The sequence below is a fragment of the Balaenoptera acutorostrata genome, chromosome 6 (genome assembly GCF_949987535.1).
Source record: "Balaenoptera acutorostrata chromosome 6, mBalAcu1.1, whole genome shotgun sequence".
In the NCBI taxonomy this organism is placed as follows: domain Eukaryota; kingdom Metazoa; phylum Chordata; class Mammalia; order Artiodactyla; family Balaenopteridae; genus Balaenoptera; species Balaenoptera acutorostrata.
In genome coordinates, this window is record NC_080069.1 from 35,331,300 (window position 1) to 35,403,388 (window position 72,089).

At 36.6% G+C, this 72,089-nt stretch overlaps 1 protein-coding gene across 10 annotated transcripts; it reads left to right on the forward strand.

Moving 5' to 3' along the window:
* The first annotated feature begins 16,899 nt into the window (after window positions 1-16,899).
* ZNF658 (zinc finger protein 658) lies at window positions 16,900-34,925 on the forward strand. 10 transcript variants are annotated; one of them, XM_057549396.1, is made up of 6 exons: window positions 16,914-17,010; window positions 18,502-18,723; window positions 19,293-19,351; window positions 24,585-24,711; window positions 24,955-25,065; window positions 31,682-34,925. In XM_057549396.1, the coding sequence occupies exons 3-6, from the start codon at window positions 19,337-19,339 to the stop codon at window positions 34,018-34,020; spliced, it is 2,592 nt and encodes an 863-aa protein (XP_057405379.1). In that variant the 5' UTR covers window positions 16,914-17,010; window positions 18,502-18,723; window positions 19,293-19,336; the 3' UTR covers window positions 34,021-34,925. The 10 variants fall into 10 exon arrangements, with proteins under 10 accessions (XP_057405382.1, XP_057405379.1, XP_007177073.2 ...); XM_007177011.2 differs by having other exon boundaries at window positions 24,970-25,065; XM_057549400.1 differs by lacking the exon at window positions 18,502-18,723 and adding an exon at window positions 23,994-24,053.
* The last annotated feature ends 37,164 nt before the right edge of the window (window positions 34,926-72,089 follow it).

A 72,089-nucleotide genomic window follows, 5' to 3' on the forward strand; every position in this document is an offset into this window, starting at 1 on the left:
ATAGTGTGGTTCTGTCATAAAGTCAGACAAATAGACCAATGGAATGGAATGGATATCCCAGAAATAAACCCTTGCACACATGGTCAAATATTTTTGACAAGGAAGCCAAGGGCATTTAATGGGGCAAGAACAGTCTTTTCAACGGATGGTGTTGTGAAAACTGGATATTCACATACAAAAATAAAAGTGAAATTGGTCCCTTATCTTATATACAAACATTAACTCAAAATGAATCAGAGACTTAAATTTAAGCTCAAAAGCTATACAACTCTTAGAACAAAACAGGGGGAAATCTTCATGACATTGGCATTGGCAATGATTTTTGAATATGATACCAAATGCACAGGCAGCAAAAGAAAAAATAGATAATTGGAATTCATAAAAATCAAAAAATTTTGTACATAAAGCATTATCAACAGTAAAAAGGCAACCCATGGAATCGGAGAATATATTTGCAAATCATGTCTTTAATAATGGATTGATAGCCAGACATATAAGGAATTCTCAAAACCCATTAACAGAAAACAATCTGATTCAAAATGGGCAAAAGACTTGAATAGCCGTTTCTCCAATGATGATATACAAATGGTCAATAAGCAAGTGAAAAGATTTTCCATATCATTAGTCTTAAGGAATACAAATTAAAACCGAGATAACACTTCATACTCATTAGTATGGTAATTATTCAAAAACAAAACAAAACCAAAAAAAAAACACTGGAAAATAACAAGTGTTGATGAGGATGTGGAGAAATTGGAATGTTTGTACATTGCTGCAAAGGTGTAGCTACTGTAGGAAAAAATATAGTCGGTCCTCAAAAAATTAAACAGCATTACCACATGATCCAGAAATTCCACTTCTGGGCATATACCTAAAAGAACTGAAAGCAAGAACTCGAATATTTATATACTCATGTTCACAGCAGCATTATTCACAACAGCCAAAATGTGGAAGCAAACCAAGTCAAGTGTCCATTAACTGATAAATGGCTAAACAAAATATGATATACACATACAATGGAGTATATTCAGAATGAAATTCCGATACCTGCTACCACATGGATGAATCTTAAAGACACTATGCTAGGTAAAATAACCAATCATAAAAGGACAAATATTGTATGATTTCACTTATACAAGGTACCTAGAGTCATCAAATTCATAGAATAAAAAGTAGAATGGTGATGTCCTGGGCCTGGGTTGCTCTTCTCCACCTGAAGCTCTATACTCATTAAATAATAACTCCCCATTTTTTCACTCACCTTCCATGGAAGCCACAGTCACTTGACCGAAAGCAAGAGAGCAACATCTAAATGCAGAGGCACATGGCCAGATCTGGGGCTCCCCACCTGGTTTCTGCTTCTAAGGACAAGTTCTGGGGACTGGAGGTAAGTGGGGAGAGCCCAGAGAACCAGGTATGATCTGATGGGCTTGTAGTCCTTGGCCTTTTCCAGTCCCACTTTTCTCCTTCACCCTCTATAGTCCCATTCTCACCAATTTCCCTCTACCCACACTGATTCCTCCAACACACACGCATGCACGTACACACGCATATAAACACCCTCCTCTTCCCCACTTTCCCAGTGGGATCTCAGGGCTCTGGGCAGTTGCAGGAGGGGTTGGAGGTAGAGGGAGTCTAGAGGTCTCTCATTTTTCCCCCCACAGTTCCCTTCCATGATAGTGGGGTTTTAAAAGAAGCCTCACTTAGAGGGGGAGGCAGAGAAAGGGATGTGTTGGGAGGGGGGAAATGCATGAAGAGCTCTGGGATAAGGGCAGGGAGTAGACTCTCCTCCTTTCGCCCATGTCAGGCAATTTAGAGAAAGTGCCAAACAACTAAGGGATGCACCTTTTCAGGTCTCTGCCTGACAAACCCCTTCACATGCCCCAGTTATCCTGGAGATCTGATCCCTGCAGGATTTTTTTCCTACGTCCTCCTGGGTTGGTTGGAAGACAGGGTGTAGGGTACATATCTCTTCCATTATATAAATGCTAAATAACTCAGAATGATTCTCCAAAGAGCTAAGGCCAACTTATATCCCACCAGACTTCTAAATAGCCCCCTTTCTGGTGGTACACAATAGGATTTTGGTATTCTTTCTCACTAGTTCTTGCTCTTGCTCTCCAGTTCTTTGATTATCCTTGTCTTGGTCTAGTTAAACTGGGAGAAATGAACATTTTCATATATTGAACTTTTTAAAAAATAAGAAATAGTGACTTTATAAAGGAAAGAAGTGCACATTGCTTTGCATTCTTTATTACTGAAATTTGCTTAACAATCTAGCTGAGACAAAAGAGGAAGTAGTTCAATAGTCTGACTTGTTCTCTCTGAGCAAATCAAAGGAAAATTATTAAAGGCCTCAAGTGTCTAAGCTTGACGTTTATATTTTCTATAACTGTAACAAAATCTCCCATATAGGGCTCTTGCTTTTCCTGCTTGGGGGCTTACTCCTCCATTCTTCACATGGTTTTCTTCTTCACATGGTTTCCTCCATGTCATCCTTCAAATCTCAGTTTAAGTGCCACCTCTTCAGAGAAACCTTCTCCGACTACCTTGAGAATTCCTGTCCTTGCCTTCTGCTCCCAACATAGTCCTTATCTCCACCTCTAGACTCTAAGCTCCAGGAAGGCAAGCTATGTCCTGTTTATCACCAGGAATCAACTTTTTAGTAGTATCTGGCAGATGTAGATAGTTTTTCTTTACTGAGGAAATATTCGTAAATACACATCATCAGTGAAACAGATACAAGATCCCTGTCCTCAGGAAGCTGACTTTCTGTTGCAATAGACACACTTAGGAAACTTTATGGAGTGAAAGAACTAAGGGAAAAAGAAAGATAAGAGTAACTGAGGAGTGTAATGCTACTATGAACGCTCGCCAACTCAATTAGCTTTACTTCTATGAAAATATATTTCCTGAAATAACTAGAAGCCTGGAGGTAAGTCACTCAGGATTTGGTCATTCAATGAACTAATGACAACAAGACTCTTATATCTACTCATCATGTTGGCTTAACCTTTGAGCTCTTCTTATGGTTATAAGAGACTACACTACAGTCTATAATAATGACTAAAGGGAGCAAAGGACAGTTTATTTCTTTTGAGTATTTTTCTGTAATAAAGAGTCTGACACCATTTTTTAATGTTTGCTGACAGCTTTTAAGCTTCACCTCTCCCTCTACCCTTTGTGCCCACATCTAGGTAAGCTGATAAGAAAGCCTGAGTGATCCTCCTTTTGGTACTGGCAGCAAAATGTCCCCTACTGAGGCTTGGAAACTTTCACCCCAACCCACTCTCTAACCGCCAATAATAACCCAGGCTGGTCTCCTTTCCTTGCTCTCTCAAGCCATTTTAGATCTTGAGAGGCCTGTTCTTTTCTCCCCAAGGACCTCAATTATGTAAGTAATAAAACTTTTCATACAATCTTGGTGAGTCTGTGGCATCATTGATCTTTACATCCAAATCAGTATTTGGATGGGGGACCATCTGTCTCTGCAGACCATACCACTGTCTGTGAGGAAAAGATTTCTGAGAACTCTCTAGAGCCTGTTGCTCATAGTTGATTGCTCGAATCAAGTCACATTTTTACATGTAAGCAAATATTTGTTAAGGGAAAGGAGGTCAACATGATTGGCTTTAGACCAATGACTATTAAAGCCTTAGGCCAGGTCTTGATCCCCAAACCTTGTGCAAAATGAAGCAATAGCTTCCTCCAGTGGAACAGTCATTCCCAGATAGTTCCAGGTTCAAAATTAGATTTGCCCCTTTGGATTGAGTAAGCTGTGAGCATTCTTGGACAATTAAGGCAGAAGGAGATTGCTTTGGGAAGAGATATCCTGGGCTCTTTTTTCTCAGATAATTGTAGCTTAAGTGATGGAGAATAAATATGCTGCTATTCATTCCCAAGCTGTGGAATGGTCACATGGGTCTATTGAGAAATATTTATGTATATAGATACAAATGTGTGGTGTTAATAAAACAAAAACTTAACTTTTGACAGATGGCTTTATGATTATTTTATCAATCTGTCTAAAAGTCCTTCACACTGTATACAGGCATTGAAACACATGTTTGACTCTAAATTCAGGGTTTATTTCCAAATCTTACCTAGACAAGGAAGGCATCTAACTCAGATAGTTCTAGTGGCAGAATTCCCCATCTTATAAAGAGCTATCAGATTTCTAGAAAAATATCCATAAGTGAGAGACCAAGATTAACGAATGTACTAAGAAAATATGAATGTATATGTTGTATTTATGTATTTATAAATGTATAGGGAAGGCATAATGTTAAGTCTGTACTTGAACAAAACAACTATTTGGGATGCACAGAAACAATAACATCACAATTTTAAAATGGGAAAAAAAGAAAAGATAACATTTCCCCGTGGTCATATAATTTTAATCAGAAACTATACAATTCAAATGCACAAGGACTTGCAAAAAAATTCAGATCTAAAAATACTATGAATAAGTAAATAACTGCCCAGTTTTACCTCCTGAATAGGAGGTCCTAGTCTATGAAAACAGGGACAACTAGTAACCCACCCCAGAACAAAAAGAAATAATATTTGAGGTAGATAACTAATCATCCACCATTGACTAGGCAAGTACAAGTTTTAGAATTCAACTTAATTCACTAAAGTTTTAAAAGTATGTATTTTAACTTAAAATTTCAATAAAAGTTGAAATAAGTAAATAACAATTTCAATAAAAGTTATCTAATATACACTAAAGTAGAAATATCTGTATTTATGAGTCAGGAATTTTTCATTGACTTTCCTTTACATTTAACATATATATTGATGATATAAATTGTGACACAGTGTGGATTCAGATCTTTGGGGGGGGTGTATGTGTGTGTGTGTGTGTGTATGTCCAAAAATCGTTAAAATAAACGTGTAAATGAAAAGGTATGAAAAAGGAGTCCAACTGCAAGTTGATCCTATAGAAAGAATATACAAAATGTGATTCTGAGACAAGTTGGGGCCAATTCTTGGCACTTTACTCTGTTGCAGTTACCTTTTTTAAAACTTTTAAAAATTTATTTAAAGGAGAACTAGTAGACAATCATTCTGCTTCAATTCACATTTTAGCTTATGTTTGAAAACAATTTTTGCCATTTTGCTGCAAGAGTATTTTTCTATTTGCTAGTTCTAGGGTATCGTTCCAATTCTAAAGCACTAACATTAGCATAAAACAATGACAAAATATTCAATCATTTTTTTTCCCTCCTGAAAACTGCTATGCTATCTACACTGAAAATAGAACATCCAACCAGGCTTTTTCTGTAAAAAGGATAAAAACACATCACAAGGGATCATAACGTACACATCCTAAAGCACACAACCTACCTGAGGTAACTATTAGTGTACATATTTAAAATAATTTGCCTTATTAAAATTTCCATGGTCAGAGAATGTGTTTCAGACAAACCATTATTTTCTTCTTGCATTTCACTATTTTACAAATTATGCCAAAAAAATTGTTAATATCACAAATGCCTATTTTCAAAAGCCAACTTCTCAGCATTTTTATTGATCACATTTGGAAAGCCTTATGCTACTATTTAAAAGTCATCATAAGCTAATTCATTTGGTCAAATAATTCTACATCATTAGTTTGAAATAACAATTAAATGGCTACAGCATCAAGAGATTGAATTTTAATTGTAAACTACAGAAATGACAAAGCACTTCATACTACTTTTTAAAAAATACTGAAAACTAACAAAAGAGATCCTGAGAATTACATCAGCACCCCAAGGTAAGCATAGAGCATCATGTATGGAGTTTGACTAAATTTCAAAAGATCTGTTCATACAGCTTAAAAACAATGCAATTCAAAATACAATAAACAAAAATAAACTTCTGGTTTCCATCTGATATGTAAAAAGCCTGAAAGTCATCACTCCCATCTTCACAACAAGAATAAAGCTGAACAAACTGAAACCCAACAACTCTTCTTAGATTCACCAGAAAATTGAGATCATAAGACAAACTATTGTCCTGGAAACTGAAGAAACAGGCAGTTATAGAAAATTATAGCTTATCAAGAGCAGAAGACCACAGCTGAAGTTGGTATATTTAAACTGTAATTGATGAATTGCTGGAGGCTCAATGTGAACTAGATTTAGAGTTTAAAACTCTGAAGGACCCTAGTGTTAGGGAGGCTCCCAAACTTTCCATAGTTTCTCTTGAAAGAACCCTACCAATTTCTCACTATGAAGATCAGAGAAAGATTCTCTAATGTTTCCCACAGAGAGAGAGGAAAAGTAACCATTTTTTGAAATATGTCTCTTCTCCTTAAACAAGACCTGCCCTCAAAGGAAACTATTTACCAGAGTCTAACCTAATGGGGTTTCACCAAAGCCTAACGAACCTGGGGAAGGGAAACACCCAACTCCAATCCTCTTTAGACTTCAACAAAGAGGAAGGGAAATACATAACTCAGGCTCGCTAAGAGTCTGAGACCTAATCATAACTATAGAAGGCTTGCCCTCCTCCCACCATCATATCAATAGGGTTCCTGCACAACAGCAGGAGATTATAGATCATATGCCCACAAATTTGATAACCTAGATGAAATGGACCAATTTCTTAAAAGACACAATCTACCAAAATACACACAAAGAGAAATATATAATTTGAATAGCTCTGTATCTATTAAAGAAATTGAATCAATAAATAATAACCTTTCTAAAAAATGCTCCAGGCCCAGATGGTTTTACTGGTAAATTTTACCAAACATTTACATGAAATGATACCAATTCTCTACAATCTTTTCCATAAAATAGCAGAAGACACAACTCCTAACTCATTCTATGAGGCCAGCATTACCCTAATACTAAAACCAGTCAAAGACATTAGAAGACAGGAAAAGTGCAGGATACAGGAGTATAGATGCATAACCCCTCAACAATTTATTAGCAAATTGAATTACATAAGCAATTATGTACCATAATCAAGAGGTATTTATCCGAGGTGTGCAAGGCTGCCTCAACATTGAAAATCAATTAAAGTAATCAATGATATCAACAGGCTAAAGAAGAAAAGCATATGATCATATCAATACATAAAATACACTTGCATAAAATACACCTGACAAAATCCAACACTCATTCATAATAAAAACTCGAAGGAAATGAGTTATGGAGAGGACTTATTCAACTTGATAAAGAACATCTACAGAAAACTGACAGCTAACATCATACTTCATGTTGAGAAAATAAATGAGCTCCCCCAAGATAGAAAAAAGGGGAAAATGTCCTCTGTCATCACTCCTATTCAACATGATACTGGAAGTCCTAACTAATGCAGCAGCAGAAGAAAATGAAATAAAAGACATAGAGACTGGGAAAAAAGAAACAAACTACTTTTGTTCAGATATGACATTACTGTCTATGTCAAACAATTGAGCAAAAAATGTCCTGAACTAAAAAGTGATTGCAGCAAGGGTGCAGGATTTAAGGTTATTTTAGAAAAGTCAATTGTCTTCCTATAAACCAGCAATAAGTAACTGGAATTTGTAATAAAAAACACAATACCGTTTGCATTCACCAAAACAATAAAATATTTAAGCATAAATCTAACAAAACATGTACAAGTTCTATATAAAGAAAACTACAAAAATCAGATAAAATAAGATTAAGAACTAAATAAATGGAGAGATGTTCCATGTTAATGGATAGTAAGTTTCTTTCTTCAGAAAAGCCATTCCTTCATTGTCTGTTAATCTTGTTTACAATAATCTAGACAGAAATTTTCTCAAAATGATGATGACTGCCAGATAATCTCTAGGCTTAGAAGGAAACGGAACACTGTCTAGGAAGGTAGCAAAAAATTCACTTTGGTCTTTCACCATTCCTTCAAATGGCCAGTCCTTATGCCAGTTTTTACCTTGTTCATTTTATTTTTTAACATCTTTATTGGAGTATAATTGCTTTACAATGGTGTGTCAGTTTCTGCTGTAAAAAAAAAAGTGAATCAGCTATATGTATACATATATCCCATCCCTCTTGCATCTCCCTCCCACTCTTCCTATCCCTCCACTATAAGTGGTCACAAAGCACCGAGTTGATTTCCCTGTGCGACACAGCTGCTTCCCACTAGCTATCTATTTTACATTTGGTAGTGTATATATGTAATTGCTACTCTCTCATTTCGTCCCAGCTTACCCTTCCCCCTCCCCTTGTCCTCAAGTCCATTCTCTATGTCTGCATCTTTATTTCTGTCCTGTCCCTAGCGTTGTCAGAACCTTCTTTTTTTTTTTTAGATTCCATATATATGTGTTAGCATACAGTATTGTTTTTCTCTTTCTGACTTACTTCACTCAGTATGACAATCTCTAAGTCTATCCACCTAACTAGAAATAAGTCAGTTTTGTTTCTTTTTATGGCTGAGTAGTATTCCATTGCATATATGTGCCACATCTTCTTTCTCCATTCATCTGTCGATGGACACTTAGGTCGCTTCCATGTTCTGGCTATTGTAAATAGTGCTGCAATGAACATTGGGGTACATGACTCTTTTTGAATTATGGTTTTCTAAGGGTATATGCCTAGTAGTGGGATTGCTGGGTTGTATGGTAGTTATATTTTTAGTTTTTTAAGGAACCTCCATACTGTTCTCCATAGTGACTGTATCAATTTACATTCCCACCAACCGTGCAAGAGGGTTCCCTTTTCTCCATACCCTCTCCAGCATTTATTGTTTGTAGATTTTTTGATGATGGCCATTCTGACTGGTGTGAGGTGATACCTCATTGTAGTTTTGATTTGCATTTCTCTGATGATTAGTGATGTTGAGCATCCTTTCATGTGTTTGTTCGTAATCTGTATATCTTCTTTGGAGAAATGTCTGTTTAGGGCTTCTGCCCATTTTTGGATTTGCTTGTTTTTTTGATATTGAGCTGCATGAGCAGCTTGTATATTTTGGAGATTAATCCTTTATCAGTTCCTTCACTTGCAAATATTTTCTCCCATTCTGAAGGTTGTCTCTTCGTCTTGTTTATGGTTTCCTTTGCTGTGCAAAAGTTTTTAAGTTTCATTAGGTCCCATTTGTTTGTTTTTGTTTTTATTTCCATTTCTCTAGGAGGCGGGTCAAAAAGGATCTTTCTGTGATTGATGTCAGAGTGTTCGGCCTATGATTTCTTCTAAGAGTTTTATAGTGTCTGGTGTTACATTTAGGTCTTTAATCCATTTAGAGTTTATTTTTGTGTATGGTGTTAGGGAGTGTTCTAATTTCATTCTTTTACATGTAGCTGTCCAGTTTTCCCAGCACCACTTATTGAAGAGGCTGTCTTTTCTCCATTGTATATTCTTGCCTCCTTTACCAAAAATAAGGTGACCATATGTGCGTGGGTTTATCTCTGGGCTTTCAATCCTGTTCCATTGATCTATATTTCTGCTTTTGTTCCAGTACCATACTGTCTTGATTACTGTAGCTTTGTAGTAGAGCCTGAAGTCAGGGAGCCTGATTCTTTCAGCTCCATTTTTCTTTCTCAAGATTGCTCTGGCTATTTGGGGTCTTTTGTGTATCCATACAAAATTGTGAAATTTTTTGTTCTAGTTCTGTGAAAAATGCCATTGGTAGTTTGAAAAGGATTGCATTGAATCTGTAAATTGCTTTGGGTAGTATAGTCATTTTCACTGTGCTGATTCTTCCAATCCAAGGACATGGTATATCTCTCCCTCTGTTGGTATCATCTTTAATTTCTTTCATCAGTATATTATAGTTTTCTGCATACAGGTCTTTTGTCTCCTTAGGTAGGTTTATTCCTAGGTATTTTATTCTTTTTGTTGCAATGGTAAATGCGAGTGTTTCCTTTATTTCACTCTCAGATTTTCCATCGTCAGTGTATAAGAATGCAAGAGATTTCTGTGCATTAATTTTGTATCCTGCTACTTTACCAAATTCATTGATTAGCTCTGGTAGTTTTCTGGTAGCATCTTTAGGACTCTCTATGTACAGTAGTATGATGTCATCTGCAAACAGTGACAGTGTTACATCTTCTTTTCCGATTTGGATTCCTTTTATTTCTTTTTCCTCTCTGATTGTTGTGGCTAAAAACTTCCAAAACTATATTGAATAACAGTGGTGAGAGAGGGCAACCTTGTCTTGTTCCTGATCTTAGAGGAAATGCTTTCAGTTTTTCACCATTGAGAATGATGTTAGCTGTGGGTTTGTCATATATGGCCTTTATTATGTTGAAGTAGGTTCCCTCTATGACTGCTTTCTGGAGAGTTTTTATCATGAATCAGTGTTGAATTCTGTCGAAAGCTTTTTCTTCATCTGTTGAGATTACCATATGGTTTTTATCCTTCAGTTTATTGATATGGTGTATCACATTGATTGATTCACGTATATGGAAGAATCCTTCCATTCCTGGGATAAACCCCACTTGATCATGGTGTATGATCCTTTTAATGTGCTGTTGGATTCTGTTTGCTAGTATTTTGTTGAGGATTTTTGCATCTATGTTCATCAGTGATATTGGCCTGTAGTTCTCTTTTTTTGTGACATGTTTGTCTGGTGTTGGTTTCAGGGTGATGGTGGCCTCGTAGAATGAGTTTGGGAGTGTTCCTCCCTCTACTATATTTTGGAAGCGTTTGAGAAGGATAGGTGTTAGCTCTACTCTAAATGTTTGATAGAATTTGCCTGAGAAGCCATGTGGTCCTGGGCTTTTGTTTGTTTGAAGATTTTTAATCACAGTCTCAATTTCAGTGCTTGTGATTGGTCTGTTTACATTTTCTATTTCTTCCTGGTTCTGTCTCAGAAGGTTTTGTTTTTCAAAGAATTTGTCCATTTCTTCCAGGTTGTCCATTTTATTGGTATATAGTTACCTGTAGTAATCTCTCATGATCCTTTGTACTTCTGCAGTGTCAGTTGTTACTTCTCCTTTTTCATTTCTAATTCTGTTGATTTGAGTCTTCTCCCTTTTTTTCTTGATGAGTCTGGCTAATGGTTTATTAATTTTGTTTATCTTCTCAAAGAACCAGCTTGTAGTTTTATTGATCTTTGCTATTGTTTCCTTCATGTCTTTTTCATTTATTTCTGATCTGATCTTTATGATTTTTTTCCTTCTGCTACCTTTGGGGATTTTAGTTCTTCTTTCTCTAATTGCTTTAGGTGTAAGGTTAGGTTGTTTATTTGAGATGTTTCTTGTTTCTTGAGGTAGGATTGTATTGCTATAAACTTTCCTCTTAGAACTGCTTTTGCTGCATTCCATAGGTTTTGGATCATTGTGTTTTCATTGTCATTTGTTTCTAGGTATATTTTGATTTCCTCTTAGATTTCTTCAGTGATCTCTTGGTTATTTAGTAGTGTATTGTTTAGTCTCCATGTGTTTGTATTTTTTACAGTTTTTTTCCCATAATTGATATCTAGTCTCATAGATTTGTGGTCAGAAAAGATAGTTGATACGATTTCCATTTCCTTAAATTTGCCAAGGCTTGATTTGTGGCCCAGGATATGATCTATCTGGGAGAAAGTTCCATGAGCACTTGAGCAGAAAGTGTATTCTGTTGTTTTTGGATGGAATGTCCTATATATATCAATTAAGTCCATCTTGTTTAATGTGTCATTTAAAGCTTGTGTTTCCTTATCTATTTTCATTTTGGATGATCTGTCCATTGGTGAAAGTGGGGTGTTAAAGTCCGCTACTATGATTGTGTTACTGTCGATTTCCCCTTTTATGGCTGTTAGCATTTGCCTTATGTATTAAGCTGCTCTTATATTGGGTGCATAAATATTTACAGTTGTTGTATCTTCTTCTTGGATAGATCCCTTGATCATTATGTATTGTCCTTCTTTGTCTCTTGTAATAATCTTTATTTTACAGTCTATTTTGTTTGATATGAGAATTGCTACTCCAGCTTTCTTTTGATTTCCATTTGCATGGAATATCTTTTTCCATCCCCTCTGTTTCAGTCTGTATGTGTCCATAGGTCTGAAGTGGGTCTCTTGTAGACAGCATATATACAGGTGTTGCTTTTGTATCCTTTCAGTTAGCCTGTGTCTTTTGGTTGGAGCACTTAATCCTTTTACATTTAAGGTAATTATTAATATGTATGTTCCTATTACCATTTTCTTAATTGTTTTGGGTTTGTTTTCGCAGGTCATTTCCTTCTCTTGTGTTTCCTGCCTAGAGAAGTTCCTGTAGCATTTGTTGTAAAGCTGGTTCAGTGGTGCTGATTTCTCTTAACTTTTGCTTGTCTGTAAAGGTTTTAATTTCTCCATCGAATCTGAATGTGATCCTTACTGGGTAATCTTTGTTGTAGGCTTTTCTCTTTCATCACTTTAAATATGTCCTGCCACTCCCTCTGGCTTGCAGAGTTTCTGCTGAAAGATCAGCTGTTAACCTTATGGGGATTCCCTTGTATGTTATTTGTTGTTGTACCCTTGCTGCTTTTAATATTTTTTCTTTGTATTTAATTTTTGATAGTTTGATTAATATGTGTCTTGCCATCTTTCTCCTTGATTTTATCCTGTATGGGACTCTCCACGCTTCCTGGACTTGATTGACTATTTCCTTTCCCATATTAGGGAAGTTTTCAAGTATAATCTCTTCAAACATTTTCTCAGTTTCTTTCTTTTTCTCTTCCTCTTCTGGGACCCCTATAATTTGAATGTTGTTGCATTTAATGTTGTCCCAAAGGTCTCTGAGACTGTCCTCAATTCTTTTCATTCTTTTTTTCTTTATTCTGCTCTGCGGCAGTTATTTCCACTATTTTATCTTCCAGGTCACTTATCCGTTCTTCTGCTTCAGTTATTCTGCTATTGATTCCTTCTAGAGATTTTTAAATTTCATTTATTGTGTTGTTCATCATTGTTTGTTTGCTCTTTAGTTCTTCTGGGTCCTTGTTAAATTTTTCTTGTATTTTCTCCATTCTATTTCCAAGATTTTGGATCATCTTTACTATAATCATTCTGAATTCTTTCTCAGGTAAACTGCCTAGTTCCTCTTCATTTGTTTGGTCTGGTGGGTTTTTACCTTGCTCCTTCATCTGCTGCACATTTCTCTGTCTTTTCATTTTGTTTAACTTACTGTGTTTGGGATCTACTTTTTGCAGGCTGCAGGTTCGTATTTCCCGTTATTTTTCGTGTCTGCCCCCAGTGGGTGAGGTTGGTTCAGTGGCTTGTGTAGGCTTCCTGGTGGAGGGGAGTGGTGCCTGTGTTCTAATGGGTGGGGCTGGATCTTTTCTTTCTCGTGCACAGGGCCACGTCTAGTGGTGTGTTTTGGGGTGTCTGTGAACTTAGTACAATTTTAGGCAGCCTCTCTGCTAATGGGTGGGATTGTGTTCCTGTCTTTCTAGTTGTTTGGCATGGGGCGTCCAGCACTGGAGCTTGCTGGTCGTTGGGTGGAGCTGGGTCTTAGCATTGAGATGGAGATCTCTGGGAGCGCTCTCACTGATTGATATTACATGGGGCTGGGAGGTCTCTGGTGGTCCAATGTCCTGAACTCAGCTCTCTCACCTCAGAGTATCAGGCCTGACACCAGGCCAGAGCCCCAAGACCCTGTCAGCCACACAGCTCAGAAAAAAAGTAATAATAATAATAAAATTTTTTAAATTATTAAAACAAAAAAATAATTTAAAAAGGGAAAAAAGGAAAGAAAAAGAGAAGGAAGAGAGCAACCAAACTAATAAACAAATCCACCAATGATAACAAGTGCTAAAATCTATACTAAGATAAACCTAAAAATCTGAAAGAAATCAGTCACAGAAAGCAAACCCTAAGTCTGTAGTTGCTCCTAAAGTCCACTGCCTAAATTTTGGGATGATTCATTGTCTATTCAGAATAGTTATTCCACAGATGCAGGGTACATCAAGTTGCTTGTGGGGATTTAATTTGCTGCTCCTGAGGCTGCATGGAGGAATTTCCTTTTCTCTTGTTTGCACAGCTCCTGGGGCTTAGTTTTGGTTTTGGTCCCACTTCTGCATGTAGGTCACCCTCAGGCATTTGTTCCCGCCCAGACAGGATGGGGTTAAAGCAGCAGCTGATTAGGGGGGTCTGGGTCACTCATGCCGGGGGGGGGGGGTAGGAGGGGTACAGTAGTTATAATTGGAATGTGGGGTGAGCCTGCAGCGGCAGAGGCCAACATGATGTAACAGCCTGAGGCACACCGTGTGTTCTCCTGGGGAACTTGTCCCTGGATCACGGGGGCCTGGCAGTGGTGTGCTGCACAGCCTCCCAGGGGGGTGTGGATAGTGACCTGTGCTTGCACACAGGATTCTTGGTGGCTGCAGCAGCAGTGTTAGCATTTCATGCCAGTGTCTGGGGTCCAAGCTGATAGCCACAGCTTGTGCCCGTCTCTGGAGCTAATTTAGGCAGTGCTCTGCCTTCTGTGGGCACACAGGGAAGTCATCCCCTTTCCTCATGCACCCTGAAACAATGGTCTCTTGCCCCTTAGGCAGGTCCAGACTTTTTCCTGTACTCCTTCCTGGCTAGCTGTGGTGCACTAGTCCCCTTCAGGCTGTGTTCATGCAGCCAAGCCCAGTCCTCTCTCTCGGGTCTGACCTCCAAAGCCCAAGCCTCAGCTCCCAGCCCACCCCACCCCCCCAGTGGGTGAGCAGACTAGCCTCTCAGGCTGGTGAATGCTGGTTGGCACAGATCCTCTGTGCAGGAATATCTCCACTTTACCCTCTGTACCCCTATTGCTGTGGTCTCCTCCATGGCTCTGAAGCTTTCCCCCTGCCCCCCATCCCTGTCCCCACCAATGAAGGGGCTTCCTAGTGTGTGGAAACTTTTCCTCCTTCACAGTTCCTCCCAGAGGTGCAGGTCTTGTCCCTATTCTTTTCTCTCTGTTTTTTCTTTTTTCTTTTGCCCTACCTAGGTACATGGGGATTTTCGTGCTTTTTGGGAAGTCTGAGGTCTTCTGCCAGGGTGCAGTAGGTGTTCTGTAGGAGTTGTTCCAAATGTAGATGTATTTTTGATGTATTTGTGGGGAGGAAGGTGATCTTCACGTCTTACTCCTCTGCCACATTGAAGGTCCCCTTGTAAGTTTCAATATTGTTAAGAAGTCAGTTCCAACTAACTTGATCAACAATTTCAACTCAATTTCAGTCAGAATCACAGCAACTTATGTTGTAGACACCAACAAATTGATTCTAAAGTTTACATGGAAATGGAAAAGATCCAGACTAGCCAACTCAATATTTAAGAACAAAGTCAGAGAACTGACAGTACCTGACTTCAAAAATTATTATAAAGCTACAGTGTCAAACCAGTGAGATACAGGAGAAAGAATCAACAAAAAGATTATTGAAGCTGAATAGAGAGCCCAGAAATATACTCACACAATATTATCAACCAATCTTCGACAAAGAAGCAAAGACAATTCAATGAAGAAAAGATAGTCTTTTCAACAAATGTGCTAGAACAATTAGACATTCATGTGCAAAAATAAATAAATGGAGACACAGACCTTACACTTTTCACAAATATTAACTTAAAATGGATGATAAATTTAAAACTAAAATGCAAAACTATAAAACTTCTAGAAGATAACACAGAAGAAAATGTCTAGGTAACCCTGAGCTTGGCAATGAAATTTTAGATAACATCAAAAGCACAATCCATGAATGAATCGTTTGAATTCATCAAAGTTAAAAACTTCTGCTCTGTGAAAGAATGAAAAGACAAGTCACAGACTGAGAGAAAATATTTGCAAAAGACAGATCTACTAAAGAAATTTTATCTAAAATATACAAATAACTATTCAGACGTAATATCTTCACAAAGGAAGATATACTTATGGCAAACAGGCATATAAAATGAATCCCAGCATCAGATGTTATTATAGAATTGCAAATTATGATATACCACTACACTCTTATTAGAATGTACAACAGCCAAAACACTGACAACACCTACTGCTGGTGAGGATATGGAGCAAGAGAACTTTCATTCATTGCTGGTGAGAATGCAAAATGACACACCCACTTTTGGAAGACAGTTTGGCAGTTTTATAAAGCTGAACATAATTTCCACTATACAAGCCAGGTTAGTAATTGATCACAATTATTAACTGATAATGATCTCCTCATTTTGGGTTGTACATACTTTCAAGTATTACTTGTATAATTTTGAACAACTAGCTTACTCCCTCCTCCTACCCCCTGCTGATCACAGAAGTTACTCTTTTATGTTAATACTGGCTCCATTTTCTAATATTTGTTCTATTTCACAGTCGTATTCATAACAGATAGTTGTGTGTAACTTCAATGCTCTTGGCAGCTTGATTTTAAAAGGTACACTTCTGGAGGGGCAGTAAACTCTCCCTAACCCTCCTCCACAACGTTCCCACCCCTAGCCACACGTCTTTTACGGTATGTTAAAAAGAAATTCAAACATTCAGAATAATAGAAATAGTAAAATGAGCATCATGTACACAGATTTAACGATTCTTAACCTTCTGTCATATTTGTTTCCTCAAACTGTTTTGATGAATTTTTCAAAAGTAAATTACAAATACATGATTTCATAATTGTAAATATTTCAGTATGTATCTTTAAAAAATAAGAGCAATTTCCTACATCGTCCAAATATTATCACACTAACCAAAGTAATGTTAATTTTCCTTAATATTTCTTATACCTAGTCCATATTTATATTTCCAAAATTGTTGTCTATTGCACTGTTATTTTTTTCCAACCAAGATCCGATGGAAAACCACACTGCAATATGTTGTTATGTCATAAAGTTAAAGTCTAACCCATACCTCTGGGAATTGAGGCAAAGTCGCCAGGAATCGGCTCCAAACGTTAAGACTTTCAGTTTACTAACCAAGCGGAAATGCTTCAAAACTTACTTCCTACGCTCTCAAAGACTTATGGGAAATGTAGTCTTGAATGTTATGGGCTCACATCTCAGGCCTCTGGGAATCGGTTTTCAGAGTTCACTCTGCGCATGTGCACGTCCAGCCCGTCTGCTGCCGTCCGACCTCTCCAGCCTGAAAGGAACAAGATCTCCCGGTCTTTGGGTCCGTGCTGAAGCCAAGGTTGCCCACTGGAGGTGAGAGCACGGGGTCCGGTTCCGCGCGGCTTGGGGTCCTGCTGGGTCCGGTAGGCTTGTGTGCGGGGGACGGGAGCGGGAAGTCCCAGGAACCTCTAGGCGGGCCCGCCCCTCCCCCAGCCCGCTAGTCAGGGCAGGTCCGGCCCTGCCTGCTCCAGGGGTGCAGGTGAGGCTGAATCCTTGTCTGGAGGAGGTGTTTGGTGCCGGCCAGGTGCGGGCGGAGAATGCACCTTGATAACGTTCACGATAAACCAGAGGCTACTAATAGTAGCTTGTGCAGTTATTCTGAGAATTATATAAGGTGTCATCTGCAAAACATTTTGTCAAGTGATTGTAATAATCACTGTGTAAGCTGCTATCATAAGACACTTTGTTCCCTTTGTTTGGTATTTCGTTTAACCCTCACAACAAGTCTACTTGTCTTTATAAACACGCCGTTTTTTTTAAAAATGAAAGGAATTTCGTGTGTGCGGAATGATATAGCCCGGGATACAAGCTGGGAGGTGAGAGTTAGGATGCAAATACAAATAGATTTTACTCCCTATCTCTTGCTCTTTCTGATATCCTCCCTGTCTCAGACCCAGAGTTGCAACCTGCGGAGCAGCTCATGGCAGCCTGTCCTCAAATTCCCAGGGACATGATTGTGAAGTGAATGCAGACAGAATGTCGCCATGTGGGAAATATATACTGGGATTTGTGGATTCTCAGAGTGAGGCCCTTGAACCTTACTGAACTGTCCAGGCGGTCTCCATTCTCAAAAGAATAGTCTGATAATCTAATGCAGTGCTGGCCAGTAGAAAGATAATGCAAACCAAATGTAATTAAATTTTTTTCAGTAGCAGCAGTAAAAATTTAAAAGGTGAAGTTAATTTTACTGGTGTATTTAATTAAGTACATCCAAAATATTATTTAGACTTGTGTCACTAGCCACACTTCGGGTGTAGTAGTTGAACGCAGCTAATGGCTTCATACTAGATAGTACATTTCTAGTGAATGCCCAAAGAGATTTTGAGCGTTAGGTGAAGGTTTCAAATAAAGTGGATTTGTTTCTCTGGTCCCTCTGGAGCAAAGTAGCTCTTTTAAAGCAGGGAAGAGGGAGTCCCAAGAACAAATGCCACTTGGAAGAACAGCTCTTCTGACAGAGCTTCAGAGCAGAGGCAAAAAGTTCTATAAAGGAGTGGGTTCTGAGTTGCTCCACCAGAAGCAGTTCTTGATCCCTGTATAGCATGAGTCAGATTTGGTCAGTCAGACTTGGTGATGTTATTGCTTCTAGAAGCCATCACAGACTGTGACATTGGACACTTGTGGACCAACTTGCAGAAGGTGGTAACCTGGGGTTGAGAGGTATGGGTGACTGTCAAGCTACACAGGAAAAGGCACTTTACTGGATGGCCGGTAAGGACATGATGTCCAGGGAAGGTATAAGCAGCCAGAGTTGATGAAATCCTAAACAGCACCCGATTTCCTTCATTTTCCCGTCATTCTTTTCAGATTCTGAGCTGCTCTCACACCTTGAGCATTAGATGCCACATTTGGTGATGGACGTGAACATAGAGAATTTTTTCTATGTATTTGAACATAGAGAATAATAAAATGGTAGTAGAAGAAGGGTTTTCTATATTGGACACTTTTGGAAGCCCCAAAATACTGAAATGAATGTTTTTGGTAGAGTCACCAGGGCAGAACCAAGCACAGTGATATTTACTTACACAGGTAAGTACGATAAGCATCTTATCAAAATATCTTTTTTTTTAGAAATAGCAACTATTTTAGGACAAAGGATTAAAAAACATATTTCTTGCATAGAGCATTCCATCTTTATTTCAGCTCTAACTCAAGGTGTAAACTGAACAAGAACTTGATTAACAATCCAGCCTGAGTAGTTTTTTGACAACATTATTTTTAATGAAGGTAGAGGATGTCACCCCTGGTGTACCTGAATTTGTTTAACCAATTCTCTGTTTTACTTTTGTTGTTGTTGTTTTTATTGTTTATTATTAGAAGGGAACATAAATTGTTAATTCATTGATAAAAAGAAGTTTACCTTACTCAGTGAAAATGCAAGGTTAAGACCAACATAATCATATCAGAGATGCACATGTTCAGGTGGTGCTACCTTTGTAGGGTCTTTCATGTCCCTTCTCAAGAATGTCAAAAGGAACATTCTCCCATGGGGAAGCCTTTTCTCCAGCTGGTGTTATGAGATTGTTAGACAGATGAATATAGGAGTTGTAAGGCAGAGTAGGTTTTTCATGACCCCATTTCCTTTTCCTCCTCCCCAGCTGAACCTTCACAGTTCTTTACATTTTTCCAGAAGCAGTAGAAAATGAACATAGCTCAGGTGAGTTCAGTTTTTAATAACCTATTTGTTTTGCAATGGATTTTATAAGGGTTTAAGTGTCTATACATTAACATGGAAAAGTAGAAATAGAAATGGATCAGATGCATTCAGGGAACATGTAGAAATACAGTTGACCCATGAACAACACGGGTTTGAACTGCACAGGTCCAGTTATACGTGGATTTTTTTTTTTTTTAACGGTAAACTACGGTACTACATGATCTGTAGTTGGTTGAATCCAAGGAGGTGGAACCGCAGATACGGAGAAACTGTGTATACAGAAGACTGACTATAAGTTATATCCAGATTTTCAACTCTGCAGAGGGCAGGTGCCCCTAACCCCCGAGTTGTTCAAGGGTCAACTGTACAGATGCATAGCAGAGCAAAGGTGGTATGTGGATATAAGCAGATCCTCTGATATTACAAATTTATCAAATTGGAGCTCCAAATTTATTTCTGAGGTTTTTGGTAGCCATGTCAGAGTGTCAGACAGACAACACTTCTTTGAAGGTTCACATTGGTGGGAAGATAAAGCCAACTGATTCCTCATAGAAAGTAAAGACAATCGAAGATAAAAACATATCTTTGTTATTCTTCAAATAGGTGATTTAGTTAACAACTTCCAGTTGATAACCCTAGGATTGGTAGAATGTTGCCTCCACATGTTCTTCAATAAAAGTAGAAGGCATAAAGCTAAATGAGAACTCGGTCAGTACTGTTTTTCAGAAACTCAGACATGGGTTGAATTAGACACTTTTCTGATGAATCAACTGAATATCCTTAAATTTACTCTCCATAAATATCTCAAGTACCCATGATATTCAGATTTTTCAGCAGACAGTTTAAAATTCTGTTCTCTTTCAAATGTTTCGGCGCTTTCCATTCACACTTCAATTCTCTGCATGATGCCTTGGTTCCTCTCACCACTTGCCTGTGATCTTCAGTGCCCAGAGACTTGATTATAATCAAATCCATTGAGTTTTGTCTAATCATTTCCCTTGGACTTCTCTGTAGTGCTTGCTTCTACTTCTCACATTATCATTCTGGAAAGTTTCTCTGTTAGTGTCTGACACCCTCCACTGGCTCTTTCCTTCCCCTGCTAATGTCTTCATGGAGTCATCTTGTTTTCCATGTCCTTTTACATGGCTTATCCCATTTCCATGCTTGGCCCTTTAATCTTCTCTTTTGTCTCAGAATGATTTCATCCTATCTCATTTTTTTAAAAAAGCAGCTTAATTGAGATTCAAGTCATATACCATACAATTCACCCTTATTTAAAGTGTAAGAAAACTCATTTTTTTAGTATGCTCACAGATGTGTGCACACATCATCACAATCAGTTTTAGAACACTTCCATTACCTTAAAAAGCAACTGTATACACTATATTGTATACACTATATACAACTATATACAACTATCCCCCTCCTGTAATCCCATTACACCCCTTACCCCCAGGCCACAAGCAACCACTAACCTACTTTCTGTCTCTACAGATTTGCTTAACGACTTCCTATATTATTTCTTATAGGGCAGTTTTGCCTGTGACAAATTCTGGTTTTTCTTATCTAGGAAAGTTTTAATTTTTCCATTTTTGCTGGGTGTAGAATTCTTGGTTGACAGCCTTTTTCTTTCAACACTTTGAATATGTCATACCACTGCCTCTGTCATCCATGGTTTCTGATTAGTAATCAGCTTTTACTACTCTTGTACATGATGAGTTGCTTCCTTCTTAATGCTTTTCAATATTGAGTTCTTGTCTTTTTGACAGTTTGATTATCATGTGTCCAGGTGTGGATCTCTTACTCGAGGTTTATGCTACTTGGAGTTTGTTGAGTGTCTTGAATGTGTAGATTATTGTTTTTCATCAGATTTGGAGACTTCTTGGCCAATATTTTTTTCAAGTGTTCTTTCAGACTTTTTCTCTCCTCTCTGTCTGGGAGTCTCATTATGCATATGTTTGTAAACTTGATGCTACCCCATAGTTTATTTTTTGTCATTATTTTACCTTTGTTTCTCATATTGTAGAATTTCAATAGGCATATTGTCCAGTTTGTTCATACTTACTTTCACCTGCTCAGATCTGCTGTTGAACCCTTCTAGTGAAAGTTTTGTTTCAGTTTTTATACTTTTCAACTCTTCAGCTTCTATTTAGCCTTTTTTTTTTATCATTTCTGTTTCTTTACTGATATTCTTTAAGTAGTGAAATATAGTTCACATACTTTTCCTTTGGTCCTTAGACATTATTTCCTCTACTAGGTCTTTGGCCGTATTTAAAATAGCTAATCTAAAGTCATTGCCTAGTAAGTCTAACATCTTCCTCAGGAGCAGTTTCTATTGATTACACTTTTCCCTGCATATGTGTCTTACTTTCTTGTTGTATTGATAATTGGACATTTTAAATAAAATAGCAACCCCAGGAATCTGAGTTTCTCCCCTCCATAGTGGTCATTGTTGAAATGTATTTGCTTAGTGACTTTTGTGAGCTAATTATGTACAGCCTGTATTTCTTGTCATCTGTGGCTGTTGAAGTCTCTATAGAAATTTCCTTAAATGCCTGGAACCAAGCAGTCTCCCAGTTTTTGCTAAGGGGCTCTGTGCATGTCAGGGCATTCTTTCAACAGTCAGGCAGGCAGTTTACAACTCTGTATCAGCCTTCACTTCCTTCTTACACCAAACCTCAATATTACCTAGAGGTGAGAGTTTAGGGCCTTCTCACATCTTTCTGGAGCATGCTCATAGCCCTGGGCATATGCACAGCTCTGTGCATGTATGTGCCCTTTTAGATTCTCAGGAATATATGGGAGTTTTTCAGAACCTTTATAGACATCTCATTCCTCAGCTTTTCCTTTTAAGCTTTTTGATTAGGCCATTGGTTGCCCCAACTGTTATCCACCGCCTCAGGTAGCCACTAAGTTAAACAAATGCCTTTAAATGTTTTTGACAAATGCCTCTGAGATAAGACTTCATACTATGTGAGCTCTGAGTTAGCTCAAATAAAGACATACTTGCAAGTGAGGTCTTTCAGGGAACCTCCAAACAGAGCAAGTAATGAGTTTTCTTGGAGTGAGGCTTTGACAGAACTCCAACCCAGTTCTGCTGCTCCAGTGGTTGCCAGGCTGCTAATTTTAACTGTGATTGCAGACTGTTGGTTCTTAAGCTACTTCAGAGATGGCGAGAGAGGAATGGAAACAGGGTAAGTTAGAAGGACACAATATCACTTTCTTAGTGTGCTTCAGCCTTTTTTTTCCCTTGTATAAATGTTCCATAGATTGCCTTTATTAACTTCTACAATTTTTGCCATTTTTTTCATTGCTTTTATGGAGGAGAAAATTTTCTTGGATCCCACTTCATCATTTTCACTTATGTCACTTGTTAGCTTATTTTTTTTTAAAATTCAGCTGAGTTTTATTAAGCCAAATATTAAAGAGATTGGCAAAAATGAAGACAGTGACACTTTTCTCATTAATTTTTTTCATTTTGGGAAATACAGTTAACTTGTCTTTATTTTTCTTTTAGATTAAAAAAAATTTATGAGAAGTGTTCCTGTTCTTTTATTCATTTATTTTATTGATAGTTACCAACTGCTAACATTGAGCTTCACACAGGAGGTATCTACTCAGTAACACTGAAGACATGAATGAACAAATAATTGGATAAATAACACTGGGGAAAGGCTATTTCTGTCCTTTTACTTCTTAATCTAGTTCTGTTTCTTCCTATTTTTAATTGTGATAAGAACACTTAACATGAGATAACCCTTTTAATACATTTTTTTTTAAACCTCACATTTGTTTATTTATTTATTTTTTGGCTGTGTTGGGTCTTCATTTCTGTGCGAGGGCTTTCTCTAGTTGTGGCAAGCCGGGGCCACTCTTCATCGTGGTGCGCGGGCCTCTCACTATCGCGGCCTCTCTTGTTGCAGAGCACAGGCTCCAGACACGCAGGCTCAGTAGTTGTGGCTCACAGGCCTAGTTGCTCCACGGCATGTGGGATCTTCCCAGGCCAGGGCTCGAACCCGTGTCCCCTGCATTAGCAGGCAGATTCTCAACCACTGCGCCACCAGGGAAGCCCCCTTTTAATACACTTTTACATGTACAATACAGTATTGTTATCTATAGGCACAACGTTGTACAGCAGATCTCTAGAACTTAATGATTTTGTATAACTGAAACTTCATACCCATTGAATTAGCTACTCACTATTTCTCCCTCCTGCCAGCCTCTATGAAGTCTTTTGCTATGGAAACTTTCCCTTTTCTCAGTTTCTAAGATTCTGTTCTCTCATAATTACTCTCCAGAAAACTTCTCCTCTGGCTTTGTGACCTCTACTTTTTCTGCCAGCCTCTTTAATATTCATGGTTTCTCAAATGCTGTTTTTTGATACTTTTCTTTCCTCAATCTGTATGTGCTCAAGTTGTTGTCTGATTGCCTCGGATAACTTCAGTTACCACCTAAATTGCTAGTAATTCCTTAAAGCTTGTCTTCATCCTCGACCTCCCTTCTGTGTTCTAAAACTATGTGTATACTTGCTTAAGGAACTGTTCCAGCTTTATGTTTCACAGACCCTTTAGTAGCAACATGAACAGATCTGTCTCACTAAAACTTCTAACACATTTCTTTCCCTTTATTTCCCAAATATCAGTGTTTGGAACCAGCATTAAAGAAGCTGCTCCTACTGCTAGATGGGTAGCTACACAAGAAGGTAGTTATCAGATTGGTTGCTGTTTCTGCTGTCTGATTATATCCCTATTCCTATATCTGTTACTTCAGTATAGATAGTGTTCTTTCACACCCATCCTTGGTAAGTTGTTCTTGACTCTTCATGAGTTCTATACATTTATTTATACATAAATTCCATCATGTCTAATATCTCTACAACTTATGTATCATTATTTACGGTGATGATGTCCAAGGAGAGATGGAACATTCTAGAATTCTCTAGAATACCCAGGATCATCCCTTAGGATATAGAAGAAGAGTTGTAAGAAGTCTCTTTATATTGAATTTTTTTAATCTTAAAAAAATCTATAATTCGTAAACATATATAAATGAATTAAGTTAAAAATGAATTGCTAAAATCTTTTTAACTAATTGGGTAACTCCAAAGTTAGAGACAAACTAGGTCAAAAATAAGCATTCTTTATAATGATTTGGTTTAAAGCCTTAAAAGTAAACAGGAGAAATAATAGTTTTCAACTAATTCTGAACTTTTGAACAAAATTTGTTGTTACAGGGATCAGTGTCATTCGAAGACGTGACTGTGGAGTTCACCCAGGATGAATGGCAGTATGTAGGCCCTGCTCAGAGGACCCTGTACAAAGATGTGATGCTGGAGAACTACAGCCACCTCATCTCATTGGGTGAGCAGACCTTACCATATGACTCCCTCTGGAATATTTTCTTTTTTTTTTAATTATCAAAACACATGAACCATTTATAGACATTGTTGTTCAGGCTTTTAATTGAGAAGTTTAAGGTAACTGAGACCTTTACAGAAACAGAAACAATGTGTCATTACTTTCCCATTGAAAACTTCAAATGAGCACATTCATTTTGCTCCACCTTCAGAAATGCCCATGGTTCTGGTCTATATATAGCTTTAGTTGTTACATTTGCAGGGTACTGCATTATCAAACCCCAGGTGATCTTCAAGTTGGAGCACGGTGAAGAGCCCTGGTCCTCAGAGGAAGAATTCCTAAACCAGAAGTACCCAGGTGAGTGAGCATTGACACAAGGAAGTACCTGGGGTAGTTAGACTTTAGAAGGGATGACTTTTGAAAGTTTATTTACTTTTCTTTTAAACAGCTTTACTAAGATACAATTCAGTATACAATTGTATATATCATACAATCCACCCATTTAAAATGTATAATTCACTGGCTCTTAATAGACTCACAGATATGTATAAATATCACCACAGTCAGTTTTCTTCACCTCAAAAGGAAACCCTATACCCTTCAGCTATGACCTCCCTCTCTCCCTGTCCCCTTCAGCCCTAGCAACCACTAATCTACTTTCTGTCTGTAGATTTGTTTATTCTGGACATTTCATATAAATGGAATCACACATTATATGGTCTTTTGTGATTGGTTTCTTTCACTTATCATTACAAGGTTCATGTTGTAGCATGTATCAGTACTTCATCCTTTTTATGGCAAAATAATATTACATTGTCAGGATATACCACATCTGTTTGTCCATTCATCAGTCAGTGGACATTTGGGATCCTGCCTTTTTGCTATTATCGAGTAATGCTGATATAAACATTTATTAACAAGTGTTTTCATGGGCATATGCTTTTATTTCTCTTGAGTTTATACCTAGGAGTAGAATTGCTGGGTTATATGGTAACTGAGGAAATACCAGACTTTTCTAAAGTGGCTGCACCATTTTATATTCCTGATGATAGCATGTGAGGGTTGTGATTTCTCCACATCTCCACCAACACTTATTTTTGTTCTAGCCATCCCAATGGATGTAAAGTGGTATGTTATTAAGGTTTTGATTTGCAATTCTGTATTAGTCAGCTGGGCTGGCATGACAAAATACCATAGCTTAAACAAAATAAATTTATTTCTCACTGTTCTGGAGACTGGAAGTACAAGATCAAGGTGGCAACAGGATTGATTTTTTTTGTGAGGTCTCTCTTCCTGGCTTGCAGATGACCTTCTCACTGTGTCCTCACATGGCCTTTCCTCTGTGCATGCATGGAGAGAGAGCTCTGATGTCTCTTCCTCTTCTTATAAGAATACCAGTCCTATAGAATTAGGACCCCACCCTTATGAACTCATTTAACCTTAATTACCTCCCTAAAGGCCTTATCTCCAAATACAGTTACATTGGGGTTAGGGCTTCAACATATTGAACAAATTGTCCATAACAATTTCTGTGATCACTAATGCTGTCAAGCATCTTTTCATGTGCTTAATGACCTTTGTCTAAACTAATAAACAATTCCAGGAATTTCAGAAGTTATAATTTCAAAATAATTCCTGGAGTAAAACAATAAAATCACCTTAAGTGTGTTTATTAAGTTTATGTTGTGAAGCCATTTTTTTTTTAACATCTTTACTGGAGTATATTTTCTTTACAATGTTGTGTTAGTTTCTGCTGTACAACAAAGTGAATCAGCTATATATGTACATATATCCTCATATCCCCTCCCTCTTGCGTCTCCCTCCCACCCTCCCTATCCCACCCCTCTAGGTGGTCACAAAGCACTGAGTTGATCTCCCTGTGCGATGCAACTGCTTCCCACTAGCTGGCTATTTTACATTTGGTAGTGCATATATGTCAAGGCTACTCTCTCACTTCGTCCCAGCTTACCCTTCCCCCTCCCTGTGTCCTCAAGTCCATTCTCTATGTCTGCGTCTTTATTCCTGTCCTGCCCCTAGGTTCATCAGAACCATTTTTTTTTTAAGATTCCATATATATGTGTTAGCATACGGTATTTGTTTTTCTCTTTCTGACTTACTTCACTCTGTATGACAGACTCTAGGTCCATCTACCTCACTACAGGTAACTCAATTTCATTTCTTTTTATGGCTGAGTAATATTCCATTGTATATATGTGCCACATCTTCTTTATTCATTGTGAAGCCATTTAAATAGCCATAACATAACGATTGACATAATTTAGATGAAGAATATCTCCCAGTCACTAAATGTAAATGATTGGATCATACTGACTGGCTAAAAAAGTTGTCCCTAAATAAGTATCTTAGAAAGATTGTAATAAGAGAATGATAAAGTTATTCAGTCAATAAAAATAATTCAGAGTTTCAAATTCTATTATTCAAGTTTGAATTTAGGCAATAAATACATTAACTTAAAAGGAAGTCCTCTTGCTCAGGAGCACAGGTTAAAATAAACCTTTAAGCATTGGAGTGACTGCACCAAAGAATACTATATCAATGATCATAAAACACAAAATAATGGAGTTCTAAGAACTTAAAATTCACTAGGAGTAGGATAGTATATCTCATCTGATTAAATAATAGATACTGTGGACATTAAAATGTATGCCTATAGAGGATATAAATGATAATTTTATTAAAGTGAAACATATTTGTGTATGTGTATGCTGAAATCAAATAACAAGCCTTTCAAGTTCCCATAGAATATAATCATAAGATAGTGAAAATATAGTTAGTCTAAAAAGAAAATACCAATAAATCCAACAAGTTAAAATCACCACAGAATACACATTATATATGTGTGTGTTTGTTGGACTGTGATGTAAAATGTGATTTTTAGAATAAAAAAGTTTGCAGGTTACTGTAGTTATACTGGCAAATAAGAGCAAATTAATCTAAAAAAAAAAAAAAAAAAAATCACCACAGATAATATTTTCTCTATATAGTTTGATAAATCTAGAAATTGATAAAATGAGTAAAAAAAAAATTCTTTGGACATGAAAATTTTAAAAATTATCTGTTTAAATAATAATACATAAAAGAAAACCAAATCCAAAATTACATGACATTTATAAAATAATAATAAATGTTATATGTTAGAAACCTTACGAGATAGCTAAATAGTTAACAGGTAAATTTTTAGTCTCATATTTATGTTAATAAATTAAGCAAAAACAATAGCAAAAATATACTAATGAAAACAGAACTTAAAAGTGAAGTTAAAAGTTAGTAAACTGGGGACTTCCCTGGTGGTCCAGTGGTAAAGAATCTGCTTTACAATGCAGGGGACGCAGGTTCAATCCCTGGTCGGGGAACTAAGATCCCACATGCCGTGGGGCAACTAAGCCCATGCGCTACAACTACTGAGGCCACGCACCTCAACTAGAGAGCCTGAGTGCCACAAACTACAGAGCCCATGTGCTCTGGAGCCCACGTGCCACAACTAGAGAACCCGCATGCCACAACGAAAGATCCCGCATGCCACAACGAAAGATCCCGCATGATGCCGCAACGAAAGATCCCACATGCCACAATGAAGATCCCGCGTACAACTAAGCAAAAAAAAAAAAAAACGCAGCCAAAAAAAATTAATAAACTGGAAAACTGAAATTGTAGAATGGTTCTTAGAATAAAAATCAAATAGATAAAACTTCAGCTAACCCTAACAAAGACAAAGGAAAAATAGAACTTAATAAGAACTTAATAAGTTCAAGTGGGGGTATAAAGATTTAATGCAATATCAAGCTAAATCCCATTCATAATGAAGAGTGATGTGGAAAGGACTTGCTCTTCCAGATATCAAGGCTTTATGTAAATCTCAGAGTAGTTAAGTATTATGGAGCCGAGAGTGGGCTAGTTTAATAAATTAGTGAAACAGAAGAGAAAGCTCAAGAAAAAAAATGTGCTTTATAGACAACTGGTCTTTGACAGGTGGCACTATCCCCACAGAAAAGTGGAGAAAGAATTCCAAGGTAACCTTATGGATCAAATCAAAAACCTGCATTAAGGTGGCTTAAAAACCTGATTATCAAAGCAAAACTAGAAATATTCTATATGATAAGGAAAACATGTTTATGACTCTGTTTAAGGAAGGCATTAATAAGATATGAAAAGCATTAACCAGGGAAAAGATGGAGTAAATGTATTCTTTCCTACTCCATCCACTAAGTACAGTTAAATATGTGCATATATATAGTACAGTTATATAAAACAGATATAAGATACTTAAAGTTTTAAAGAAGAATGAAGATGGCACCTTAACAATATAGTCTTCCAATCGATAGACAACATATTTATTTAGGATTTCTTTGAATTCTTTTATCAGTGTTTTTTCAGCATACAGATACCAAGTTTTTTTGGGTTTTTTTTTTAGTGCTATGGTAAATCGTGTTATTTACCTGGTTTCACATTCTAATTGACCATTGTTTGTATGTGATTGGATTTTGTATATTGGCTTTATATTTTGCCTTTGCAAAACTTATTAGTTCAAGGAGCTTTTTTGAAGATCTTCATGTGATTTTTCTGTGTAGACTTACTCTGTATCTTCATTTTTATTCTTGCCTTATTGCATTGTTTGAGTAGAAGTGCTAAGAGTAAACACCCTTGTCTTTTTCCCAATCTTAGGGTTAAAGTGTTCACTCTCTCACTCTTAAGTATGATGTTAGCTGCAGGCTTTTTATAGATTCCCTTTATTAGGTTAATGAATGGATTTTGAATATTGTGAAATTTTTTTGCCTTAATTCGTATGATTTTGTGGTTTTAATTCCATAAATGATTAATATAATGGATTATGTTGATTGTTTTTTTTAAAAACATGCCAACAGTTTGCATTCTTGGGATAAATCCCACTTGATCCTGATTTATTATTTTTATATATTGCTCTGTTCTTTTGGCTACTTTTTTTTTTCAGGACTTTTGCACTGATGTCATGAGGGATATTGGTCACTAGGTTTCTTTTCTCAAATTATTTTGTTTGGTTTTGCTGTGAGGATAGTACAGGCCTCATAAAATATTTAGGAAACATTCCCTCATCTTGTATTTTCTAGAAGAGATTATATAAAATTGGTATTATTTAAATGTTTGGTGGAACTCACTAGTTAAAACAGTCTGATCCTAGAGCTGTTTCTTGGAAGTGTATGTTTTTTTGACCACATTTTCAGTTTCTTAAATACTGATCTATTTGGGTTATTTCATTTTTCTTGAGTGAGTTTAGTTGTTTTGTTTTATTTTTCAAGACATTTGTCCATTTCATGTAAATTGTCAAATTTATAGGCATAGAGTTTCTCTTAATCTTTTATTATCTCTTTAATGTCTGTTGTGTCAGTAGTTATATCCCCTTTTGCATTTCTTTCTGATATTGATAATGTGTGTCTTTTTTCTTCTTTTGGTTTTTATCATTTAAAAAAATATGTTTAAATAAATAAGCTTTGGTTTGATTGATTTTTCTCTGTTGTTTTCCATTTTATTGTCTTCTCTAATCTTTATTATTTTTTCTTTTGCTTTCTTTAGATTGACCTTCTCTTTGTCTAGTTTCTTAAAGTAGAAGCTTAGGTAATTGTTGGAGGGCTTTCTTTTCTCATATAAAAATTTTAAGCTATAAATTTATTTCTGAGTACTACTTTAGCTGCATCCCACAAATTTCTATATGTTTTTGACAGTTTTGTTTTCATATATGTAAAATACTTTAATTTTCTCTGAGACTTCCTCTTTGACCTATGGGTTAATTAGAAGCTTGTTAATTTACAAATATTTTGTATTTCTCCAGATAATTTTGTGTTACTGATTTCTAGTATGATGGTTTCTCTATGGCTTGAGATTATACTTTATGTGACTTCTTTTATATTTGTGAATATTTGTCTTACAGTTCAGAATATCGTCTATCTTCATGAATGCTTCATACGCATTTGAGAATAATGTGAATTCAGCTGTTTTTGACTATGCTGTGTTCTTGAGTTTGAGGGTGTAATTTTTACAAGTCCTACTTCGTCTTTTCTAGCTGTAATATTGGGCCTACCATATATTCCTGCCTCTTTTCTTGTTTCTGTGCTTTTTTTTCCTTCTCTCCTTCCTGTACCTGCTATGAGTTGCTACCAGTGCCCTAAAACAACAGATTTGTTACTCTTGCCTTTGCAGGGTCCGTAGAGTCAGTAGGAATATGGTTCCAGGCAGAATTTTGGTGGTGGTTGCTGTTACCATCTCATAGAGTGTCCCACGAATTGAACTTTCTCAGAATTCATGATCTTTCTTGTGAACTGTTGGTTTGGCTCATAGAGGAAATTTTGGAAGAGTGTGCAAATCCTTTATATCTAGCAGAACCATAGGGAAGAGTGTTCCTTTTTCTTTTTGGCTTGAGTAGGGTGAATATTGTCGAAAAGTTTTTTGTTCTGTGGGACCACCTTTTTCTCAGATGTTTGACTAAGAAGGAACAGATTTTTCTTGAAGCTCTTATTATCTCCACCTATTGTTGACTTTGTTTTATAGGCTCCTCCAGCACAACAGTACCCCATATAAGATATATGGGAAGCAGAAAGAAAAGCCTTGGAATTCTTTGCCATGTCATTTCTAAACTTCACCTCTATTCCATTTTGTAGCATCTTCATTTGTTTGTTTGTTTGTATGCTTTTTTTGTCCAGGAAATTTTAATTGTAAGAGGGTGGGCCTTGGAAAAATGAGGCTTCTCCATCTCGGCCAGCACTGGAAATAATACCTGTTTTTCGTTTTGTTTTTTTTTTTAAATAACATGGATGGGGAAAGAGAGAGTGTGTGTGTCTGTCTTTCTCTGTGTGTGAATTATTAATCTTTGGAAATATGACTAGAAACAATAGATACAATAAATAACAAAGCATATGACCTTAAGCTTCTCTCCATAAGAAATGTGGGATTCATAAGATGTTTTAAATTTTTCTCATTTTAGGATATTGCAGAGTTGATGTCCATATTGAGGAGAACCGGGAAAAACAAGAGAAACCTCTGTGGCAAGTAGTATTCATTGATAACAAAATATTGAGTAAAGAAGAGCAGAAAGTTTTAGAGAAACCATTTAATCTCAATATAACTCCAGATTTTTCAGGAAAAATGCCCTCTAAACATGACTCATGTAGAATGAATTTACCAGTTGTTTCTGAATTAATTCTTAGTGATAGGAATTATTCACGAAACAAGACTGACTACATAAATGTATGTGAAAAGTTGCAGCTGGATATTCAGCATGAGAAAACTCATACTAGAGAGCAGTGTTACAAATATAATGAAAATATGGAAGCTCTCAGTTATGTGAAAGATCATCATAAATTTCAAACTCTGGAGCAATCTTTTGAATGTAATGAATATGGAAAAGTTTTACATGATAAGACCATCTGTGTTACAGCTAAGAGTTCAGTAACAGGAGAGGATTCCTGTAAGGATAATGAATTTAGGGGAAATTGTGATAAAGCAGCTCTTTTTAACCACATGAGAACTGGCACAAGGAAGAAATGCTTTGATCTTAATGAATGTGGTAAATCCTGTGAATACAATGAGGTTCACATGGCTTTGGCACACAATGAATGTAATGAAAGTGGGAATAACTTCAGTAGGAATTCACCCCTCACTCAGCCTCAGAGAACTGTTACAGGACAAGGTGCCTTTGAAAGCAGTAAGTGTGAAGAAAACTTGAGCCAGAGCTCAGGCCATATAGTACATCAGAAGATACAAACTAGAGATACATTCTGTGTTTATAATGGATTTACAAACACCTTCTACCAGAAGTTAGACTTTACAGTACATCAGAGAACTCACAAAGAAGAGAAATTCTATCAATGTGATAAATATGAGAAATCCTCCCATCAGAACTCAGCCCTCAGTGTTCATCAGCAGTGTGACACAGGAGAGAAGTCATTTGAACTTACTGAATGCAGGAAATCATTTTACCAGAAAGCACACCTTATTCAGCATCAGAGGACCCACCCAGGGGAGAAACCTTATGAATGTGAGGAATGTGGGAAATCCTTTTGTTCAAATTCACATCCTGTTCATTATCCTGGAACTCATATGGGAGTCAATCTGTATGAATGTAATGAATGTGGGAAAACTTTCGCTGATAATTCAACCCTCAGAGCACATCAGAGAATTCACACAAAGGAGAAACCCTTCAAATGTAATGACTGTGAGAGGTCTTCTGCCCATAATTCAGCCCTCAGAGCACATCAGAGAATTCACACAGGTGAGAAACCATATGAGTGTAATGACTGTGAGAAGACTTTTGCCCATAATTCCACCCTCAGAGCACATCAGAAAATTCACACTGGGGTGAAACTCTACAAATGTAATGAATGTGGGAAAACTTTTTCCCAGAAGACACGTCTTAGTACACATCAGAGGATTCACACAGGTGAGAAACCCTATGGATGTAGTGAATGTGGGAAAACCTTCTCCCAGAAATCATACCTCAGTGGACATGAGAGAATTCACAAAGGGGAAAAACCTTATGAATGTAATGAATGTGGGAAAACTTTTGTCTATAAGGCAGCCCTCATTGTCCATCAAAGAATTCACACAGGAGAAAAACCCTATGAATGTAATGAATGTGGGAAAACTTTCTCCCAGAGGACACACCTCTATGCACATCAGAGAACTCACACAGGGGAGAAACCTTATGAATGTAAGGAATGTGGGAAAACTTTTGCAGATAATTCAGCCCTCAGGGCACATCAGAGAATTCACAAAGGGGAGAAACCCTATGAATGTAGTGAATGTGGGAAAACTTTCTCCAAGACATCACACCTCAGAGCACATCTAAGGACTCGCACAGGGGAGAAACCCTATGAATGTAATGAATGTGGGAAAACTTTCTCCCAGAAGTCATATGTTAGTGCACATCAGAGAATTCACACAGGGGAGAAACCTTACGAATGTAACATATGTGGGAAACCTTTTGCCCATAATTCAACCCTCAGAGTACATCAGAGAATTCACACAGGTGTAAAATCCTACAAATGTAATGAATGTGGGAAAACTTTCCCCCAGAAGTCACACCTTAGTGCACATCAGAGAATTCACACAGGAGAGAAACCCTATGAGTGTAATGAATGTGGGAAAGCTTTTGCCCAAAATTCAACTCTTGGAGTACACCTGAGAATTCACACAGGTGAGAGACCCTACAAATGTTATGAATGTGGAAAAACCTTTGTCCGTAAGGCAGCTCTTAGAGTACATCACACCAGAATGCACACCAGAGAGAAAACCCTTGCATGTAATGAATTTGGGATGTGCTAAAGGAAGTTACACCTTATTAGATAACACACAGTAGAAAAGCTCATGTCACATAGACTGGCAAATTATTTTCCTTAACTGTTTCCTTTTCCCTGGGCACATAGCTTGTCTTAGTTTCCCAATCTTTCCTTCGTCTGGGTGGGGCTGGTCATGGAGTATGATGCTATTACATTTAAGTAATAAATGACCTCAATAAGTCACCTTACATTCTTCCTGTCCTGTGTAATACTGGAATTGAGAGATTTCCATGGCAGATTTGGGTGCTGTGTATTAAATATGGCAGAGCACAAGGCGAAAGAAGCTAGAGTCAATAACTGAGTGAAACAATTCTCCACTGACAGATCTTCACCAATTTTTGGGGGGGTTTTTTGTTGTTTTTTTAAGCCAGAATTAAGTTTTTATTCTGTTGAGCTCTTACAGATTTTGGCCTATTGGTTAAATGCATATAGCTTAGCCAGCTGTCTGTTGAGTTGGATGAAACCAATGAATATAATAAATGGCAGAAAACCTTTTAAGAATTTAACCTATCGGTTTGTATCAGAGATTTTTCATGCGGAAGAAAACTTCTGTCAATATCCTGAATGATCAGATGGCTTCAATAAAAATCAGAAATCTCAGGGAAAAACACAAAAGTCTTTTCTGCAGAGTAAACTTCTTTAAGCATCAAATAGTTAAGATTAGACTAAAATCTTATATTTTGATAAATGACATTTTTTAACAATTACTGAGTTTGCTTCAGAGAAATTTTTTCTGAGGGAATGTATGAGTTTCAGAATTGAAAATAAAATTCTCAGCTAGAACCGATGTACCAAAACTTGTGTTTTATATGTAATATCAAGTTTTATAGAAACTATGTAAGAATATATTTACCTGTACACAAACTCACTGTGGAATGTGAAGTTTTTGAGATGGAGGGATAACTTGAATTCTGTGGACAACACCAATAAATATTTGACTAGTCTCCGAGCTATGTGGTACATCTGTATGAGTCTGTGTAACAGAGGATTCATTATTGCTGGTGAGTTCTAGTAGAAGGCAGTAGCCAAACCTGCTCTGGACCTGTCCCTTTCCTTTTTTTGAGTGACAGTCTGTGTCCTTCTGTTGGCTTTGCTCTGACAGCTTGATGCCATATATATGTATCTAATATAGCCTGCCTGCTATGTCTGAATATTAGTCTGGCCTTGTTTTTCTGGGAGATCCATTAGATTTCTCAAGTATTCTTGTGTGTTTAGGGGGAGGGGTGGGTGTTGATTCTTACAAGGTTTGGGGGCCTACATTTTATGCCACTCCTGTGGTTCATTTTGTAATTATAAAGCAAGTCCTCTTATATGCATGTAGCCTGAGCATCCTGTCTAGGGTCTTTTTCCAACCTCAAGATGCTTGCTCACACTGCAGCATTGCAAACCATTGTTATTTTTGGAATTGGAATGAAAATAGGGACTACTTCCATGTCAGATGCACTGCACTGGTATTGAAAAGCAGACTCACTTTTGAGGAAACAATATATGTACTATAGTCTTGGCCAAGAAAATATTTGATCAATCTGCCATCATTTCAGGCTGCATGGTTTGGTCAGCACAGAAAAGAAAGTAAATGAAATCCTCGTTTTAAAACCTGAACCACTAAGAATTTCTACCATGAGCATGTTGCTTTCTGCAAATATGATCTGGTAGATTGAGCATGAGGACAATAAGTTGATTCCCTGAATTTTCTATTCCATATATGTTAATACTTTGTGAGGGAAAATGATGGTATATCTTTAGCATTAATTGGATAACAGACATTTCTTTGACACTGCGTTGTTATCACTTAACTTAGTGGCATCATTGTCAAAGAAAAGATCCAGGATCAAGAGTTCACCATTGGGATGAGTGCTGTATCATACCACCAGGGCTGGGCTAGCACACAAGAGATTGGATCAGCACTCGTGGTGGCAGGAGAGGTCTAGCAACTAAGAGAATATGTTTGCCCCTCCTCAGTCTCTGACACCTTGATGCAACTTTAGCTTATTTCACAATGCCAAAAAAGGAAATAATAGTCAAAAAGCATCTCTTTCTACATGCTTGATTTTTCAGAAAATTATAGACAAAATTAATCTGGAGTATTTTTTAAGAACTTTAAAATTAACTTCAAATAGTTATAGATATAAAGAAGAGTTACAGGGACAGTTCCTATATACTGCTCACCCAATTCCCATTATTAACATTTTATATTACTCTGGTACATTTGTCATAACCCAGTAACATTGATACATTATTAACTAAACACTAATTTTTCAGATTTCACTGGTTTTTCCCTAATGTTTTTGTATTCCAAGATCCCATTCAGGATACTACATTACATTTAATTGTCATGTCTCTTTAGCTTCCACCGGTTTATGACAGTTTCTCAGACCTTCCATGTTTTTGTTACCTTGACAGTTTTGAGGAGTACTTGTCAAGTATTTTGTAGGATATCCCTCAGTTTTGGCTTTCTGATAGCTCTATGTTTGCATTGCTGTTACAGGTTTTTTGTTGGAAGACCACAGAGATAAAATGTCATTCTCATCATATTAAAAGTATATGCTATCAACATGAATGATCACTGAAAAGGCTAATCCTTATCACCTGGTTGAGGTAGTGTCCCTAAACTTAAAAGCATCTGTAGCAAGCATCATACATGCTACTTGGTAAAAATGTCTTTATGAATTATTAGTCTGTCAAATTGTATATAAGATCAGAATCCTTTTTATATGTTTTTGCTTTTCATGTTAGGAACACTATAAATGCAGATTGGTTAAAAGTGATAACACCCAGAATAACACCCAAAAAGAGCCTCAAGCTGATTCAGTTCACAGTCCACATTTTTGGTTTTTAGTGTTTTTGAAGTATGAATGAATCATTGCCCTTTTCTTTGCTCCTCAGGACTTCGGAATTTTATTTGTCTTAACATCTCATCATGAGAGTGATGCCACACTCTTCTTACCTCTTAATTACTGGAGTTAAGACTGAGTAACGAAAGGACTGAAGGAAAGTTTTTCTGCATTTCATGAACCAGTTAACCCGGAGGTTATTTATATTAAGCCAGATAATGTCGGGAGATACAAAGAATGACCAGCCATGGTAACTAAGAAATCTACGATGATAGAAGAAATAAGTCAGGCTTGAGAGCAAGATGGGATATCAAAAACCAACTGCTGGTATACAGTTTCTGAAAAGCACTGATAAATTTTGTGGTACTAGTAAGATTTAAAAGGAATGGGCATGTTATAATTAGAAAGTTAAGTTTAGACATGTAGGCTATAGGCGGATGACATAATGAGATAGATGTAGGAGCAGATGGTGACTCCCAGATAGTTGCTTAATAGTAAACTATGGAAAGATTATAGAGAAGCAAGAGTTACTAACGAAGCAAGAACATGTGGCCATATGTTATTGCACCCATACAATGGGTGTTGTGTTGGGAGGTGGAGATATTGAATAATATCCTCTGAGCTGAGAAGGAACTTGAGACCAAAAAGTGCAGTAGGCAGTTCCATACAGTGCAATTATGAAGTTTACTGTAGGTAACTTACAGGTAGAAAGGATGGGGTGGACGGAAAATCCAGAGGCATTTGCAGCTGCACTGTGTACCACTGAAAGGGATACAGGGAAATTTAATAGAATCTGACTACCAAGTGAGAAACATGTCCACACAAACTGGAGCCAGCGGGTTTTCCTCCCCCTGGGGGGGGGGGTCTCATTACCATTAACCATCTGCATCAGTAAAAGGCATTCTTCTAGTTTTCATATCAGATGAAGGCATGGGTAAAAATTGATAGGGAACTCATCTGACTTAGGCACGTTCCTTGTGAGTTAGGCTAAAGCTCAGCCACATGGAAAAGGAAGGAGGTGGGACTGCGGGCCTAAGATGGAGCTGACAAAATGGAGTCAGTGTGGCTCAGCCACATATTTCATACCTAACATCTATATGACCTGCACAATCTTATCCACCATTCTTCCACAAATACCCTAGGGCCAGATGTCAGGAGGTAGCCTGCATGCCTATACCTCAACAGCAATATACACAACACCAAGTACAAAGGATCCCTGCTAGATAAAGGAGAATGCCTAGCAGGGCAGTTCCCCATTTGCCAGGAAAGGAGGTCAACCAACAGGTGAAGGTGTATGCAAAAGAAATGTCTCTGCGTGGTTAGGGTTAGGTAGCAGTCCAGTCTCCCTGTGCCAGGATCACCCCAGGTTTTGACACTTTTCCTGGAGGAAAATACCAGACATTTTGTCCCTTTATTTCAGAAGTGGGCTGAGAGATATACGTGGGAACTTAAGTAGGAGCCCATAAGGGGAGCCCTACTTTAGTCCCCCATCTGGTTTCTGTGGGAGAGATCACCTTGGTTATGGCTGGGCCTTCACTTAGAAAGGTTGAGGAAATATTGATAATATGCTGCAGGCTAGCACTTCCCTCCAAGGTATAAGGATGCTAAGACACTTGGAAGGAGGAAATCATTTAAGTCTCCAACCTAAGATAGTCTCCCCAGGTGGGAGGTCCTGTGGCACTCTTTTAAGACCTGCATCCCGCTGGATGAGTCTCAGTCCTCCTAAGACTTCTGCCTTCAAGGCCGTAGCTTGCAGAGCAGGTGTAGTCGGTCTCTCACAAGCAGATGTGTGGCCTGTGGTGGGCTCAGTGTTTAACAGCCAGATGGCCTCTAATAGTCTTGGGGATCATCCTCTTAAAGACCCATCTGGAGAAAACTTCAATGTCTCATTCAGCAACCCATTCATTCTTAATACCAACCCTACAGCTGTGGGGTTATACGACAGATGAAAGGTTCATAAAATCTCGCAGGCTTTAGCCCGTTCTTGTATGTCATGTCCAGTGAAATGGGTCCCTTGGTTGCTTTCTATGCAAGTGGGTGGTGCCCTGTAATACTTTCCAACTTGGTCAAACCCCTAATAGTGGTTACTTGATTTGCCCTTTTACTGGCAAAAGTCTGTGTCAGCCCGGTTGCTGGGTCCACACAGGTCAATGCATACTTGTGTCCTGTTAAGGGCAGGGGCCAATATCGTCCACTTGCCATCTGGTCACTGGCCTAGTAGCTCATCCAGTATGACCAAAGGTGTGTCTCAGGGGTTGTCACTGCAGGTACAATGATGGAAGTTCCTATCTACTGCCTGTAGGTCACTGTATTTTAAAGGCAGGTGTAACCTTTTGGCTTCCCAAGTGGTACTGGGGCCTCGATGTCCTGACTTTCCATGAAGCCACTGCCACATCTGAGAGTCTATGACCCTTCCAGAACAGCTGTCACCATGGCTAAGGCATCTGATTCGTGATTCTCAGGCAGTGTAGTTAGAGAATGTGCCGAGACATACCATATCATGATGGTGGCACCAGGTTGTGTGCACACGTCCCAGTTTGTCTGTATCAGTTCACCACAGGGACCATCTCAAGGTAGTCAATCTTTCTTGATGCCATTGGGGCATCCATGGTCAGTCCCTCCTGTACAGCCCAGCTGTCTGTGGCTGTGTAGAGGGGCATAGACTTGTGAGTGATCACAATCCATACCACCCTCAGTTCATCCATGATTGCTGTGCTTAGTACCTTCTTCAAACCAAGTGATGTCAGAATCCAGGCAAACTGTTGAAGCATGTCAAGTGAGGGTATTGCCTCAACTGCTGCCATTGGTGAACCATGTCTCCAGAGGGAGGCATGGGGTCCTGGTTCCCTCTCTGACTTGGCTGAGAGGGGGAGCAATGGGTGATGTCTAAGGAGCCATGTCCGGATCTACATAAGACACTGGCCCATGTAGAGCATGTAATTCTTCAGACAGCAGGCTTGAATTGTACACACTACGTTGTTGCAGGTATGTGTGCCACTTTTACAGTGCAAGTACTTGGGCACAAGCACTTTTTGGTTTGGGGAATGTGTCCTTAATCCATCCACTTGACGGGAGGGAAGTTCCAACAGACTCTGGTAAGTCCATGATGAAGCCTTCTGTTTGCTGCAGGGCAGGTAGATTGTTTTTCAGTAGGACTATACCTCACTTGGGCTTTTGTAGATTCTGATGGAATCTACAAAAAAGAAACTAAAAACTAATAAGCTACAGGTTATTCTTAACTAATAAGTGAATAAAGTCTCTAGTATTAGCAAGTTAATCAAGGTTGAAGGGTAATAGCAAATGTATCCCTATATACTAGTAGTTGTAATTTAAAATTATAATTTAAAAATTACAATTTACAACAGCACTAAAAACTATCAGATAGTTATGTAAGTATATTATGTAAATATGTAAGATATTTCTACTGAAAACTACAGAAAAAATTGCTAAGAGTAATTAAAGAAGACATAAATATTGAGATATACCATGTTTTTTGGTCAGAAGACTCAATATTAAGATTTCAAATCTCCCAAATTATATATTATTATATGTATATAATACATACATTCAATCCCATCCAATGACTGTATTATATACTTTCAACTCCATCCAATCAAAAGCCCAGGTGGCCCTTTCATAAAAATTGACAAGTTCATAGTAAAATTTGTATAGAAATGCAAAGGACCTAGATTGGTCTAAACTGCTTTGAAATGAAAAATGAAATGAAAAGTAAAGTTAGAGAATTAACATGACCTGATTTTGAGGCTGCTTGTAAAGCTACAGTAATCAAGACAGTGTGGTATTTGTGTAAGATAAACAAGTAGAACATGAAATAGAATTGAGTCCAGAAATAAGCCTGCACATATGTGGGCAACTATTTTTTAAACTTTGGTTCCTACCTTGCACTATATTTAAAAATGAATTCAAAATAGGTCATAGATCTCAATGTAAAAACTAAAACTAAAAAATTTCTAGCAGAAAACAGAATTTTTTTTTCCTAATGTAAGGCAAACATGTCTTAGATATAATACCTAAAGAATAATACATAAAATAATTGAGAAACAGGACTTTGTCAAAATTATAAAGCCTCTGCTCTTCAAAAGACACTATTACATGAATGAAAAGCCACAGCCTAATAAAAATATTTTCAAAATTTATATCTGGTAAAGGACTTGTATTCTTATAATATTAAGAAAATAACCCAATTTTTAAAAATATGGACAAAAGATTAGAAAAGATAATTCATTAAAGCAGATATACAGATAGGAAATAAGACTGTGAAAAGATGCATGTAAACATTAATTTTTAGGGAAATGCAACCCCAAAGCTCAGTGACATATTACCACATACCTGTTTGAATGGCAGGGATTAAAAAGAATGACTATATTGACTGCTGAAAAAGTTGCACAGAAGCTGGAATTCTCATATATTGCTGACGTTAATTTTTAAATTGGTATAGTTTTAAATTGGTAATTTAAAAATGGTACAGTAGGGCCACTTTGAATGTTATCTTGGTAGTTTCCTAAGAAGATTAATATATGCCCACAATTTGTTCCAGACATTCCATTCCTAGGTACTTACCCAAGAGAAAAAAAAAAAAAAAAAAAAGCATATATCTATACAGAGACTTGTACATGAATATTCATAGCAATTTTATTTGTACTAGGAAAAACTGGAATGAACCCAAATGTCCATCAACTGGTGAATGTGATAATTATGGTATATCCATAATATGTAATATGTCCATAATATGTAATAATGCAGTGTACTACTGACCAGTAAATATGAATGGACTGATGATACAGCCTGCAACAAGATGAATCTCAAAATAATGACAGTGAGTGAAAGAAGCCAGATAAGCAAGAGTATGTAATCATGATTTTACTTATATAGAATGCCAGAAAATGCAGACAAATCTATAATGTTAGAAAATTACTCAATGATTGCCTGGTTTGGCAGGGAGGAATAGAAGAGAAACATTGCCAAGGAAGGATTGCCTGGAAGATTTTGGGGGTGATGTATAGTTTTACAATCTCTATTTTTGGTGATAGTTTTTTGTGTTTATGCTTATGTCAAATATCATCCGTACTGAACTGTTCATATGCAGTTTGGTGTACATCTTTATACCTCAATTCTCTAGGAGTGAGAGACTGATTGAAATTACTCATTGAACTCAACCTATGTTATTTTCTTTTCAAGGGCTTCAGACAAGATGGGTGGGGTAAGGGGCAGTGGCAATCATAACTGTGATGGCTAAGTTGGCCCAAAGATCTATTTGAATTCAGTCAAAATGAAGATATGAAAAATCACTTTATTTAAGAGTAATTTCTCTTTTTAACTTCTAATGTAAACAATTATGGATATGCCCTTTCCCTCTCTTTTGCCTTTTGATCTTAGAAATTAGGCAGTCTCTGAATATTAACCTTCATTAGAGTGGTAGGACAATGTCCTGTGAGGTCTGAACAAACTGTGGAACTTACCACCTAGGTCTAATAACTTTCCCAGCTTCTTTCTCCTGGACACTATCTGTGCTACCACACAGAGTCATTGCAGACATAGGGAAAATGAGACTTCTTCTTAAAGCTGTCAAGGGACTTAAGAATGAGTGAAATTGTCTCTTTTTTATAGATTGAGGTATAATTGACATATAACATTTTCAGATGTACAACATGATTCGGTATTTGTATATATTGTGAAGTGATCACCACAATAAGTCTAGTTAACATCCATCACTGTTCAGTTGTAAATTTTTTCCTTGTGATGAAGACTTCTAAGATCCACTTGCTTAGCAACTTTCAAATATGCAATACGTATCATCAACTATAGTCACCATGCTATAAATTATATCTTTATTAATTTCTCCCACCCTCCACGCACTGCCTCTGGCAACTACCAATCTGTAGTCTGTATCTATATGATTAGTTTTTGTTTTGGTTGTTTAAAAATTTTTTTTTTATTTTGAATTCTACATATAAGTGAGATTATAGGGTATTTGTCTTTCTCTGTCTCATTTATTTCACTTAGCCTAATGCTCTCAAGGTCCATCCATGTTGTTGCAAATGACAAGATTTCATTATTTTATGACTGATAATATTCTATTGTGTGTATATATATTCTTTATCCATTCATCTATTGATGGACCTAGGCTACCTCCATATCTTGACTTTCTAAAATAATGCTGCAGTGAACATGTTGGTGCATATAACTTTTCAAGTTAGCTTTTTTGTTTTCTTCAGATATATACCCAGAAGTGAAATTGCCTGATTTTATGGTAGTTTAACTTTTAATTTTTTGAGGAACCTCTATACTGTTTTCCATAGTGGCTGCACTAATTTACATTCTCACCAAGAGTGCACAAGTGTTCCCTTTTCCCCATAACCTCATCCATACTTATTATTATACTTCTTGTCTTTTGGATAATAGCCATTTTAACAGGTTTGAGATGGTATTTCAGTATAGTTTTGATTTGCATTTCCCTGATGATTAGTTATATTGAGCATCTATTCATGTACCTGTGGGCCATCTGTATGATTTCTTTGGAAAAATGTCTATTAAAATCTGTGCATTTTTCCTTGAGATTGTTCTTTGGCTAAATAGTTGTATGAGTTCTTTATATATTATGAATATTAACCCTGTATCAAATATATGATTTGTAATTATTTTGTCCCATTTAGTATGTTGCCTTTTCATTATGTTAATGATTTCCTTAGCTGTGAAGTTTTTAGTTTTATGTAGTCCTATTTACTTATTTTTGCTTTTGTTGTATTTTCTTTTGAAGTCAGATCCAAAAAATCATTGCCAAGACTGAGCCCAAGGAGCTTAACACCTAAGTTTACATCTTTTAGATTTATGGATTCAGATTTACATTCAATTCTTTAATCCATTTTTAGTTATTTTTGTGTATGGTGTAAGATAGTGGTCTAGTTACATTCTTTTTCATGGGGCTGTCCAGTTTTCCCAACACCATTTATTTATTTGATCTTTCCTTTAAAATTTTTTTAATTTATTTATTTTTAATTGAAGTATAGTTGGTTTACAATATAATATTAGTTTCAAGTGTACAGCACAATGATACTGTATTTTTGCAGACTATATTCTATTATAGGTTAGGACAAGATAATGGGTATAATTCCCTGTACCGTACAATGTATCCTTGTTGCTTATATATTTTATACATAGTAGTTTGTATCTGTTAATCCCATATCCCTAATTTGTCCCTCCCTGTTTCCTTCTCCTTTTTGGTAACCATAAGTTTGTTTTATACATCTGTGACTCTGTTTCTGTTTTACATATACATTTATTTATACTATTTTTTAGATTCCACATATAGTGATATACAGTATTTGTCATTCTCTGTCTGACTTATTTCATTAAGCATAATATTCTCTAGGTCGATCCATGTTGCTGCAAATGGCAGAATTTCATTCTTTTTATGGCTGAGTAATACTCCATTATATATATATTTCACATCTTCTTTATTCGTCTGTTGATGGGCACTTGGGTTGCTTCCATGTCTTCACTATTGTAAATATTGCTGCTATGAACATTGGCGTGCAAGTATCTTTTTGAATTCGTGTTTTCATTTTTTCCAGATATATAACCTGGAGTGAAACAGCTGGATAATATGGTAGTTCTATTTTTAGTTTTTTGAGAAAACTTCATAATGTTTTCCATAGAGCTAAACTGATTTACATTCCCAAAAAAGTGCACAGGGCTCCCTTTTCTCCACGTCCTCTCCAACATTTGTTATTTGTAGACTTTTATTTTTTAAACATCTTTATTGCAGTATAATTGCTTTACAATGTTGTGTTAGTTTCTGCTGTATAACAAAGTGAATCAGCTATACGTATACATATATCCGCATATCCTCTCACTCTTGCATCTCCCTCTCACCCTCCATATCCCACCCCTCTAAGTGGTCACAAAGCACCAAGATGATCTCCCTGTGCTATGTGGCTGCTTCCCACTAGCTATCTATTTTACATTTGGTAGTGTATATATGTCAATGCCACTCTCTCACTTCATCCCAGCTTACCCTTCAACTCCCCGTCTCCTCAAGTCCATTCTCTACATCTGTGTCTTTATTTCTGTCCTGCCCCTAGGTTCTTCAGAACCATTTCTTTTTAAGATTTTTTTTAGATTCCATATATACGTTGTTAGCATACAGTATTTGTTTTTCTCTTCTCTCTGTATGACAGACTCTAGGTCCATTCATCTCACTACAAATAACTCAATTTCATTTCATTTTATAGCTGAGTAATAATCCATCATACATATGTGCCACATCTTCTTTATCCATTCATCTGTCGATGGACACTTAGGTTGCTTCCATGTTCTGGCTATTGTAAATAGTGCTGCAATGAACATTGGGTACATGACTCTTTTTGAGTAATGGTTTTCTCAGGGTATATGCCCAATAGTGGGATTTCTGGGTCATATGGTCGTTCTAATTTTAGTTTTTTAAGGAACCTCCATACTGTTCTCCATGTGGCTCTATCAATTTACATTCCTACTAACAGTGCAAGAGGGTTCCCTTTTCTCCGCACCCTCTCCAGCATTTATTGTTTGTAGATATTTTGATGGTGGCCATTCTGACCAGTGTGAGGTGATACCTCATTGTGGTTTTGATTGGCATTTCTCTAATGATTAGTGATGTTGAGCATCCTTTCATGTGTTTGTTGGCAAATCTATATATCTTCTTTGGAGAAATGTCTGTTTAGGGCTTATGCCCATTTTTGGATTAGGTTGTTTGTTTTTTTGATATTGAGCTGCATAAGCTGCTTGTATATTTTGAAGATTAATCCTTTGTCAGTTGCTTCGCTTGCAAATATTTTCTCCCATTCTGAGGGTTGTCTTTTCGTCTTGTTTATGGTTTCCTTTGCTGTGCAAAAGCTTTTAAGTTTCATTAGGTCCCATTTGTTTATTTGTGTTTTTATTTCCAACTCTAGGAGTTGGGTCAAAAAGGATCTTGCTGTGATTTATGTCATAGAGTGTTCTGCCTATGTTTTCCTCTAAGAGTTTTATAGTGTCTGGCCTTACATTTAGGTCTTTAATCCATTTTGAGTTTATTTTTGTGTATGGTGTTAGGGAGTGTTCCAATTTCATTCTTTTACCTATAGCTGTCCAGTTTTCCCAGCACCACTTATTGAAGTGGCTGTCTTTTTCCATTGTATATTCTTGCCTCCTTTATGAAAGATAAGGTGACCATATGTGTGTGGGTTTAGCTCTGGGCTTTCTATCCTGTTCCATTGATCTATATTTCTGTTTTTCTGCTGGTACCATGTCTTGATTACTGTAGCTTTGTAGTATAGTCTGAAGTCAGGGAGCCTGATTCCTCCAGCTCCGTTTTTCTTTCTCAAGATTGCTTTGGCTATTCAGGGTCTTTTGTGTATCCATACAAATTGTGAAATTTTTTGTTCTAGTTCTGTGATAAATGCCATTGGTATTTTGATAGGGATTGCATTGAATCTGTAGATTGCTTTGGGTATTATAGTCATTTTCACAATGTTGATTTTTCCAATCCAAGAACATGATATATCTCTCCATCTCTTTGTATCATCTTTAATTACTTTCATCAGTGTCTTATAGTTCTCTGCATACAGGTCTTTTGTCTCCTTAGGTAGGTATATTCCTAGGTATTTTATTCTTTTTGTTGCAGTGGTAAATGGGAGTGTTTCCTTAATATCTCTTTCAGATTTTTCATCATTAGTGTATAGGAATGCAAGAGATTTCTGTGCATTAATTTTGTATCCTGTTTACCAAATTCATTGATTAGCTCTAGTAGTTTTCTGGTAGCATCTTTAGGATTCTCTATGTGTATATATATATATATATATATATATATATATATATATATATATATATATATATATATATATGTCATATGCAAACAGTGACAGTTTTACTTCTTTTTTTCCAGTTTGTATTCCTTTTATTTCTTTTTCTTCTCTGACTGCTGTGGCTAGAACTTCCAAAACTATATTGAATAATAGTGGTGAGAGTGGGAAACCTTGTCCTCTTCCTCATCTTAGTGGAAATGGTTTCAATTTTTCACCATTGAAAATGATGTTGGCTGTGGGTTTGTCATATATGGCCTTTATTATGTTGAGGTAAGTTCCCTCTCTGCCTACTTTCTGGAGGGTTTTTATCACAAATGGGTGTTGAATTTTGTTGAAAGATTTTTCTGCATCTATTTAGATTACCATATGATTTTTATCCTTCCATTTGTTAATACTGTGTATCACATTGATTGATTTGCATATATTGAAGAATTCTTGCATTCCTGGGATAAACCCCACTTGATTGTTGTTTATGATCCTTTTAAGGTGGTGTTGGATTCTGTTTGTTAGTATTTTATTGAGGATTTTTGCATCTATGTTCATCAGTGATATTCGCCTGTAGTTTTCTTTTTTGTGTGTGACATCTTTGTCTGGTTTTGGTATCAGGGTGATGGTGGCCTCGTAGAATGATTTTGAGAGTGTTCCTCCCTCTGCAATGTTTTGGAAGATTTTGAGAAGGATAGGTTTTAGCTCTTCTCTAAATGTTTGATAGAATAGACCTGTGACACCATCTTGTCCTGGGGTTTTGTTTTTTGGAAGATTTTTAATCAGTTTCAATTTCAGTGGTTGTGATTTCTCTGTTTATATTTTCTATTTCTTCCGGGTTCAGTCTCGGAAGGTTGTGCTTTTCTAAGAATTTGTCCATTTCTTCCAGGTTGCCAATTTTATTCGCATATAGTTGCTTGTTGTAATCTGTCATGATCCTTTGTATTTCTGCAGTGTCAGTTGTTACTTCTCCTTTTTCATTTCTAATTTTGTTGATTTGAGTCTTCTCCCTTTTTTTCTTGATGAGTCTGGCTAATGGTTTATCAATTTTGTTTATCTTCTCAAAGAACCAGCTTTTAGATTTATTCATCTTTGCTATTGTTTCCTTCATTTCTTATTCATTTATTTCTTATCTTATCTTTGTGAATTCTTTTCTTCTTCCATTGGGTTTATTTTATTCTTTCTCTAATTGCTTTAGGTGTAAGGTTAGGTTGTTTATTTGAGATTTTTCTTGTTTCTGAGGTAGGATTGTATTGCTATAAACTTCCCTCTTAGAACTGATTTTGCTGCATCCCATAAGTTTTGGGTCATTGTATTTTCATTGTCAGTTGTTTCCAAGTATTTTTTGATTTCCTCTTTGATTTCTTCAGTGATCTCTTGGTTATTTAGAAGTGTATTGTTTAGCCTCCGTGTGTTTGTGTTTTTTCCAGTTTTTTTCCCTGTAATTAATATCTAGTCTCATATCGTCGTGGTCGGAAAAGCTGCTTGATAAAATTTCAATTTTCTTAAATTTACCAAGGTTTGATTTGTGACCCAAGATATGATCTATCCTAGAGAATGTTCCATGAGCACTTGAGAAAAAAGTGTATTCTGTCGTTTCTGGATGGAATGTCCTATAAATATCAATTAAGTCCATCTTGTTTAATGTATCATTTAAAGCTTGTGTTTCCTTATTTATTTTCATTTTGGATGATCTGTCCATTGGTGAAAGTGAGGTGTTAACGTCCTCTACTATGATTGTGTTACTGTCAATTTCCCCTTTTGTGGCTGTTAGCATTTGCCTTATGTATTGAGGTGCTCCTATGTTGGGTGCATAAATATTTACAATTGTTATATCTTCTTCTTGGATTTATCCCTTGATCATTATGTAGTGTCCTTCTTTGTCTCTTGTAATAGTCTTTATTTTAAAGTCTATTTTGTCTGATATGAGAATTGCTACTCCAGCTTTCTTTTGATTTCCATTTGCATGGAGTATCTTTTTCCATTCCCTCACTGTCAGTCTGTATGTGTCCCTAGGTCTGAAGTGAGTCTCTTGTAGATAGCCTATATACGGGTCTTGTTTTTTATCCATTCAGCCAGTCTATGTCTTTTGGTTGGAGCATTTAATCCATTTACATTTAAGGTAATTATCCATATTATGTTGTTATTACCATTTTCTTAAATGTTTTGGGTTTGTTATTGTAGGTCTTTTCATTCTCGTGTGTTTCCTGCCTAGAGAAGTTCCTTTAGCATTTGTTGTAAAGCTGGTTTGGTGGTGCTGAATTCTCTTAGCTTTTGCTTCTCTGTAAAGGTTTTAATTTCTCCATCGAATCTGATTGAGATCCTTGCTGGGTAGAATAATCTTGGTTGTAATTTTTTCCCTTTCATCACTTTAAATATATCCTGCCACTCCCTTCTGGCTTGCAGAATTACTGCTGAAAGATCAGCTGTTAACCTGATGGGGATCCCCTTGTATGTTATTTGTTGCTTTTCCCTTGCTACTTTTAATATGTTTCCTTTGTATTTAATTTTTTTTTTTTTTTTTTTTTATTTATTTTTTGGCTGTGCTGGGTCTTCGGTTCGTGCGAGGGCTTTCTCTAGTTGCGGCAAGTGGGGGCCACTCTTCATCGCGGTGCGGGGACCGCTCTTCATCGCGGTGCGCGGGCCTTTCACTATCGCGGCCCCTCCCGTTGCGGGGCACAGGCTCCAGACGCGCAGGCTCAGCAGCTGTGGCTCACGGGCCCAGCTGCTCCGTGGCATGTGGGATCTTCCCAGACCAGGGCTCGAACCCGTGTCTCCTGCATTAGCAGGCAGATTCTCAACCACTGTGCCACCAGGGAAGCCCCTGTATTTAATTTTTGATAGTTTGTTTAATATGTGTCTTGGCGTGTTTCTCCTTGGATTTATCCTAAATGGAACTCTCTGCACTTCCTGGACTTGACTATTTCATTTCCCATATTAGGGAAGTTTTCAGCTATAATCTCTTCAATATTTTCTCTCTCTCTTTCTTTTTTCTCTTCTTCTTCTGGGACCCCTATTATTCGAATATTGGTGTATTTAATGTTGTCCCAGAGGTCTGTGAGACTGTCCTCAATTCTTTTCATTCTTTTTTCTTTATTCTGCTCTGCAGTTGTCATTTCCATTATTTTATGTTCCAGGTCACTTATCTGTTCCTCTGCCTCATTTATTCTGCTATTGATTCCTTATAGAGAATTTTTAATGTCATTTATTGTGTTGTTCATCATTGTTTGTTTGCTCTTTAGTTCTTCTAGGTCCTTGTTAAACATTTCTTGTATTTTCTCCATTCTATTTCTAATATTTTGTATCATCTTTACTATCATTACTCTGAATTCTTTTTCAGGTAGACTGCGTATTTCTTCTTCATTTGTTTAATCTGATGGATTTTTACTTTGCTCCTTCATCTGCTGCCTATTTCTCTATCTTCTCATTTTGCTTTTCTTACTGTGTTTGTGGTCTCCTTTTCACAGGCTGCAGGTTCATAGTTCCCATTGTTTTTGGTGTCTGCCCCCAGTGGGTAAGGTTAGTTCAATGGCTTGTGTAGGCTTCCTGATAGGGTGGGGACTGGTGCCTGTGTTCTGGTGGTTGCATCTTGTCTTTCTGGTGGGCAGGACCACATCCAGTGGTGTGTTTTGGGGTGTCTGTGAAGTTATTATGATTTTAGGCATCCTCTCTTCTAATGGGTGGGTTTGTGTTCCTGTGTTGCTAGTTGTTTGGCATGGGGTGTCGGGCTTTGGAGCTTGCTCATCGTTGAGTTGAGCTGGGTCTTAGTGTTGAGATGGAGATCTCTGGGAGAGCTCTCGCCAATTGATATTACTTGGGGCTGGGAGGTCTCTGGTGTCCAATGTCCTGAACTCAGCTCTCCCACCTCAGAGGCTCTGGCCTGACACCTGGCTGGAGCACCAAGACTCTGTCAGCCACACAGCCAGGTACGTGCGGAGTTTCTAGCCTTTTGGGAAGTCTGAGGTCTTCTGCCAGTGTTCAGCAGGTGTTCTGTAGGAGTTGTTTCACATGTAGATGTATTTTTGATATATTTGTGGGGAGGAAGATGATCTCCACGTTTTTCTCCTCTGCTGTCTTGAAGGTCCTTGCCTATTTGTAGACTTTTTGATGATAACCTTTCTGACAAATGTGGGGTGAATCTCATTATAGTTTTGATTTGCATTTCTCTAATAATTAGTGATATTGAGCATCTTTTCATGTGTCTATTGCCATCTGTATGTCTTCTTTGGAGATGTCAATTCAGGCCTTCTACCCATTTTTTGATTTGGTTGTTTTTTTTGATTTTGAGTTGTATGACCTGTTTATCTATTTTTCATTTTAACCTCTTTTCAGCTGCATTATTTGCAAATATTTCCTCCCATTCCATAGGTTGTTCTTTCATTTTATCAATGGTTTCCTTTGCTGTATAAAGTTTTTAAGTTTAATTAGGTCTGATTTGTTTATTTTTTGTTTTCTTTATTTTGCTTTAGGAGACAGATTCAAAAAAATATTGTCACAATTTATGTCAAAGTGTGTTCTGCCTATGTTCTCTTCTAGGAGTTTTACAGTGTCAGGTCTTTATTCCAATTTGAGTTTATTTTTGTATATGGTGTTAGAGACTGTTCTAATTTCATTCTTTTACATGTAGTTGTCCAGTTTTCCCAACACCACTTTTTGAAGAGACTCTCTTTTCTCCATTGCATATTCTTGCCTCCTTTGTCATAGATTAATTGACCATAGGTGTGTGTGTATTTCTAACTGTCTATTCCATTACATCGATCTATGTGTCTGTCTTTGTGCCAGTACCATTCTGTTTTGATTACTGTAGCTCTGCAGTATAGTCTGCAGTATAGTCTGTGAAGTCTGGGAGGGTTATACCTCCAGCTTTGATTTTTTTCCTGAGGATTGCTTTGGCAATGCAGAATCTTTTGTGTTTCCATATAAATTTTGAGATTTATTTGTCCTAGTTCTGTGAAAACTCTCCTGGGTGTTTTGGTAGGGATTGCATTAAATTGCTTTTGGTAGTATGGCCATTTTCATAACATTAATTCTTCCAGTCCAAGAACATAGGATATCTTTCCATTTATTTGAATCATCTTTAATTTCATTCATCAGTGTTTTATATTCTTCAAAGTCTAGGTCTTTCACCTTCTTGGTTAAGTGTATTCCTGGATTTATTTATTTATTTTTTGGATGCAATTTTAAACAGGATTTTTTTTAACTTTCTCTTTCTGATACAGTAAGTCCCCTAGATATGAATCTTCAAGTTGCAACTTTCAAAAATGTGAACGTGCGTTCACGTGTCCAATCATGTAAGTTAGTTCATGTGTCTGGTGTACATTGTCACATGTATGCATCCTCTACAAGTAGTTGTGCTTTTGTGTACTGTACTGTAAGATTAAAAATGTTATGGGGTGGGATAGGAAAGTGGGAGGGAGACACAAGAGGGAGGGGATATGGGGATATATGTATGCATATGGCTGATTCACTTTGTTGTGCAGTGGAAACTAGCACAACATTGTGAAGCAATTATACTCCAATAAGTATGTTAAAAAATAAATAAAATAAAAGAATTGACACTAAAAAGAAAAAAGTTATCTTTATTTTTTGTGTTTGTTTTTTATGTATTATTTGTGTGAAAATTATTATAAACCTATTACAGTACAGTACTATATAGCCAGTTGTGTTAGTGGGGTATATAGGCTAACACTGTTGGACTTATGAACAAATAGGACTTACGAATGTGCTCTCAGAATGAAGCTCATTATTATGTAGGGGATTTGCTGTATTTCATTATTAGTGTATAGAAACACAATAGATTTCTGTGTATTAATCTTGTATCCTGCAACCTTGCTGAAGTCATTTATTAGTTCTGACAGTTTCAAGGTAGACAGATACTCTCTATATAGAGTATCATGTCATCTGCAAATAGTGACAGTTTCCCTTTCCCTTTCAATTTAGATACCTTTTTATTTCTTTTTCTTGCCTGATTGCTATGGCTAGAACTTCCAATACTATATTAAATAGAAGTGGTGAGAGGGGGCACCCTTGTCTTGTTCCTGAGTTTGCAGGCAGGCTTTCAGCTTTTCATAGTTGAGTGTTACATTGGCTGTGGGTTTGTCACAAATGGCCTTTATTATGTTGAGATATGTTCCCTCCATATCCACTTTGCTGAGAGTTTTTATTATGAATGGATGTTAAATTTTATCAAATGCTTTTTCTGTGCCTATTGAGATGATGATGTGGTGTTTATCTTTTCTTCTGTTAATGTGGTATATCACATTGATTGATTTCCATATGTTGAACCATCCTTGTGACCCTGGAATGAAATTGATCATGATATATGATCCTTTTTGTGTATTGTTGGATTTGGTTTGCTAATATTTTGTTGAGGATTTTTGCATCTATATTCATCAGTGATTTTGGCCTGTAATTTTCTTTTTTTGTAGTACCTTTTTCTGGTTTTGGTATCAGGGTGATGGTGGCTTCATAGGATGAATTTGAGAGTGTTCCTTCCTCCTCAATCTTCTGGAATAGTTTGAGATGGATCAGTATAAGTTTTTCTTTATATGTTCAGTAGAATTCCCCTGTGAAGCCATCCGGTCCTGGACTTCTGTTTGCTGGGAGTCTTTCTTTTTAATTACAGATTTAATTTCACTTATAGTGATAGGTCTGTTTAAATTGTCTGTTTCTTCTTGACTCAGTGTTGGCAGGCTGTATGTTTCTAGAAATTTGTCTGTTTCTTCTAGGTTGTCCAATTTGTTGGCATATAACTGTTCATAGTATTCTCTTATGATTTTCTGTATCTCTGTGGTATCAGTTGTTATTTCTGCTCTTTCATTTCTTATTTTGTTTATTTGTGTCCTTTGTCTTTTCTTGGTGAGCCTGGCCAAAGATTTTTTCAATTTTATTTATCTTTTCAAAAAACCAGCTCTTGGTTTCATTGATCATTTCTAATTTTTTAAAATCTCTGTTTTACTTATTTCCTTTCTGATCTTTATTTTTCCTTCCTCTTGCTGACTTTGAGGTCTGTTTGCTCATTTTCTAATTCTTTTATGTGGTAAGTAAGATTGTTTATTTGAGATTTTTCTTGTTTCTTGTTGGAGGCCTGTATTACTATGAATTCCCCTCTTAGAACTGCTTTTGCTGCCTTCTACAGATTTTGGAGTGTTGTGCTTCCATTTTCACTTGCTTCAAGGTATTTTCTGATTTCCTCTTTGATTTCCTCATTGATCCACTGGTTTTTTTAGTAGCATGTCATTTAGTCTCCATGTGTTTGTTCTTTTCCTTTTTTTTTTTTTTCTGTAGTCGATTTCTGGTTTTATAAATTTGTTGAGGCTTGTTTTGTGACTTAGTATGTGATCTATCCTGGAGAGTGTTCTATTCTTACTTGAAAAAAATGTGCATTCTCCCTTTTCTGGTTGTAGTGTCCTGTAGATATCTGTTAAGTTCAATTGGTCTATTGTGTCCTTTAGGACCTTGGTTGCTTTATTGATTTTTTGTCTGGATGATGTTTCCAGTGATGTAAGTGGGGTGTTAAAGTCTCCTACTATTGTTGTATTACTGTCAATTTCTCCCTTCACTTCTGATCAACACCTTTCTTTAAGGGACTTTTCTTTTTCTAGTATATATTCTTGGCTCCTTTCTTATAAGTTATTTGACCATAGATATGTGGATTTATTTCTGTGCTCTCTATTCTGTTCCACTGATATATGTGCCTGTTTTTATGGCAATACCATTTTGTTTTGATTACTATAGCTTGGTAATATAGTTTGAAGTTGGGAAGTTTAATGCCTCCAACTTTGTTTTTCTTTCTCAAGATTATTTTGGCTATCTTGGGTCATTTGTGGTTCCATACAAATTTTAGGATTGTTCGTCTATATCTGTAAAGAAGTCCACGGGAATTTTGATAGAGATTGCATTGAATCTGTGGATTGCTTTGGGTATTATAGACCTTTTAACAACATTAATTCTTGCAATCCATGAGTATGGGCTATCTTTCCATTTATTCATGTCTTTTTCAATTTCTTTCATCAATGTCATAATTTTCAGCATACGATCTTTCACCTCCTTGGTTAAATTTATTCTTAGGTACTTTATTTATTTTGATGCAATTGTAAATGGGATTGTTTTGTTAATTTCTCTTTCTGATAGTTTGTTTTTAGTGTACAGAAAAGCAACATATTTTTGTATATTGATCTTGTGTCTTGCAACTTTACTAAATTCATTTATTAGTTCTAACAATTATTTTGGTGGTGAAATTGTGTCTTAAGTACTGAAGGATTCACTAAAATGGACATACAGTCTCAAAGACAGGTATTGAATTATTGTTTACCTGTGTCTGGTGAATGTTTCTTCTAGAACCAGTCTTCTTTATTATTCCTAATCTAGAGATTTACTTTAAGAGCCACTTTATTTATTTTTTATTACTAATGGTATTTATTTTTTATTGCTAATGGCCATAAACTATGGAACTATGCAAATAACTAAAGGGCCAATTGCAAAAATCTCCAGGTACCTCCTTATTTTAATCATATATTGGAAAGACACATAGGGGTGAGTTACAATTCTTCCTGAGGCAAAATTTTTCTCCAACTGTGAACCTGTGAAACCAAACAAGTTATGTGCTTTAAAAATATAATATTGAAACAGGCATAGGATGGGCATTCCAATTCCAAAAGGGAGAAACAGGAAAGAAGGATGGGGTGATGTGTCCCAAGCAAGTCTAAAATCTAGGAAGGCAAACTTTATGAGTGTTAAGGCTCTAGAAGAATCTTCTTTGGCTTAATGCTCTGCTTCCCAGACCCACTGAGGTAGCAATATTACCCTCACAGCTGGCTGGGCACTGCCCACATCAAAGCTCTCTGCAGTGGCTCCACCCATGCCATGGCTCTCTGCTGGGGCCTTGTCCATGCCATGGCTCTGCCAAGTGGTGATACTGCTAATAGCACTTCAGGGGGCCCCACTTTCATGCCTTTGCTTGGAGGCCATCTGCTCTGTTGAAACCTAAGCAGTGGCCCCAATTTTCTCTGAAATAACTTTTTTGGTCCTTTTTCCCTTTTTATTAAGTGTAGCATGCATTCACAACCTTCCTTCCTTCCATCCTGTTTTTTCTCTGTTTCCTTGAGTCCCAGTTTGCAGTGTTTCTGCTAGTATAATCCCATCTCTATTCCTGGATTCAGCGGAGTTGGCTGATTAACTCCATGGTTCACACCCACACTAATCTCCTTATCAATTATCTGCCAAAACCTTAATTTTCTCTTTAGAACATCTTTCTCATTTTTTGTAAATTAGATAGGATGAGAATTTTCCAGATTTTAAAATTTTGATTCCTTTTTGCTTAAAGTTTGTCTTCATTCATCTCTCTCCTCTCACATTTTACTATAAGCAGTCAGGGAAAACCAAACCACTCCTTTAATACTTTGCTTAGAAATCTCCTCAGCTAAATATTCAATTTCACCACAAGCAAGTTCTACCTTCCACAAAACCCTAGAACATAAACATAATTCAGCCAAGCTTCTTGCCACTTGTTAACAAGGATATTCTTTTCTCCATCATCCAATAACATGTTTTTCATTTACATCTAAGACCTCATCAGAATATCTTTTACTGTCCATTTCTACAAACATTCTGTACATATTTATTTATGTATTCACTAAAAAGATAAAAGTTTTCACTACAGCTCTCCTCTTTTTTTTTCTGAGCACTCAGCAGAATTGTCTTTAAAAGTCCCTTCATGGCAATATCAAAATTTTCTAGCACAGACTTCAAAACTCTTCCAGCCTCTGCCCATTAGCCTGTTTCAAAGGCACTTCCACATTTTTAGGTATTTGTTATAGTACCATCCCACTTCTTGGTACTGACTTCTGAGTTAGTTTGGGCTGCCTAAACAGAGTACCATAGACTAGTTTAAAAAACATAAATTTGTTTCTCACAGTTCTGAAGGCTAAAAGTCCAAGATCAAGGTGTTAGCTGATCTGGCATCTGGTGACAACCCACCTCCTAGCTTGTAGATGTCAATCTTCTTGTTGTACACTCACATGGCAAAGAGCAGAGAGAGAGAAACCAAGCTCTGTCATGTCTCTTCTTATAAGGATATTAATCTCATTCATGAGGCTCCACATGTTTGACCTAATTATCTCCCAAACACCCTGACCACCTAATACCATCACTTTGTGGGTTAGGATTTCAACATATAAATTTGGGGGGATGAGTACACAAACATTCCGTCCATAGTACTTCCCAAAAGTCTAATTAAGCAACTTGGTTGTATTGTTGAAGATATCAGCCTTCTGCAAATTGCATTTAAGATGCCAAGAATAGAAGGCTTTGCCCATAGGACCTGGCTGGAAAATATTGGCCCCACTGGACTGTACTCAAGTTTCTCTTCAATGTAACCAAAGAATTGTTTGGAATGGTTCTTACATAGGAAAATCTTGGGAATGTTTGATGCATATTGTTCCTCTGTTGGTAAAAAAAGGAAATTGTTGGAACAAGTAATTGGATTATTGAGATCTATGAACTAACATAGAATGAATGACTCTAGGTATGAGTAAGCTTAGTTTCTTTCCAAGTGAGAAAACAACCCCATTCCCCAAACTCCCCCACATGTCCTTAAAACATGCCAACAATCTGGATGTCTACTGTCCAAATGGGGATTGTTTCTCTTGAATTCTCTGTATCTAATTTGGAGCAACAAAATATAAGCCATTTTTATTATATTCTGCATTTACATCCTGATTTCTTAACTTCCTAGTCTCCTAATTCTATATTTTCTAAAAGAAGTAACCACATTCTCCTCTAAGCTATGGTAGTTAATCTAAGAAGGTACTTATCCTAGATGTGCTGATACCAATAGAGTTTTTTGTATCACTTTTTTTTTTTTTTTTTTTTTTTTTGCTTGTGGGCAGTTTTCAATGGCTTGACTTTTGAAACTTGTATTGATTTTATACCTTTAAGAGACTTTTTCTGTATTTGTATATATCATATATTATACTTTAATATGTCATATATTATGTTTTTGAAGTCATATGAACTTTAATAATTGAATCACCAGAATTGCAGTGGTGTCTAGTATGTTGTGTGTTAAAGCATGCTTAATGTCTTTCTAAGAGAGAGCCTCAGAGACCTGAGGACATTTATCCATGCAGAACCCCATGAAGTCTGAATATATGAATTTGTCATACTCTCAAAAATAACCCTGTACAGGGTACCCTGTTAAGGGGACAAGGGACCTCCATGTACATTTTTTGAAACTTCAAATAATGTGAATCTATAATTACTTCAAAAGAAAAAGTTTAAAGAAAACTCTCAAAAGAAATATGCTGATAAGCGTGAGACTCAATAAGTTTGGAACATTCATCAGAAATATGCTGATTAGGCTTTCTATGGTTGCCCTTGTTTGTTACTTAACTTGATTCAAAATCCACCTCATGCCAATTATGACAACTAACATATCAGTTACATAGTTTATTGGAACAGTAAAATTAACATTTGAGAGATATACAACATAAGATGAACAATAGCATTTTTATATTCTTAGCTTATCTGAAAAAAATAATTTTTGAGGGCTAGTTGAAGGTGTGGGAAGAGAGGTGTACTTGAAAGTAAATGGTCTCATCTGTCACCTCTGCTTCTGCTTCCTGTGGGCACAATGAAGAAGCAATCAATGAAGAATTTGAAAGAGCATGTATCCCAGTTCTATGTATCCATCTCCTCCCACTGATGTGCAGTTCCTCCTCTGTTATAAATCAAGTGTCAATGGACCCAATAGATGGACCAGTTACTAAGCTTCCGTTCTTCCCCAGTGATCTATTCTGTTTATCATGACATCTACATCATGCTGTCTTGATGACTAGGTTTATGAATCTTGATTGGTAGTATGGCAAGTATGGCAATTCCTCCCATCTTCTTATTTTTTTTTTTTAAATTCTACGAGGATTTTTAAAAACTATTCTTGGACCTTTGCCTTCTATATAAAGGTAATAATTAGTAGTCAATGTACTCAGGAAACCCAGTGGAAATTTTGAGGAAAAATGCACTGAATACATATATTAATGTGAGAATCAACATGCTTACCCATAGTAAATTATTGCTTTATGAACCTAGAATAAATTTTCATTTAGCTCTACAAATTGCCATGTTTCTTGCTCACATTGATGGGTCAAGGGAATCAATAAATTATATCTGTCTTTCTTACTGAAGTACTTGAGAAGTTTAAGAGAGAACAAGGGAGAAAAGGTGAAGACCAAATCCTCATCTTCTAATTAAATGGCATGTGAAAGACAGGCTTTACATGATTGTCATGTCACAACAGACATTCCACTAACTACTCCTACAGGGTTTCTAAGGTTTTCCATGGACATCTGAGACCCACATAAGACTCCAGAGGAGAGAGTTCTAGGCATCCAGAGATGTGTGCTCTCTGGAGATTTCAGAGGTACTCTGAGACTGTGAGGCTAACTACGTAAATGGAATGGTGTTCAGGAAGGTGAATTTTCTCCTCTTCCCTTGGTTAATAACAGCTGGGAACATTTATATAGGATGTGTATCAACAACCATCAGTATACTTTATACCTATTCTATCAATCAATCATTAATTGATTGTATTGATTGTATCATTAATACCCAGGATACACTTATGATATTAGAAATACTATTATTTATATTTTAGAAATGATGAAACACTTTAAAAATATCTTGGAGAACAATAATTAGTTTTTTGAGGTGCGGTTTTCCAAACTCATAGCTCTGGCCCCAGAGCCTACATTTTTTCCCCAGTGACCCTCAGAGTCTGGGAAGAAAAATACAGCATCTAGTTTAGCAAGACTCTGTGTTTGGTGGAGGCTAAAGGGGAAATAAGAGGATGAAGGGTCCTTTAGTTCCCTTTACTATGACTAGGCCAATATGAGGTCCACTTTGTTCCTAGACATTCCTGCCAACTGTTAACCAGATTGCTCAAGGGAACAGGCACAGCCTTAGCATCAAGGACAATGCTCCCCTTTGCTGCATTTTTTGTATCATCTAAATTGCTCAGAGGAGCCCTCTTTCCCGTATACCTCCCGACATCTTGCAATGGGGAAAATATTTCTGACCTTGTTGTTTCCTTCTCCCATATTTTCTTCTCTTCTGTACTAAAAATGCACATATCCTTAAATAATACTATTTTGTATTTTGGAAAGTACTGAAACTCTTTGGGAAAGGTGCTTGAGTATGCATTCTTCTGCCACTTGCCTCCTTTTTCTTCAGATTCCAGGTGTGATAATCCTATTCTGTATGTTATTCATTTCCTCTGCTGTATGGTATTCTAATGTAGGCATATCCATAGATTATCAACTGTCAGGTTATTTATTTACTTATATGTTTATTTTTTATCATATAAAGAGGGATGCCATAAGCTTTCTTGTATAAAATGGCCAAAAATATCCCTCTGCAATAAATGTGTCTATTGTCAGTTATTTTATTTTGTTTCAATTAAGCATAGAATTTGAGAGAGTATGGAGGGGCTGGGGAAAGTGTGTTAAGGCAATGGAGGGAGCATACAGGTGAATGCTAACTATTATAGCAGACAGAAGTCATGCCTGTTCTATACATGTCTCTATGGACACATCCCAGAAAGTTTCTCTGGGGTGTTTATTTATGGATGAGCAAGATAAAAGGAATATTTATTATCTGTTGCTTGTAACACTACAGGGAAAGAAGAGTACAGCCATTTTAGAAAAGGACATAGGGAACAGCATAAGCAAGTGGGCTTGACAGGCCCAGTAAAATAAAGTGCCTAAAGGCTTGGGCTTCTGAGACAATAACCAGAGACCCACAGGAGTAAAAGATTAGCTCTCACTCTGTTCCACGGATGTATGTACATAGTTTCCAAAGGACAAAAGTGGGAGTATAAATCCACCATACAGCAGAATTACTGAACTCCCAGTTCCCTGAAAGATATAGATGAAGTCCTGACACACATTCCTAAGGTGTTTTTGAAAGAAGCAGACCCCCACCAGATGAAAATTGCTGACTGCAAGCATGTAGGCCCCAGATCAGTTGAAACCAGAAGATTGATGATACTTGAAACTTCACCTTGATGCCAACCAATCGGAGAATTGAGCACAACTGATCAAGCACCATGTGGCCCCCTTCCTCACCCTTCCTTTAAACCACTTCCCTGAAAGTCCTCAGGGAGGTGGTACTCTTTTATGCCTTCTCCCTTGTGCACAAGCTATCCTTCTAATAAAAATTTTGCTTGCCTAAGAATCTTGTGGGGGCGATATTCTTTTCTATGGTATTGCTGTCCAAGAATCTGAAGAGGATCTGGAAACAATGTTCACTTAATGGCTTAAAACCACACAAATTTATTATGTCACAGTTTCTTTGGCTCATAAGTCTGGACACGGTTTAGCTGGGCCATCTGCAAGACTACAATTAAGGTGCTGGCCAGGGCAGATGTCTTGTCTGAAGGCTCAAGTTGGGAAAAGATTAAATTCCAAGCTCACATAGTTTTTGTTGCTAGAATTCACTTCCTTGTGGCTATTGGACTAAAGAATTCAATTTCTTCCTGGATGTTTGCCAAAGGCTGTCCTCAGCTGCTTGCCAATATTGGCCTATCAACAAGGTTGCTGAATTCATCAAAGTCTCTTCGTAAGACTGAGGTCACAATCCTATGTAATGGTCATGGTAGTAATATCACATCACACTTGCAATGTTATCTAGGTTAAAAACAAGTTGTAGGTTCCACTTCCACTCAAAGGGAGGGAGGGAACCACGCAAGTTTGTGAACAACATGAGGCAGGGATCATGGAGACTACCTAAGAATCTGTCTGCCACAAGGGTTTCTTTTTTGTTTTGTTTTTTTATCAGTTTCCAGCAATGTATAAGGTTTTGCTTTGTTCAACAGCTTCTCAAAATTTAGAATTGTCAGAATTTGCCAAATTGTTGGGTAGGCAATGCCACCTCATTTTAATTTTAAAAATTAGAAATGCAGTGAGGCTCGTTTATTTGCCTTTTTGATAAATTACCAACTTCTGTCTTCCACTTCATGTTATATTTGTTTGAGTGTCCTTCTCATTGATATTAGAAATTCTTTATATTTTCTGAGTATTCTTTGTGGCATCTGGAACATTGCAAATACTTTCTGCGAGTCTGAAACTAGTATCGTCATTTTGTTGTTTTCTTTAGGGAAGACATTTTCCCTTTCTCTGGAAAGATGTGGAAGAATTCAATTATTCCCTCCTATTGGGATTTATTTTCAGACAATATTCATGATGAAATTCTCATATATTTTACCAAATGACTGAAATATTTGTGGGTTTTTTTAAAGTCTTTAATTCCTCTGGGATGACTTTACTGTAAAGTGTAAAGTATAGATCATAGTGTTTCCATGTGGATATCAGTTTGGTCTACTTCTGTTAAAATATTCATCTTTCTAAATTGCTCTGCTATACAAACTCTCTCAGTTTTTTCTTTTCAATTTCATTAGGTTTTTTATCTCTACCTTGCCAATACAAAAATGTCTTAATTTATTTTTATCATAAATTTTAATATCCAGTAATGTTTCTTTACGTAATTACTGTATAAGTGTTTCTTGTGGGTTTTGGGGGGTGGGAGGAAGGGGAGATTTGTTCTATGATAAGTCTTCTGTCAAAGTATAAAAATCCTCAGGAAATCTCAGTGTATGAAGAGCCTCAGGAAATAGTCCAGGTTTTTGCTGGAATCACACTGATAATTTGGGTAGAATGGACTTTTTGAAAATGAATTTTGACTTTTCATATTGATACTTGTAGTATGAATCTCCATTTATTTATTCTCTTTTTCTCTTTTATGAATAAATTCACCTTTAAAATGGTGAGACGGTGGTATCCATCAGCCTGGGTAAATTAAATATTTTACAGTAGTAACTTGTGACTATAAAATATGTTCTATCTTTGGTCAGTTTGACCCCAAGTTCATAGTATTTCAAGTTGCTATTAAACAATTTATTATTATTGTTTAATAATTATTTATTAGTATTATTTTAAATTAATACTAATTTATTAGTAGCATTTTAAATTAAACAGTACTTTATTTTTATCAGTTACCTAATTACCAAGTACCCTAATCCTATGATTTAAATTATGTCTTCTCTCCTCACTGACATGTGTTCCCTCTGTAAACAAACAAACATGTGACTGTAAATGCTAAGTATGTTTCTGAGGCCTCCATTTTTTTCCCTATGGGATATTTTATCTCTTACTGCACCTATACCATGCTGTCTTAAATGATACTAACTTTCTGACCTTGATTGGTAGTAAGGTACATCCTCCTAGTGTATTTTTTTCCTCTTTGGTTATATTATGAGTTTTCTTGTACTCATATTCTTTCTTTCAAATAAACATGAAAATGTTTGTCAGTGTCCTCTCTCAACTTGTTGGATATTTTAAGAGAAAAGGCATTGACTATATAGATTAAATTGAGATGTGAGATGCTTCATACATGGATTCATCTTACTCATGAACATGGACCTGATATCCATTTAGTTATGCACATTGACAGGTTGAAAGGACACTTTTAGGGCATCTATATTCATCTAAAGATATTTGCCTGTAATTTTATTTTTTGATAGTGTCTTAGTCTGGCTTTGGTATTAGGGTGATGACTTTAGGAATGTGCCCTCCTCTTCAACCTTTCAGAAGACTTTGAGAAAGATTGGTATAAGTTCTTCTTTGTGTGTTTGGTAGTATTCCCCAGTGAAGACATCAGGTCCTGGACTTTTGTTTTCTGGGAGTTTTCTTATTACAGATTCTATTTCACTTCTAGAGAACAGTCTGTTCAAATTATATATTTCTTCTTGATTCAGTTTTAGTGGGCTATACGTTTCTGGAAACTTGTCCATTTCTTTTAGGTTGTCTAATTTGTTGGGTTATAATTGTTCATAGTATTTGCTTATAGTTTTGTTTTTTGTTTTTTGTTTCTGTAATTTCTGCAAGATCAGTTGTTATTTCTCCTCTTTCATTTCTTATGTTGATTATTTTGGTCCTCTTCTTCTGAGTGAATCTGCCTAGAGGTTTGTTTATTTTTTTTTAGCCTTTCTAAAAAACAGTTCTTAGTTTTATTGATTCTTCTATTTTTTTTTTAATCTCTATTTTGTTTATTTCCTTTCTGATCGTTTTTATTTCCTTCCTTCTGCTGACTGTAGTTTTGTTTGTTCTTTTTTTTCTCATTCTTTCAAGTGGTAGGTTAGATTGTTTATTTGAGAGTTTTCCTGTTTTGTTTTGTTTTGTTTTGTTTTCCCCAGGAAGGCCTGTATTGCTCTGAACTTCCCTTGTAGGACTGCATCCCATAGATTTTGTATGGTTGTGTTTTCATTGTTATTTGTCTCAAGATATTTTAAAATTTCCTCTTTGATTTCATCGTTGGCCCATTGGTTTTTTAGTAGCATGTTGTTTAGTCTCCACGTAATCATTTTGTTTTCTCATTTCTCTTTTTGTGGTTGATTTCTAGTTTCATGTTGTTGTGGTCAGAAAAGATGCTTGAAATAATTTCTAGCCTCTTAAATTTGTTGAGGCTTATTTTGTGTCCTAGTATGTGGTCTATCTTAGAGAATGTTCCATGTGCATTTGAAAAGGTGTATTCTGGTTTTGGGGGATGTAGAGTCCTGAAAATATCAGTAAAATCTAACTGTTCTATTGTGTCATTTGTGATCTCTGTTGCCTTTTTGATTTTCTGTCTGGAAGAGCCGTCCATTGATGTCAGCGAGGTGTTAAAGGCTCCTACCATTATTGTATTCCCATCAGTTTCTCCCTTTATGTCTGTTAGTATTTGTTTTATGCATTTAGATCCTCCTATATTGAATGCATATATGTTAACGAGTGTAATATCCTCTTCTTGTATTGATCCTTTTATCATCATATAGTGTCCTTCTTTATCTTTCTTTATGACCGTTGTTTTAAAGTCTATTTTGTCTGACATGAGTGCTGCTACCCCCTGCTTTCTTGTCATTTTCATATGCATAAAATATCTTTTTCTCTTTCCTCATTTTCAATCTCTGTGTGTCCTTCATCTTAAAGTGAGTCTCTTGTACCACATTGTAGGCTATTGTTTTATTATCTAATCTCCCACTCTATGTTTTTTTGATTGGCATTCTGTGACATTTAAGGTAATTATTGATAGTTGTGTATTTATTATTTAAACCTTGTTTTCCAGTTGATTTTGTATTTCTTCTTTGTTCCTTTATTTTTCTCTTTGTTTTTCCTTTTGTGGTTTGATGGTTTTCTTCTGTATAATGCCTGAGTTCTTTCTTTTTGTTTTTTTGTGAATTTATTGTATGTTTTTGATTTGTGGTTACCCTGGTTTTCAAGTATTTTAACCCATTTCTCTAGCTACTTGTTTTAAACTGGTAGTCGTATAAGTTCAAAAACATTCTAAAAACAATCTACGTTTTCTTACTCCCCTCTCCCACATTTTATGATTTTGATGTCCTCTTTTACATCTTCATGTTTATCCTTTCGCTGTTCATTGAGGTTATAATCACTTTCACAATTTTTTTTTGATTTTTTAAAATTTATATACTGACTTATATAAGTGATTTACTTTCCTATTGTTATGTTTTCTTTCCTGTAGATTCTTGCTTCTCTTCTATTTAGATAAGACATTTCAATATTTCTTTTAGATAGGTTTAGTATTGCTGTATTCTTTTAGTTTTTTCTTGTCTGAGAGATTCTTTCTCTGCTTATATTCTGAATGATAATCTTGCTGAGTAAAGTATCCTAGGTTTCAAGGTTTTCCCTTTCAGGACTTTGAATATATATTTCCCCTTTCTTCTGGCCTGCAATGTTCCTATAGAGAAATCAGCTGATAGTCATATGGGGATTCCCTCGTGACTAACTCTTCATTTTTCTCTTGCTGCTTTTAGAATTTTCTCTTTAACTTTTTCTGTTTTAATTATAATATGGCTTGGTTAAATATAATTTAACCCAATCTGTTTGGGTTCATCTTGTTGTACCCTCTGGGTTTCCTGTACCTCAATATCTGTTTCCTTCTTTAGGTTTGGGAAGTTTTCTGCCATAACTTCTTCAAATACATTTTCAATCGCCTTTTCTCTGTCTTCTCTTTCTGTGATCCCTATTATGTGTAGATAAGCATGCTTTATATTATCCCATAAATCTCATATGTTGCTTTCTTTTTTTATTTGTTTTTCTGTCTGCTGTTCTGATTGGGTAATTTCCATTTTTCTATCTTCCAGATCCCTTATTCATTCTTCTGCATTATTTAGTTTGCTATTTATTGCCTTTAACTCAGTTTCATCTCAGCAAATATTTTCTAATTTTGATTGGCTCCTCTTTATAATTTCTAGTTCCTTGTTACAGTGATTTGTACTTCTATTGATAACCTTTCTTAATTCCTCAGTATTTTTATTAGCTCCTTTTTGAACTTGGGGTCTAGTAGTATATAAAGGTCAGTTTTATTGTTTGTTCTTTCAGGGGAATTCTCTTCTTTTAATTGGGACTGTTTCCTCTGCTTCTTCATTTTACTTATATTTCCCCAACTCTATAAATTTAGGGGAAATAGTTATCTACTGTGATCTTCAAGGGCTGTTTTTATGTGGGAGCATACCTGTGTAGCCTGTGTGAGTCTAATATTTTGGTGCAAGGGCTGTTTTTAGTATTGATGCCTGCCACGTCTTTCCTCAGTGTGTGCTGACCATTATCCCCTTGATAGGGAGTGTGACCAGTGTTGTGGTGACCACAGCCTGCACTGGATGTTGAGCAAGGCCTCCTCTTTGCTCTGTGACTGTCACAGCCCTGTCTGGGACAGAGTCTGCTCCTCAGTTGTTGGAGTAGAAGCCCCCAGATCTGGTTTTAATCTGCAATGTGAGGTACGTGGAACTGGAACACTACCACTGGGAGAGGAGTCACTGAGTATTCCTCCACAGGGGCTCTCCACCACAAAGTGAACTCTGTGGTGTCACCTGTCACCCATTGCATGCACTGACAAAGTACATTGTGGTTGGCACTGCCTTCAGCCTTGCCTCAGCCTTGGGAATGCTTGCAATTGGCCCAGATGTCCCTTAGGCACTGAGTTCACAAAGCCACTGGCACAGATCCACTGAAGTTCAGCACCCACGCCTGCCATAGTCATGCACCTGGACCTGGGGTGGGAACTATGCAGGTCAGCTCAGACCCCAGCCCCACCTTTGCATGCACATACCCACAAAGTTCGCCACTGCTAACACTGGACCTGACCCAGCCATTGAAGCACCAGTAATCTGCTTGAATGTCCCACAGGCGCTGCACTTACAAAACCACTAGCAGTATAAATCCACCAAAGTGTCACAGCCATCAGGAATTGGCTCAGATTTCAGCCCCCTTCTGCATGTGGGCAACCCACCAGTGCTTGCTTGCTCTCAGAGCTCATAGAGGCAGAGCCTTGCCCACTGTGAGCATGCTGAGAATGAGGCTTCTATGGTGTGGCCCCACCCCTCCCCTCACTAATTAACAATGGGGCTTCTATTGTGGACACAGGCTCCATTGTTTGCACACACCTGGTTGCAGACAGGACCACACTCTTGTCCCTTCAGGCTGTTTCCATGCATCCAACCTCAGTCCTCTCCCCAAGTCTGTGGGCTGAAGCCTGAATTTCAGTACCCAGTCCCTGTGCACACCAGCAGACATGCATCTGATACTGGGACATGAAGTGAGGTGGCCAGGGCCTCTGCGCTAGTCTCTCTCTGTTCTGCTGCTGCACTCTCCTCTGAGCCTCTGAAGCTCCCTATCTGTCCTGGCTGATTTCTGAGAAAGTGAAGGGGGTTTCCAGGGTGAGGGAACCTTTCCTCTTTCACTGCTCCCTCCTAAGGGAGCAGATCTCATACCAATTCCTTTTCTTCCTTTCATTCTACAAAGTTATATGGTGATCTTTCTTGCAGCTTTAGTTGTATGAGATCTGCCAGTGTGCAGTAGATATTCTGTGAAGGTTATTCTATGTGTAGATGTAGTTTTGATGTATTTGTGGGAGGAAATGAGCTCCACGTCCTTCTATTCTGCCATCTTGATCTCCATCCATGGCATTAACTTTTAAAGAAAGTTTGTCTCTAATTTATCCATTGGAATTCAATGCAGCTATCTTACATATAACATTTTTTTAAAGTCACTATTTTCATTGAGTGTGTGGGAACTGATCTAATTGCTATGATACTCATCTTTTACACAGTATGAAAAGTTCTGATTATTATGTGGGGAAGAAGTGAGCCAGCATGATTTTTCAAAAATTAACTGGGCTATCCCCACTCTGTTGGTGGGTCCTGATTGATGTCTCTGCAATTGCTTAGAAAATATGAACACCTTAGAAAATTACTCTTTTTTGATCTACTACCAGGTCCCTTAAATATCTGTATCTCTGAGCAACAACTTTGATCATAAAAAGATGGACCATCTTTTATGATGTTCAGAAACAAAAAGGCTTTGGGGAGAAAGATACTGTTCTTAAGGCCTTGAGTGTCAAATCCATATCCAGAGGAGATCCCTAGTGACAGAGTCCCTGAGTAGTCCTGTAGAAGTCAATATTCACCAGTCTTTTTTATTTTTATCACAAGATATGAGCTGTCACAGGAAGCAAACAAAATAGAACCAAGACAGAGGAATACAGGGTGGAAAAGGTAATGCCCAATCCTACAGGTACTGTTTGTGCCATGGATACAGCTATAACTGAAGCCTGTTCTTGATCATCACTATTAAGTGAGCTAAAGCCACGTTTGAATTGTGCCCTTGTCATTTACATCCTAAAGAGTCCTGACTATGTTCACTGAATGTGTTTATTCTCTGAAAATTCAAGGGCATTTATATGATGACCTGTTATTTACATTTTCAATAATATAAATTTCAGTTTCAAGAAAAGGAAACAAACTCTAAAAGTTTTCTTTCTCTTAAAAATTATTCCAAGATTAAAGAACTGAAAAAACTAAACAAAATAAGTACATTGGATTTATGTCTAGTCTAGTCTGTATACCATTTAGTCCAGTATTAGACTAGCAAACATAGTCTCCAGAGTGGAAAAATAATTGATTTTTGCCCACTGAATAAGTTATCAGCATTACTGATGGCTTACATGTTTTCATAATTTTCTCCAAATAGATTGGCTCAGTCTTCTGCTACAGGTTACTATATGTTTATTTTTCAAATCCCTGTCTTATTTTATCCATTCTGTTTCAGTTATAAAAAGGCAATTATTGTCTTACCATGAATTTTGCTACATTTAATCTATAAACCTATTATCTAACATCTTTCACAAAATAAATTGGCTTTTCTCCCACCCCCCTCCCCCCAATCTCAAAATAATCCTTTGGAGATCATAGGTCAGATAGTCTTAATGCTGAAAAGACTATAAGAACAATTGCTTTATTCTTTATTCATCTCTGTGAATACAAAAGCCTAAATCTCTAAAGCACTTTGTGTGTATGTTTAACACTATGTTCCTGGTTTATTATTATTATTTCATTGTTAGCTCTGAAATTCAAAACTTAACAAAGTATCAAATTGAAGAATATTACACAGAAAACTACCATTAAAATAGTACTTATATTTTAAAAATAAAAAAGTACTTATTTTAATTGTATTTCATCACTTTATTTTGCAGATCAGTACACATTTTCTTATTTCTTTTGAAATGAATGTACTTATCAATTCAAGGGAAATAACTCTCAAATTAGTTACTATCCATGTATACATCTTTTGGTGAACTTAAGTTGAAAATTTTGTACTGAATTTCAAAGGATTGTGTTTTTATCTAGGGGTGCAGATATCTCTTTGAAACTGTGATTTCATTTTCTTTGGATAGATACCCCAGAAGTGGGATTGCTGTATATGGTAGTTCCATTTTTAATTTCTTGAGGAAACTCCATACTGTTTTCCATAGTGGCTGTACTAGTTTGCATTTCCACCAACAGTATACAGGAGTTCCCTTTTCTACACATCCTCACCAGCATTTGTTATCTCTTCTCTTTTTGATAATAAACATCCTAAAAGGTATGAGGTCATATCACACTGTGGTTTTGATTTACATTTCCCTGATGATTAGTGATGTTGAGCACCTTTTCATATTGCTGTTGGCCATTTGTATATCTTCTTTGGAAAATATATATTCAGGTCCTTTGCCCATGTTTTAATTGTGTTGTTTGTTTTGTTGCTATTGAGTCATGTGCATTCCATGTATATTTTAGGTATTAACCTCTTATTGGATATGTGGTTTGCAAATATTTTCTCCCATTCCATAGGTTGCTTTTTCATCTTGTTTATGATTTTCTTTGCTGTGCAGAAGGATTTTTGTTTGATGCTTGTTTATTTTTCCTTTTTGTTGTCTTTCTTTTGTTGTCAAATCCAAATAATCGTTGCCAAGACGATTGTCATAAAATTTACCCCCTATGTTTTCTCCTAGGAGTTTTCCAGTTTAAGGTCATATATTCAGATCTTTAATCCATTTTGAGTTGATTTTTTTATGGTGGAAGATAGAGGTCCAGTTTCATTCTTTTGCAATTGCTGTCCAGTTTTCCCCACACCGTATATTGAAGAGACTATCCTGTTTCCTTTGTACATTCTTGGCTACTTTATCAAAAATTAATTGACCATATAGTATATTTCTGGGCTATCTATTCTGTTACATTCGTGTATATGTCTATTTTTATGCCAATGCAATACTCTTTTGACTACTATGGCTTTATAATATAGATTGAATCAGGAAGTATGATGCCTCCAGCTTCATTCTTTCTCAAGTTTGCTTTGGCTATTTGAGATCTTTTTTGGTTCCATACAAATTTTAGGATTATTTGTTATATTTCTATAAAAATGCCATTGGAATTTTGGTAGTGATTGAATTGAATCTGTAGATCACTTTGGTTAATATGGACATTTTAACAATATTAATTCTTCCAATCTAAGAACAGGGATTAACTTTCCCATTTATTTATGTCTTCTTCAGTTTCCCTTCAGTGTCCTATAGTTTTCAGCATATATTTTGCCTCCTTGGTTAAACTTATTCCTAAGAATTTTACTATTTTTGATGTTATTATAAATGAGATTGTTTTCTTAATTTCTCTTTCTGATTGTTTGTTATTCATTTATTAATATGCAATTAATTTTTTGTATATTGATTTGTCATCCTGCAAATTTACTGAATTCATTTATTAGTTTTAACAGTGTTTTGGTGAAGTCTTTTGGGTTTTCTATATATAATATACTGTCTGCAAATAGGAACAAATTTACTTCTTTCTGATTTGGATGGCTTCTCTTTTCTTTTCTTGTTTAATTACGTTGGCTAGGACTTTCAGTGCTATGCTGCATAAAAGTAGTGAGAGTGGGCATCCTTGCCTTGTTCTTGATATTAGATAAAAAGCTTTTAGCTTTTCACCATTGAGTATGATGTTAGCTGTGATTTTGTCATATATGACTTTATTATGTTGAGGTACATTCCTCTATACCCAGTTTCTTTTAGAGTTTATCGTGAAAGAATGTTGAATTTTGTCAAATAATTTCTCTGCACCTATTGAGATGGTCACATGATTTTTATCCTTCATTTTGTTAATGTGTATATCTCATTGATTGATTTGCAGATATTGAACTATCCTTGAATCCCTGGACTAAATTTCACTTGATCATTGTTCATGATCATTTTAATGTACTGTTGAATACAATTTGCTAATTTTTTGAGGTTTTTTTTATATCAAGTTTATCAGAGATATTATCCTATAATTTTCTTCTCTTGTAATTCCTTGTCTGACTTTGGTGTTAAGGTAATGCTGCTCTCATAAAATGAATGTGTTAAAATGGAAGTGTTCCCTCCACTTTTGGTTTTTGGAAGTGTTTGAGAAGGATTGGTATTACTTCTTAAATGTTTGATAGAATTCATCAGTGAAGCCATCTAGTCCTGAACTTTTCTTATTGGGAGATTTTTGATTACCAGTTCAATCTCCTTACTAGTAATTCATGTGTTCAAATCTTTCTATTTCTTTATGATTCAGTCTTGGAGAGTTGTATGTGTCTAGCAATTTATCCATTTCTTTTAGGTTGTCAAATTTGTTGGTGTATAATTGTTCATAGTAGTCTCTTATGATCCTTTGTATTTGAGTGATATCAGTTGTAATGTCTCCTCTGTCATTTATAGTGTTATTTATTCATGTCTTCTATCTCTCTCGCTCCCCCTCTCTTTTTTTCTTTTAGTTAGTCTAGCTAAAGTTTTGTCTCTCTGGTTGGTCTTTTCAAAAAAACTCCAATTCTTACTTACAATGATCTTGTCTATTTTCTTCTTAGTCTTTGTTCCATTTTTTTCTGATTTAATCTTTGTTATTCCTTTCTTCTACTAACTTTGGGCCTAGTTTGTTCTTTTTCTAGTTCCTTAATGTATAAAGTTAGGTCATTTAGCTGAGATTTTTCTTTCTTACTGTAGGTTTCTTAATGTACCAA

What these genes read in the sequence shown, in the direction of transcription:
- ZNF658 (XM_057549396.1), top strand. An exon ending in CAGCCACCTCATCTCATTGG is followed by an intron (nt 24,712 to 24,954) that starts GTGAGCAGACCT and finishes ATATAGCTTTAG; the next exon opens with TTGTTACATTTGCAGGGTAC. An exon ending in CCTAAACCAGAAGTACCCAG is followed by an intron (nt 25,066 to 31,681) that starts GTGAGTGAGCAT and finishes TTCTCATTTTAG; the next exon opens with GATATTGCAGAGTTGATGTC.